Source organism: Genypterus blacodes, unplaced genomic scaffold, assembly GCF_046128005.1.
Source record: "Genypterus blacodes isolate CSIRO-AG114 ecotype Tasmania unplaced genomic scaffold, CSIRO-AGI_Gbla_v1 ptg000154l_1, whole genome shotgun sequence".
Classification (NCBI taxonomy): domain Eukaryota; kingdom Metazoa; phylum Chordata; class Actinopteri; order Ophidiiformes; family Ophidiidae; genus Genypterus; species Genypterus blacodes.
This window is the reverse complement of record NW_027466956.1, coordinates 186111-258199: the sequence shown is the minus strand read 5'-3', so window position 1 is coordinate 258199 and position 72089 is coordinate 186111. Positions and strand designations below refer to the sequence as shown.

Sequence of the window (72089 nt, the reverse complement as noted above, 5' to 3'; positions counted from 1 at the left end):
AATGTAAAACATGAGTAGCTCACGGACACTTTTATTTTGTCAAAGTAGCTCTCAGAGACAAAAAGTGTTGTTTTATACCATGCAAATAAGAAAATTGATCTGAACACTGTTGTCAGTGGCGGTCAGTGGCGGCCATTGGCGGTCAGTGATGGCCATTAGCCGCCATGTTGGAAATGATGGCCCGATATCCAATTTTTTCACGAGGGCCTGATATCCAATTTTTTCAGACTGCCGTTGGCCTTAACTGTACCAAATTTCATGCTTTTATCATAAAGTGCACGATTTTACAGCTACGCTGCCCCACTATTTTATACTTTGTGTTTTACTGTTTTACAGTTTTTCTGGTACCTGTTATGCTGCTGTGACTGAACAATTTCCCAGTTTGGGATACATAAAGTATCTATCTATCTATCTATCTATCTATCTATCTATCTATCTATCTGTCTATCTGTCTGTCTGTCTGTCTGTCTTGGTATACTATACATAAGGAAGAAAACTAAACCAGAAAATTTTAATACTACATGTAATCAGCCTGATAACAAAACAACAAATAAAGTACAACACATGAACACATTTGTATTTTATCAAACCATTACACAAAAGTGCATACATTACTTTAAATGTATTTGCTAACTGTGTGCAGCTATGCCACTTGCAGAGTGACACTGTGTATTCTTTCACACAGTACATACAGTACAAGTGGTCACAGTGCCACTCTTCATGAATGAAGCATACTGTGAGGTCATTGTAATCTCAGCACTGTCTGTCACATGCATACGGAGGCCAATGCATCTAGAAGAGGACTATGGTCATTGTTCACCACATAACTGAAGAGGACAGACATGTCAGAGTTGTGACGTACGTGAGAAGAGAAGGACTAGGAGGAACAGCCACAGACAGACCCACCTCGTCTGTACCGGTCTGCCATGGAGAACCAGCTCACGTACAGGACGCATCCAGACTTTACATACATATACATATATTGTCATGTGTACATATGGCCTGCTAAGCTCACCTGCTGTAGCCTCCTCAGGATCCCAGTCTGCTAATGAATAAATTATCTAAATTGTTGTTTGTTGTTTTGATGGGACAACACGGTATTGAAATACCTTTCTATTCATTTCCGCCAGTGGTGCCAATAGGGAGGGGAAAATCGCTGGCCCCCCCAGCCGCCCACCCACTGGCCACTTGACCTTTCATCACTCACACTTGCCGTTTGGCGGCGGGTGCGCCGATAGTGTGCGCATTAACCGGTGCACTCACCGGTGCACTCACCGATTCACTAACCAGTGAAGTCATCGGTGAACCGCCGGCGCACTCACCGGTGAACTGCTGGCGCACTTACCGCTGGCGCGGCACAACTGCCGGCGCACTTACCGCTGGCGCGGCACACAATACACCCGGCGCATTTTCGCCGGTGCGGACAAAGATCGCGGATTTGGGATGTAGGCTTCTTTATTGGAATTGCATTTGAACATTAATAAACTCTCTTGCGCCCCTAGAAAACATTTAGGGACTTCAGCCAGTGTAAGGCAGTGGCCATGTCATAAAACAGGTTTGATTTGAGTTTTAGTTTTGCACACTTTTTGCAAAACTCCAAATTGAAATTGCAATATGTTTTGAGTAATTTCAATATATTTGGCCCAATTGTGCAGCCCGAGAATAGAGACTTTGTGATTTGGACAAAACATCATATCGTAATTGTTCTATAATATATCACGATTTTGGGAGTTTTTCCTCCCACTGATCGCAAGTGCTTGTTCATAAGGCAGTTTTGGGTCTCTTAAAATGCTTGTGAAAAGTGTCTTGAGATTAAGTGTGTTGTGATTTGGCAGTACATAAATACAGTTGAATTGAATTGAATTGAATAGATTTTCTGTCAGTCTCATGCTAACAAAGTCCAACTAAGATATATACTGATACTGTTGTCTGCTCAACCAATATCAGCTCATATATTGGTAGGTCTAATGCTTTATGTGTTATAGTAACGCTGTAGGTTCAGAGCTCCTCTCTCTATGTTCATGCCTCCCCCTCCTCCTCTGCTTTGCTCTCTCCCCGCTTCTTGCTTAACGGGATGTAGGAGCACAGGACAGAACATTTCTTCCACAGTGAGAGGAGAAGGTGATGGAGTGTGCCAATAGCCTTCTGTTAAATAAGGAGGTTTGCAATAAGTTGCCTGACCAGCAAAAGTCAGAGTTGATCTTTGAATGGCTGAACCCCCTGAAAAAACTACTTGTGAAAAACATGTACTTGTCAAGCAAGTTAACACTAGACATTTCGCCATTTGTCCAAAAGGCTTTTTCAGTTCTGGTTAAGACCTAGGACACAACCACCCACTGTGAAAATGCGGACAAGATTGAGACCCATATTGAACCATGTTTGCATCATTACTGCCGCCCCTGCCCTGGCAGGGTTTATGTTGTGTTGTTATCTGGGAAAACATTGACTGACAGATGTAAGAGTGGTATTGTAAACATTACACAAACAGTACCTCAATCCACCTCACCTGTTAAGAAAAGGTTTCTCCAATTTAACATCAATAGCGTGGACAATGTGAACAATCCTCAAAGCTGTGCTTTTTGGCCTAAAAGTGTGTGTACACTGCTGAATTATGTCCACCAGAAGCCACCCTCCAATGCCGAGACCATATGCGTGTGGATATGGCTGTCTGGTCTCCCCAATGTGTAGGTCAGCACACTGAATAGTATACAGAAGGTTACTTAGCTGGGGCCGTATTTATGAAAAACAGGGTTCTCTGAAAAGGGTGACATGAGTGTGCAAAGAAAAAATCTGATTGAGAAAGCAGTGCACACAACTGTCATGAAAAGGTTTGCACATGCAAAATATCTAGTACAGTTGTATGTTCTGCACTGTACTCCCATAATGAGCCATAGATTGTCAATTCAAATGAGGCAATGCACATTTTACTTGTGCCACACGTAAAACTTGGAAACATAATTTGTCAGTTTGGCTTAGATTTCATTCATATGCAGACGATTGTATCTTTCCATCAATCCCAATGACCGCTCTGAGATCTCCAACTTGGAGTCCTGTCTTGAGCCGTGAATGGCTGGATGACAAAGAATGTTCTGCTTCTTAAAGTTCAATAAAACTGAAATGTTTTTGATGATGGTCCCATCTGTTGCTCTCCCACGTCATATAATCTGGGTGTAGCATTTGACGAGGACTTAACATTCAGCAGCAATATTAATAATGTGACGGTTGCTTACTTCCATATCCAAAATATTGCCAGAAAGGATTGATGAGCACATGCTGGAGAAGAAAACCCAGTCTGCATCTACAAGGCCAATTAAGCCAAGCACAGTAGGGCATGAAATGCATTCACAGTGTCATGTGCATATGGTCGACGATGCTCCCATTTTGAACAACGCGGTGACATCAGCACCACCGTCTGCTTGTCTCACTGTAGGCAGGAGAACAGATGTCTGAAGTGCCTGTCCCCTGGTCATTGGAAGAGGGACTGTCCTCAACAAACCAGCCAGCGCCGCTTCCAATCCACCAGCAGTTCTGGTGGACAAAACCAACAGTTAAACTAGAAAACCCACACCCTGGGAGGTGATGGTGTGGGTAAAGTGGACGAAACCCTCTCTGATAACACAGACCTAGCTGATTTCTACAAAGAAAGCTGGGCCAAGACACAAAAAGGGTCCAAAATAGTCATACAAGCTACTCAGAAAATCCAAGCTTTCAGTGAGCTGTTCTATGCACCTGTCCTTGTGAATAATAGTGTGCAGTTAAAAGGTATGTTGGATTCTGGCTCTATGGCATGCAGCATCAGCGAACATGCAGTGGGGAAAATCAGGTCTGCTTGTGTACTTTCTGAAAAACAATATCCTGAAGAAAACATTGTTTTGATTGGCTGTGGTGGTCTGCAGACTAGGCCTGAGGGCTTTTATGACTTGGAAATGGAGCTTTATGGTGTTAGCTGTGTCTTGCCTACTTTGGTTGTACCTGGTCAACGTGATGATCTCATCTTGGGCTCTAATTTCATCAAACATCTTATTCATGCCCTGAAGAGTGGCAATGACTACTGGGATATTGCATCTAGACATGAGCATCATTCTGATCCTGAAATCCAGCAGTTCTTGTCAATGTTCACCAATGTCGAACGCTGGAGAGGGAGTAATGTTCCTGAGCGAATAGGCACTGTCAAGCTCGCCCAAGCAGTGACGCTTCTATCCTGTCATGAACACTTGTTCTGGGGCAGACTCCCCACTAGTGTGCCTATGTCACCTGGCAGCACTGTTGTCGTAGAACCAACTAGCTCCAAAGCCATGCCACAAGGTGCTCACACCTCTTTGGGTTGATAGGTGGGTGCCTATGACAGTTGTGAACCCATCTAACAAGGCCATCACACTGAAGAGAAATTGTAAATTGGCTGACGTGTTCCCATGCTTGGCAATTGAAGATCTGGATGTTTTCCAGGGCCTACAAGTTGCAGATGAACCACAATCTGGTTCAAAGAAACATGAGTCTGGCACAGAGGACCAGCAGTCTGATGCCTCTTCTAGCATTGGTTCTGCTCAGTTGGCCAAAAGTCTGCCAGAGTCAGTCCTAGGTAACATCAATTTAGGCTCGTGTCAGGTTAGCGAAGCCTGTAAGTCTCAGCTAGGCAGCTGCTAATTGAATACCAAGACATCTTTTCAAAAGATACACTGGACTGTGGTGAAGTTAGAGGGTATACACACCGCATTCGTCTCACTGATGACAGGCCTTTCCGCTTGCCATACATTAGAGTTCCTCCAGCCCATTATCAAAAGCTAAGGCAGGTTCTCACTGATATGGAGGAAAAGAAGATTATCAGGAAATCCTCCAGTGAGTATGCTTCACCCCTGGCAATGGTGTGGAAGAAGGACGGTGGGTTGCAGATTTGCACCGACTTCAGGTGGTTGAATGCTCGAACCATGAAAGACGCCCACCCCTTGACCCACCAGTCTGACTGTTTGGCTGCTCTTGGTGGCAACTGTCTCTTTAGCATGATGGATCTCACTTCTGGCTTTTTCAACATCTTAATGCACGAAGACGACAAGAAGTACCCAGCTTTCACGACTCCCCTTGGACTTCATGAGTATAATCGCATGTCGCAGGGTCTGTGTAACAGTCCAGCGTCCTTTACGATCTTCTTGTCTTTGCACCGTCAGAGGATGAGGCCATATCCGGACTCCAAACAGTGTTTCAAAGGTTGTGGGAGAACAACTTGAAACTGGCTCCTAAGAAATGCCATCTACTACAGGAACAAGTCTCATTCCTGGGTCATGTCATCAATGGTGGAGGTGTGTCTGTTGAGCCTGCCAAGGTGGAGGTTATTACCAACATGGAAGTACAAGACCTCATGGAGGACGATGGGTGCACTCCTTCTGTTCAGAGACTTAAATCATTCCTTGGCATGGTGTTTTCTATCAGAACTTCATCCCAAACCTCAATAGCGAAGCCCTTGTTTGTACTCACAGCTGGTCAAAAGAGGTGGGGAAAGACCGCTAAAGACAGGAAGTCAAAAGGTGTCTATCGAAAACTTACCACCGCAGATTGGACGTTGGAGTGTAGGGACGCGTTTGAACAGTTGAAGACTATGCTGTTAGAGTGTGTCATGCTTGCTCATCCAGACTTCGATGAGCCGTTTATCTTGTCAGTTGATGCCTCTTTGGATGGACTAGGTGCAGTACTCTCTCAGGTGCCCAAAGGAGAACCCAAAGCCAGACCTATTGCTCTTGCGAGTTAGACCCTCAGTGCATCACAGCGGAAATATCCACTTATAGGCTGGAGTTTTTAGCCCTAAAGTGGAGTGTATGTGAAAAGTTCAGCCATTGGTTGAAGGGCCATAGCTTCCCCGTCTGGACGGATAATAACCCGCTTACTTACCTTCTAACAAAGCCGAAGCTTGACGCATGTGAAATCCGCTGGGTATCTAAACATGCATCGTACTCCTTTGATCTCAAACACCTACCCGGAAAAGGAAACGTGGTGGCAGATGCTTTGAGTCGCGATCCTTTTGCAAAATCCATTGGCCGGATGCTGCTTAAGGAGCCTTATTCTACTCTGATTCAGGAAGTCAAAGAGGTCCAAGAAGATTCTGTGCAAGATATTTTCAGGGTCAGTTGCCAGTTTCAGATCGAAAGATCAGCAAACCATCAGATACTCAAAGCGGGGGGTGATACAGCCGAGATCAAGGCTCTTTGTTAGGCCAACTGTGACCGGTTTGACGCAGCGGAGTCCAGAGCACTCTGATTGGTTCAGCATGTCCAAGTGGTCAGGATGTATTGTCAGGATGTATGTCAGGATGTATTGCCCATGTTCTCTGCTCAGGAGCTCCAGACAAGCCAAAATTTAGACCCTGGTATTTGGAGGGTGTTCCCCCTCCTTACCGCTAGGAAACGACCATCTAGACGAGAAAAGCATGGTGCGGACTCAAAGATTCTCAGGTTGTTCAAGCAGTGGGAGAGGTTAGAAGTCCGTGATGGTGTTTTGTATAGGGTGGTAAGGGATCCTGTGTCTAAACAGAAAAGATTCCAATAGGTGTTGCCTCAGAGTCTTAGGGACAGAGCATTAGCAGGCATTCATGATCTGGCAGGTCATCAGGGTCAGGACTGTACTCTCTAGCTAGCCAGGCAACGTTTTTACTGGCCTGATATGGAAAAGGATGTATGGGTATATGTCAGATGTTGTCAGAGATGCATAGTTGCAAAGTCACCTGAACCTGCTGCTCGTGCTCCGCTGGAAATTATCAAGAGCTCCGCCCAAATGGAACTAGTATGCATGGACTTTTGGTCAGCAGAGGTCTGTGGATGTCCTAGTGGTCACTGACCATTACACCAAACTCGCCCATGCATTCCCTTGTGCCAATCAAACAGCTAAGCAGGTGGCCAGAAAGCTTTGGGATCATGTGTTCTATGTTTACGCTTTTCCAGAGAGGATACATTCTGATCAGGGCACCAATTTCAAGAGTAATTTGATCACAGAACTTCTCAGGTTGGCTGGGGTTACAAAGTCCCACACAACAGCCTATCATCCAATGGGCAATGGGGGAACAGAGCGCTACAATCGCACGTTGGGTAGTATGCTCCGTGCCCTTCCCCTCAAGGAGAAACATCAGTGGCCACAACAGATTCAGACTCTCACGTTTGCTTATAACGCAACGGCTCATGAGACCACGGGATATGAGCCCTTTTTCCTTATGTTTGGGCGTGTACCTAGACTGCCAGTTGACCTTATGTTCAAACAGGTCTTGAATGACCCTCAAGTGGCGGACTACAACTCATATGCCAAGTCTCTGATTTCCTGCTTGAAAGGTGCTATGGAAATTGCCCAGAAACACTCTGCCTCTGAGCAGCAACACCAGGCCAGGCAGTACAACAAGCGTGTCAAAGGAACCTACCTGTCGGTGGGAGATTGTGTCTTAGTGGCAAATAAGGGAGAACGAAGAAAGAAAAAGTTGGCGACAAATGGGAGGATGGAGTGTACACAGTTGTTGATGTGAATTCAAGGATCCATGTGTATAAGAGGATTCAGTGGGACACACAAGAGTGGTGCACAGCAACCTCTTGCTGGAGGTAAACTTTTTGCCTCTCCCTGAGATGGATCAAGACGGGCATGTACATGCAACCAATCTGTCATGGGAGAGTCAGGACTCTGACCAAGAAGACTGTGACTGTGCTGATGAAATGGCTTCAGCATCGGGAGTGCCGACCCAAGGTGATGGTGCACAGGACTTAGACTCAAACTCTGGAGATGGAGAGAAGGCTGCAGTTTTAACACCCGCAGTCTCACCAGATGCAGAGTTGTTGGGTTCTGAAGAGCTAATCCAGTCTAGTCCAGTACTCAGTCCTGCAAGTGCCACTGTTCCATCTATATCACTAGCACCACAGGCTGACACTTCAGTTCACACTGACTCACATGCACACGCAAGGGCTGCTAGCCATGTTAAGACATGTGCAGGTAGATTAGTAAAGTCAGTAAACCGACTGATAGAATCATACAGAAACCATTTCTAAGGGGTCCAAATGTTTTATTTTCATAGTGGTTCTGAATCCCTTCTTGCTTATTTTGAGAGGTAAACTTAATACAGGCAATTGTATTTTGTTAGTTTTTTTGATTATGAGTAAATGTCTACAGGACAAGGTTTTCTAAGGGCCAAGTGTTGTGTGGCGTATTAGGCGTCGCATTGAGCTTAGGGTTTAAGAGACCTGATCAACCTCTTTCTTCCCTGAACCTTGTATGTGAGGTAACTTTTCAGTTGACGATGTGGACTAGGTCTTCTTTTCACTTGTGCCAAATTGTGTCAGATGTAGACATATCCTCCTTATGCTTTTGAAAGGACAATTGATTATCAAGATGTTGGTGAATTTCAGGAGGGGTGTATGTAACCAGGTTAGAATTGTAAATATGTTTGGTTGAAATTTCACCAAATCTTTGATAATGTCTCAATATTGTTCATGTTTTGGATGTCTTGTTTTTATTTGAATATATTTTATTTTGGTGTCAATACCTGTACTGTCATTTTATGTAGTCTCATGTTAATGATGTCACGGCTGCGCAGCTTCCAGTTCACGCAGTTCACGACAAGAGTCAATAGCAACAGCTTATTCTGCAGTTGCTATTGACTCTTGTTTGGTGTTGTTGTTAGGTGGATTGGATGATTGAAGTCTATCAGTAACAAGGAAGAAACAAGACATGTTGGCAATTTTACAATTTATTCATTTAACAAACAGTCAGGAGCCAAAGTAGCGTGTGGAAAAACCATAGACAGCCACAACAGCCTGGCACCTCCTCCTCATGCTGGTCACCAGCCTGGTCACACACTTTACAGTTTTCACTTTATTTGAATCAAGGTAGTTGCATCAGTAAGCTGGTCTGCTACCAGACACTCAAACATTTTGGAGAGGAAAGGAAGATTTGAAATAGGTCTATAATTGTTTAGAATATGTGGGTTTAAGGTAGGCTTTTTTAACAGAGGTGTGATGACAGCCGTTTTACAATCAGCAGGCACAACCCCGTGGAGAGTGACTTATTGATGACATCAAGCAAAGAGGCCCCAAGCACTGGGCATAGATCCTTTATAATTTAAGAGGATCAAGCAAGCAGGTAATGGGCTTGGAGAAGGCAACTAATTTGGTAAAGCTGGCCAGTGATATGGTCTCGAAGAGGCTTAGGGTACAGGACAGAGGGTCCCTCAAAGGGGTGACATCACAAAGTGATGTTCTAGTGCAGGGGTGTCAAACTCATTTAAGTTTGGGGACAAATTTGGCCCAATTTAGATTCAAGTGGGCCGGATTAGTCAAATCATAGCATAATAACCTATAAATGGATGTAAATGGACAACAATAAGTACAGGTTCATGTTGCAAATGTACTTTTATTTAACTATTATTATGAACAACATGAAATGTCTTAAGTCAGTGGTTCCCAGACTTTTTCTGCAGGCCCCCCTTCTGTAGATAAGAATATTTTCGCCCCCCAACACACACACACACACACACACACACACGCACGCGCACACACACACACGCACACACACACACACACACACACACCTTTAGCTTCCAAACTCCACTGGAATTTTAAACATTGAAATTTATAAAACTGCAACTTATTATTTAACAAAATAAGTAAGGTGACAAATCACCTTTACAGTGGAATTATGAAAAGTCCAACTGTGTAATCAGTGTAAATAATTTCTAAATTAAGGGAAAAAGACCACTTTTTATCAGCACATCTTTTCAGTGACTGGTGTGGGCTTCAGCTTTGTGCTGCAGATCTTTTCAAATCGAGGTTGCAGCTGTCAGACTGACACTTTTCAATGTCCAGCTCCGACCTATATTTTGTGTTTATTGAGGCTCGCATAGGTAGGATGTGGCAAAGGAAGGAGTGTGGCCATGGCTCTCCTACTTAGCAGCGGGTAATCGCTCATTCTCCTGCATTGTTAATAATATTAATTAGTTAAATCCCTCACAACTGGGCATGTAACACTAAACTAGCGGCTCGCCAAGCTAACGATGCATCAGATCAGCTGATCAGCGCAAACTGTGAAGCGGCACAGATAAAAACAAACAGCGGATAAGGATACAAATATATGGAGCAGTAATGTTATCTGGATGCTCGTTCTCTGGCTGCGATATGAAGAAGTATGGCCTCATTCATTTGCCTGAGGCGATGTGTGTATCACTCCGCACAATATGTATCGCAACTGTATCGCGCACCGCAATAGCATATCAGAGAATCTATCCTCGGAAAATCACCTTCGTATAGCGCTGATCTAATGCTAATGTGGAAACGTTGCAATTTAATGGCGGAATGCCGTGACTTCGCGGGTGGGTCACAGAATCGACATGCGCTGTGGGTATGGATAATGTACGCGTAAAAGCTCTTTGCTCTCACAGGCCACAAAAAATGACTCGGCCCGCGGGCCTTGAGTTTGATACCTGTGTTCTAGTGGGAGTAGAGTTGTCGATTAATGTTTTATATCGTCAACCTTGTTCGTAAAAAACTAGTAGTTTGGTATGAACTCAGAGCTGACTGTCGCTGCAGGTTTGTTCGAAAGCTGTGCCACTGTGTCGAATAGGAATTTGGGGTTGCTCTTATTGTCATTAACTAATTTTGAATAATAGGTAATTCAAGCAGATCGAAGTGCTAATAGGCTATCAGACCAGGCCAATGAAAACATTTCAAGTTTGGTCAAACGCCACTTCCGTTGCCTGCTTAAGTGAACGGTTGTCACTCGAGAACCAAGGAGCCAATTTGTCCCATCTGTGAGACCTTTGCTTTAGAGGAGCAATAGACTCCAATGTACTGTTTTGTAGGGAATTCATGTTGTCTCTAGGCGTATCCAATGAGGCCTCATTATGATTTAATGACTCTAGAGCAGGGGTGGGGAACCTTTTTCCTATTGCGGGCGCAACAGCGCCTCTACTTTCTTCGGAGCCTTGAGAAAGCTCACCTTTGTCCCAGGATCCTTGTGAACTTCTACCGCTGTACCATAGAGAGCATTCTCACAAACTGTATCACAGTATGGTATGGCAACTGCTCCGCATCAGACCGGAAAGCACTCCCGCGGGTGGTGAAAACCGCCCAAAGGATCACCAGTACACAACTGGACAGCATTGAACAGATCTACCGTCGACGCTGTCTGGGCAAAACCAGGAACATTATAAAAGACTCATCCCACCCCAACAATAAACTTTTCACCCTCCTCCCATCCGGCAGGCGTTACAGAAGCCTCCGCTCTCGCACCAGCAGGCTCAGGAAGAGTTTCTTCTACGAGGCGGTGACCCTGCTGAACTCTACTCCATTGCCCCACCCAACTCCATCCTCCCTGTAGCATCACCTCGCACTCCACTGCAATTTGCAAAACTTTCTGTTTGCACTGATCATTTCCATTTCACTTCCGTTTTGCACTAAGACTCCTTGCACTATTTATTTACATATGTATTAATTTATAATTATAGTTAGTATATATAGTGTATATAGTTTATTCTGTATATATTCTGTATTCTGCATATATAATAGTACACTTTTGCACTTCTGGTTGGATGCTACTGCATTTTATTGGCTTGTACCTGTACTTGCTCATTGACAATAAAGTTGAATCTAATCTAATCTAATCTAATCTAATCTAATCTAATCTAATTTTGATTTTGACATCATTCCTCGGGGGCCATACTAAATTATTGAACACAAAACTTGTGTTCAAGACAAGCAGTTCACAGTCTGGCTAAAAAAACACACACACACACACAAGATTGAATATGTTTATTGTTAGATATGTTTATGGTTGTAGAATTGTTGTGCAAGTCCCTCTCAGCTTGAGTTGGTAAAGCATGTCCTGTAAGACAAACACGCACAGTTTGGCAAATGATTGCTAGATGTGGGCTGGGAAAGGCTGTGGTAATGTTAAAAAAAAACTTGGAGGACAGTAGAATGAGATTTGATTGCCTGCCTTAGAAGAAGACAAAGAAGAAGAAGAAGTCTGAAATTTGTCTTGCATGCCCCTCTTACACACAAACACTGCATTTCAGAGGGGTCAGCACAGGGAAGCCATGATGTGGCGCCCCTGGAGCAGTTTGGGGGGTTTGGTGCCTTGCTCAAGGGCACCTCGGCAGTGCCCTGGAGGCAACTCTCCAGCTGCCAGTCCACTTTCTTGGTCCATACAGGACTCCAACCGGCAACCCTCCGGTTCCCAAGCTGAGTCCCAAAGGACACTCAACTGCCACCCCAGTTGAAGGTACTGGGTTAAGTTGTTAAGAGTTGGGTTATGAGGGAAAAGCTCAAACAATGCTGTGGTGCATCTCCTGGTGGCAAGGTTGCTGACACCACCACCTTTTTTGGATGTGCGTCCAGCGTGAGCAAGAGTGAAACAGCATATCAAGGCTATGCTCTTGGATCAGATCATTAACCAGCAGTGATTTCTATGGCTCCGGTAGCATTAGGGTGGAGGCCATCCCTCTTAAGCAAACACAACTGCACATGGTTCCTGACTAAGCCCAGAACTCTCTAGGAAAACAATGAAATACTCCCAAAACCTCCTTTTCACACAATGAAAAAGAAGAAACCTTGACAGTGGCAATTCAGAGAGAGATTACCTCTCCATGAATGGCCTGGTGTGCAATAGGAACTGCAGGCGTGAAAATGTATAATAATACAGCAAAAAAAGTGTGTGTGACCACCTCTGTGGGTTGACTCATGGACGTGTTGGGAGAAGCCCACTGAGTCCGAGGAGGGTGGCGAAAGGGTGGCGAAAAGCTTCACTAAACTTTTGACTGTTGAGAAGAAAATTTAAGTCTCCCAGAATTATGATGTTGTCCACATGAGTCAACATGTCTGTAATAAAAGTGGAGAATTAATCTAAGAATTTAGTGTAAGGGCCAAGAGCACGGTAGATGAACAGGAGGAGATTTGATTGCCTGCCTTAAAAGAAGAAGAAGAAGAAGAAGATGAAGAAGAAGAAGAATAAACTTTATTTGGTCAAATCACATGTGAACACATCACCATGCAAACATGTCAATCTAAAACCAAGGCAATAAGTGTGGAGAAAGCTTTTGCAAGCAGATCTGTTCTGTTTTCACTATGAGTGTTGAAGTCTCCTATGATTATGATGTTGTCGGCTTGAGTAACCATATTACTAAAAGTGGAGTGCTAATGTCTCAGAATTTTGTGTAAGTTTGCAGTTTGGCAAGTTGTTTGTCTAATCTTGTGGACTGTGCATTAATAATGCAGAAGTCTGTGCCGCTTCATCTTTTGGTGTTAAAGTAAAGAGTTTGGTCAAAAATTAAACCCTTTTTTGGAAGCATGACGAGGAGCATGGTCACGGATGTCATTTGAAGCATTGGCTTCATTTAGTGGCTTAACGTCATCATTCACACATTTACATTTAGTAATTTAGCAGACGCATTTACCCAAAGCGATGTACATTTGATACAACACAAGCAAAGATGTAGTCAAGAGAGAACAGAGTAAGAAGAGTAAGTGTCAAGAAGCTAAGTTCTTTTCAAAGAACAGGACGTCCAGAAGGTGCCAAGAGGCAAAGCCTGGAGGAAGTATAGATGGATCTTTTTAGGGGGGGGAAGAAGAAGTGATTGGATAGAGATTGTAGGAGCCATATGTGTGTATTTGCATATGTACGGTGGGAATTTGAATATTAATGTGATGACTTGTATGTGTGCACACTTCATTAGCAGTTGGGTGATGGGCATGTCAGTGTGGGTGCATACATGACAGTGACGGATATAATTACACTTCCATGAGGTAGGGTGAGCCAGTTGGGAGTGAAATTTTCTGTTGACAGCATTGCTACAATATCACATCACGAATATTGTGTGTTGACCCACGGAAAGTTTTGTTGATGTTGGAGACCTGTGATCATTTTGGAACGCTTCAGACAAAGAAACCAGTGCGCTGGCAGTTACGTTGGAGCGCAGCAATTCATTCAACACCGTTCTACTATGTTTCATTCATGTCCAGGCCGCTATGTTCATTCATCATCGCTGCTGCAATTGAGGTATCGCTACACACACTCATCGTGTTTGTTGTATTAAAGGACAAGCATGCTTTGGAAGAGCAGGAGGAGGAGCTCAAGAAAAGAGAGCAGCAGCTCAGGAAAAGAAAGGAGCAGCTTGATTTAGAGATGCAAATAGCTGCATCAGTAGCAAAAATAAATGTGTTGAGAGCCTCACCTCACAGGTTTCCAGGGCTGTACGTAATGGATCAGATGGGATGAATTTGTACTTGGAAAAGGAAAGGGGTAAGGGTCAAACATCATCATCATCAATGTTTCCCACTGGGCCCGAGGTCAGCCTCAGGCCCAGGGAAAAGTTGTTGGAGCAGACGAGTAAGTTCTGTCCTGTTCATCATCATCTTTCTAGCCTGTTGGTGATAGCCGCCCAAGAGGTCCTCGATTTTTGTCCATGTCCTAGTTGACGTTCTCTTCTCAAAGAGCATCTGCTTTGGCATAGCATCATTTTCCAAGCGGCATACATGGCCCATGTACTTTAAACATTGAACGTGGCAGAAGTCTCGAATGGAGTGAGAGCATGTAATTTCCCGCTGTCGCTCATTAGGTATCTTGAAAGACCAGTTGATCTGTCCTTCGACTTGGGTTGCTGGGTCTATACCCTTCTTGCGCTGGCTATGGGACGGAGCATTCTTTCAAGCGTATCCTCCTGCCACCATTTTCCTTAAGAATCCATTCCAGACGCTTTCAATCTTTTGTAGATCTGAAGCCAACAACTCACAAGCTTGAATTCCATACAGCAAACGAGTCCTGGCGCATGATGTGAGGATCTGCATACGAGTGCTCGGATATATTTCCCTGTCAGTCCAGCAGCGTTTCAACTCGTCCCACTTCTTGAGAGCTGATGAAATTCTCAAATGCAGTGCTGCTGATGACTTTGCAGTATTAGTTATTAGGTGACCAAGGTACCGGAATACCCTGATGTTCTAGATGTCCACATTGTTCACGTATATCAAGGATTCCTGAGTCATGATTGAGTCATCGACATTCAACGCCATGGTCTCTGTCTTACTATCAGACATCTGTAGCCCAAATCTAGTAAAGGTGTTGTCATATATAGCTATAACCTGACTTAGCTCTTCTTTACTATTTGAGAATATAATCACATCGTCAGCATATAGTAACTCAGTTACTCTTCTTGACCTGCTGCAGGGGCTCTTCTACGGAGGTCACGAGGTGATACCTCATTTGGTATTTGGAACTCGACCAGAAAACCGCTCGTGTGCACCGCATAACATAGTCCATATAGATATTGAAAATAGGTGGACACACGGAACATAGCATCGCGCAGCACCCAATCATATGCTGCTTCAGGTCGATGAAGCGGTCCTTTCTCTTTCTCCAATATGTGTCTCGTGATGTAGATGGCGTCGCAGGTCGAACGTTTTTTTCTAAATCAAATTGTGTTCCCATTAGAATCAGTTCGTAGATCGGCCGTTTCCTCTCAACAACAATTACCGACAATTTTGGACATTGTCGTGATTATTGATAGACCACGGTAGTTTTCAGCTAGACTTCTAGGCCCCCTTTTATAGAGACAGGTAATTGCTGATAATAGCCAGGCACTTGGAACCTTGAGACACAACCATACCAGTCCAAGTAGGAACACGAGATACTGGAGGAGCTGTCTGGATTGGGAGTATTTCAGCTGCTCGCCGTAGATGCCATCTGTACCCGGCATTTCCTATTATTGAACTTCTTAAAACATCGCTCTAGCTCGGGACTTCCGGAGGGCTCTCATCTACCAATTCTAGATCCTCTGGTGGTAGTATGAGGATACTCATCAGGGTGCAACATCTCCGGTTGGGATTGGAATTCTCACGGTCCAAGGTGCTGAGAGAAGTGCTCCTCTAATTTCTCAGGCTGTATCAGCAGCATATTCGATCTCGGCATGGATGTATGGTTCTTTGCCAGACGGAATTCCTCCTCTGTGTCTCTCTGTTCACTAGCCATATTAATCCTCTCTGCCTTCTCCTTAGAATATTCACCTTTGAGAGCCTAGTTTTTTAATCTGTTAAAACAACTTTTTCTCATCAAGGTCAGATGAAACACAGCATTGAATGCAGATGCTGAGACATTTGTGCCTGTGGCAGCAGACCAGCCACCTCTGTATACTTCTGAAGGTGGCCAGCTCCGTTCACATTTGTTGGATGCAAGACCCAAAGTAAGAGATGTGGAGCTGCAGCCACAAGTCACAATGTTGTATCAGCCGCCGAGGCTTGTTGCAATGCTATGTGAAAAGTTGAGTCAGCACATGTCAAGTCAAGTCAAGTCAAATTTATTTGTATAGCCCAATATCACATACAATGTCTCAAAGGGCTTTACAGACCCAAAACATCAGGAAAATTCCCGGCCCAGCCCAAAGCTCTTAAGGAAGACGAGTAAAAACTCCAGAGAAAATCTAGATGGACATGACCACACATTTGAAGCCGGGAAAAGGAGAAAAGAGAGCTCACCTGCGGTCAATGTTTGTTTGTTTGGTGGAGCTGGACACACCTTCCCCTGTGCCTTCTTTTGGAATGGAAGACCCACAGTGAGAAGATGTCCTTCTTGAAAGATGGGGGGTGTTTTGGTTGTTTGTGCATTGGGCACTAAGCAAAGATTGTACAAAGCGTATTTCATGTAAAGCCTGAAATCTGAAGCATCCCACCATGTTGCATATACACACGAAGGAAAGTGGTTCAGTGCAAGCGAAAATGGGAGCAGACACAGCAGGTGGAAGCCCTTTGATCTCTGTGCAGTCTAACGGACTTGTCCGCTTTCCATACTACCTGTCAGAGTGAAGTCTAAGAAAGGGCAAGAATCACTTATTACTAATGCCTTCCTTGATCATGGGAACTTGGCGTCATTCTGTACTGAAGGGCTCATAAACAGGCTGAATCTTTCAGGGAGAAAAATGGACATTCTCCTAAGGTAAGGATTAAGTTGTAGGCCAGTGGTCGCCAACACATCGCTCGCGAGCTACCAGTCGCTCGCAAAGCGTTACCGGTTCGCTCGCCGAAAGGTTCAAAGAATATGTACATTTGACAACACATTGTCACTTGGTAAAGCTGTTTAAATTTCTATTCAATCAAATTCACAAACATCCCGCCTCCTTTTGTCAAGCCAATCAGCTGTCAGTCCAACAAATGATTCTGCTGTCAAGTTTGGTTAGGTGACACCGAAAACAGCCTTGATAAAAGGCAACAAATTACGAATGTGAACGGCAAGTTTGTGCGTGTCTCATTTGCAGTGCGGACGCGTCTGTAGAGTGCCTTTTCACTAAAGTCCCTTGCAACTTTTCACGGGACTTTCCAGCTGGTAGCAGGGCGTCATGTGTCGTTAGCGAATGCACCGGCTCGAAGAATTCCCTGTAGTCACCATATCATCTTTTAGCTCTTTGAGGTGAACGATGGGAGCCGGCTCCCGTCCGAGGGCCGTTTTCATTTTTTTCTGCAACTTAATACAAGACAGAATGATAGGATGGTCTCGGTCCACTAAAGGTACAGAGCAGTGCACGCAAAGATGAGTGACAGCTGGGGGAAAAAAAGCAGCATTTCAATGCATTTTAACAATTGTGACAACATGAAGGCAGAATGCAGAATTTGCAGAATGAAACTGTCATGTCGAGCAGGGTCCACAAAAAACTTCACAGACATGAGAACTGTGCATCCAACAGTTCAGTTGGAAGAAAAAAGAAGCTCCACTCAGGCTCTCAATCCAGTGTATGTTCTTCCAAACAGAAAAACACCACCATTCCAAAACTATATGACAGAGAAAGTGCTTCACTGCAAGAACAATCCAACACTATTTTAATTTCTCATGAAAACAGTACCACACTCTCTGTCATCTCACTAACATCAGAACAGACTCAATGCATGTGAAGTACAGATGATATTGGAACTACAGGGAATTCCCTGAAAACAGGGAATGGGAAGGGAAATTGAGACAGTGATATGTGGACAGACAGAAAATGTGAAATATGAAAGGTATAGTTTTGGTAAAATAGTAAAATAAGTAATAGCATTGTTTTTTGTTTTTTTTACGAGATTAATATGATGTGAATCTATGAGTGTGAGCTTGACACTGAAAATGTATACATAAAAAAACAAGCTCATGTTGCTGAATTGAAGTGCATTTTGATTTGATACAAAATGTGAGTGTAGTAGTAGTAGTAGTTCTCCGAGGCAAAAGGTTGGAGAGTCACGTATAGACATGAAAGTGACTGGATTGGACACAGATTGCTGCTGTGAGCTGAGATTTTCACACAGAGATGTATGCCTGTCCATCAAGGTAACATTCCTATTCAGAAAGATCTTGTAAAATGGCCACACCTTGATGATGTGAAGATAACGGGATGAACTCAGGTGTGGATCTGCTCATTGAAACCAACGTCCCCAAGGCCCTTGAGCCATGGAAAGTTATTTGAAGTGTAGATGGTGGTCCCTATGCAGTAAAAACCATGTTGGGTTGGTCTGTGAGTGGTCCTCTCAAAGAAGATTGCATAAATGCTGCTTGTGTAAAGCGAGCTGTTACCGTTAATTAGATTTCTGTCTTAAAGCTTGATGAGCTGTGGGAGCAGCAGACAAAGGCAGACTTTCCTGAACGGGCCCAGGATGATTAGGTGACATTAGATTAGATTCACTTTTATTGTCACTGCATGTCACAGGTACAAGCAACGAAATGCAGCTTGGCTGTCTAGAGAAGATTGACACACATGGATTTTGTCACTGAGTCTGCTTAATTGGTTGACGGTCATTGCAGCATCGGCTTACCTTTGGGACAAAGTGATGTGAAAATGCCCAATAATAGGAAAGTCGCTGAATGGCGGGTGTTGTATATCAGAAGGATGTTCAGTAAGGACAGTACTTTCCATACTGATTTAACCAACTTCATGAATGATATCATCGCCAAGGGCTAAGCTGTTCCAACCCCGGATCTGGGTCATTGTGATGATAGGGTATGGTACATTCCACACCATGGGTTGTATCATCCACAGAAGAAAAAGATGAGGGTTGTTTTTGCCTGTGCTGCTAAATTCCAAGGAACTTCTTTAAATGCCCAGCCTCTTCAAGGCCCAGATCTTACCAGCTCCCTGGTTGGCATCATAAGCAGGTTCAGGTACTCATGGATGACATTGCAGCTATGTTCCATCAGGTTAGGGTACCAAGCTCAGACTAAGACCTGTTAAGATTTCTTTGGTGGCCAAATGGAGACCACGGCCATGATTTGGTGGAGCATGTTTGGTGGAACATGTTTTGGGCGACGTCTTCTCCAAGTTGTGCCAATTTTGCCTTGAGAAAATGTGCCGAAGTTAACCGGGGGCAGTCCTGCATAATTTCTATGTGGATGATTGCCGTGTATCAGTTGTTTCCAAAGAGGAGGCAGTATCATTCATCAAGAATGTTGTGCACTTTGTGCTTTAGGAGGCTTTCAGCTTACCAAATGGATTAGCAACAGACGCACTGTATTTGCTGCCGTTCCTCGAGAGGAAAGATCTATGGAGATTAAGGATCTGGATTGGTTGCCAAAGGAATTCTTCAGAATTTATACAGAAGTCAGCTGGGATGGGATGAAGTCTTACCACACGTTGCGACCCAAGAGTGGATGGCTGGCTCGGAAAGCTCCACTGGCTTGAGAATTCCAAGGTTTACAGGTGCATCTCTTGGCTTTGGGGAAGTCTCTTCTGCTCAACTGCACCACTTTATTGATGCGAGTGAGGACTGTTATGGAACTGTGACTTACCTGTTACTGAATGATACCAACGGACAGGTTCACTGTGCGTTTGTGATGGGACAGGCGCATGTCACTCCATTGAAATTCATCACCATCAGCAGTCTGCAGTGGTTTTGAGCAGAATGGATAGGCTGTGGAGGAAGGAGTTGCTATTGCCACTGCTGGAGTCCATTTTCTGGACTGAGAGCACATCATTGAAGTACATCAGAAAAAAAACTTTCAGGTTCAAAACATTTAATGCAAATCGTGTGTCACATTGTCAATGGAGATATAGGTATACATCGAGTAATCCTGCAGACTTGGCTTCCAGAGGAGTTAAAGTGGAATTCTTCCTCAAAGCTGACACTTGGATATCAGTAACTAATATTCTTGTTGAGTCTGAAATAGAGTGGCCAGTAAACCCTGATCTTTCTGGTAAGGTCTCTGCAGAAGATCTTAAGATCTAGGTTGTTGTGTCCGTGAATGCGGTCCAAGCCGAAGAGCAAACAGACTTGGTTATGTTATCTCTTGGAGTAAGTTGAAGAGGATGGTTGGCTGGCTACTTAGATTAAAGACTTTGTTGTTGGATCTTGTTTGATAGAGGAAGCATTGGAAGGCATCTCACGCTCAGTCTGACCCGGACAGAACGCAGCTGGAAAGTCTGCAGGAAGAGATGCAGATGGACAAGGTTCCGGGTGCGAGAGGTCTTCTTTTAGTTGAAGAGTTAGACAAAGCAGAATTAGCAATGGTCGGCTTTTGTCAAGGAAAGACGTTCTCCGAGGAGACAGCCAGTCTGCGGAAAGGGGAAAGTGTGAAGAGGACCAGACACTGTTTGTTGGCTGATTGTGAGAGAGCATGAACCTGAATGAGAGAGTTCAGATGAGTGGGTGCCATATTGGATCCTGTTTTATAGGCAAACATCAAGGACTTGAAGTGGTTTGAAAGCAGATGCCGATAGACTTTCCAGTAAGAAATTGCAGCAGTCAAGGTGTGAGATGTGTACCAGGAGCTGTTGTTGATTCAAGATTCAAGATTCAAGAGTTTATTGAGAGAATGAAATTGACAGTGCAAACATTTAAATTAAGTGCAAAATTTAATTAACTGCAAAAGGTTTTTTGTTTTTTGTTTTTTAGGAAAATGGAAGCAGAAAGCAGACCAGACTGAATAACAGCAGAATAAAATGTATATATACAGACTAAAAATATATGTACATACTATTACCTATAAATAAATCTGAAGTGGCATGAGTGCCAATGATAGTGGAGTGCAAAGTCACTGGTTGAGGAGCCTGATGGCCTGGGGGAAGAAACTGTTTTTGAGTCTGGTAGTCCGAGCCCGGATGCTCCGGTAGCGTCTACGGGATGGAAGGAGGGAAAAGAGTCCATGTGAGGGGTGGCTGAAGTCCTTGACGATTTTTCCGTGCTTTTCTAAGGCATATTGTGTGGTAGATGCCTTGCATGGGCGGGAGGTTGGAGCCAATGATGCGCTCTGCTGTCTTAACCACCCTCTGGAGGGCTTGCGGTCCTCAGCAGAGCAGCTGCCATACCAAGCAGTAAGGCAGCTGGAGAGGATGCTCTCGACGGTACATCTGTAGAAGTAAGTGAGAGTTTTTGTAGACATGCCAAACTTCTTGAGTCTCCTCAGGAAGGTGCTTTGGGACAGTTTTCACTGCCGAGTCAGAATATCTAGTCTAGGCAAGATTGTCACTGATGTGCACACCGAGGAATTTAAAATGGGAAACTCTCTCGACCTCAGCCCCATTGATGTGAATAGGGGCCTGCCCCTCCTGTCATTTCCTTTAGTCCACAATCATCTCCTTCGTCTTGCTGACTTTGAGAGAGAGGTTGTTTTCCTGGCACCAGGTTGCCAAGGCACTGACCTCCTCTCTGTAGGCGGTCTCATCATTGTTGGAGATGAGACCCAGGATGGTGGTGTCATCAGCAAATTTGATGATGACATTGGAGTTTCTTGTGGCCACACACTCATGTGTGAACGTTTAGCAGGGGGCTGAGTACACAGCCTTGGGAGGCTCCGGTGCTCAGGGCCACTTTGGAGGAGGTGATGTTACCCATTCTCACCACTTGGGGCCTGCCCGTCAGGAAGTCCAGGATCCAGTTACAGAGGGAATTGTTGAGGCCCAGGATCCTACGCTTGGGGACTAGCTTGGCGGGCACAATAGTGTTGAATGCTGAGCTGTAGTCTACAAACAGCATCCTCACATATGTGTCCACTTTATCAAGGTGGGAGAGGGCGGTGTGCACAGTAAGGGCGATGGCATTGTCGGTGGATCTGTTTTGCCTGTAGGCAAATTGAAGGGGGTCCAGGGTGTCAGGGAGGGAGGAGCAGATGTGGGTCCTGACTAGCCGTTCGAAGCACTTCATGGTGGTGGATGCCAGTGATTCAGGCAGGTAATGGAGGGTTCTTTGGGGACAGGAACAATGGTGGTCTGTTTGAAGCTGGTGGGAACTACAGACAGGTACAGAGAGAGGTTGAAGATAGAGGTGAATACCCCCCACTAGCTGGTCGGCGCACACTCTGAGGACACGGCCTGGAATGCCGTCTGGCCCTGGAGACTTCCGTGGGTTTACTCTTTTGAAAGCTCTCCTAGGGACAGAGTGCAGTCGTCCTGGTCCTCAGCTAGCCTCACTGCAGGGGTGTTGTTGCTCGCCTCAAACCGTGCGTAGAAGTTGTTGAGCTCTTTTGGGAGAGAGGCGGTAGGTGGGGCATCACTGCTATTCCTCCCCTTGTAGCCTGTGATGGAACGTAGTCCAGTCCACATGCGTCTTGGGTCAGGGCTGTGGTAAGCAGACACCAGCTTGTCCCTGTAGGATCTTTTTGCATCTCTGATGGCCCTCTGGAGGTCGTATCTGGATCTCCTCAAGGCCTCCAACTCCGAGAGTTGTAGGCAGCCGCCCGTGCCAAGAGCTTAGCGTACTTTGCCATTCACCCAGGGTTTCTGGTTGGGGAAACACCTGACTGTGACTTTCGGAACGACATCATCGATGCACTTGGAGATGAAGGCAGAGACAGAGTCTGTGTATTCATCGATGTCTCCATCGGCTGCATCACAGAACATCTGCCAGTCTGTAGTTTCAAAGCATGTAGCAACATGTTCCTTGAAGGTGAATTGGTCATGATCCTTGAGTCACGTCTCACAAAGACTTGTTCTAAGATTAAGTCATTAATTATAAGCAACTTGCTTGCTAGATATCTGATATTTATAAAGCCTAAACGTAGGCTAGTCATGTTCATAGAGGGAGGGGACATGTTCAGCATGTTAACTGAGTTTATGTCAATCAGGTTTCGGATTTATGAGTACACTCCAGCAATTACTAGTATTCTGAACAGTTTTCTATTTTTTGTGGTATTCCAGCAAGGTTATGTACATTTGAGCAATTTAAACTAGATTCATATGGAACAGTAGAGTAATGCCAGAAAACATTGTCTTTTGGGTGAATTACACTATAAATGAGAGGGTGACTAGCAGGTGTCCTGGCCCGCTGAAAAATCCATTTAGAGCAATATCTATATTCTTTGACAGTATATGGGCTATGGGCTCTGGAAGGAGTCGGTTTTGAGGTTTGATTATCTCTCTCACTCTTTCTCTCTCTTTCTCTCACCCCGAACCTCCCTTTCAGAGAGCTTTGGTGTGGTGATGAACCAGTTGGTTTTGGATCTCTCTGGTCAGGATAACCTGAATCAGCCATGTTCAGAACTGACGCTGCTCTGTCATTATGATGATCTGCCGCTGCTTGGCCCCACGTTCCATAGTGGGGGACAGGGGAACAGCCTCCGGCCATCTGGTGGTCCTGTCCACCATGGTGAGTAGGAATGTGTAACCTTGGGAGGGGGGGAGGGGACCTACCAAGTCCACATTCACGTGGTCAAAACGCCTCTCTGGCACCACAAACGGTGCCAAAGGGGCTTTGGTATGTTGGTGTACTTTGGCACGCTGGCACAACACGCATGAGCCAGCCCAGACTCTAACGTCCTTTCGGAGCCCAGGCCAAACAAACTTGACACCCACCAGCTTGGTCGAGGCCTTCACACCAGGGTGGGAAAGGCCGTGGATAATGTCGAAAACCCGGCGACGCCAGGCAGCAGGCACCAGGGGGCGTGGCCGACCTGTGGAAACGTCACAGAGGAGGGTGGTGTCAGTTCTGTTGAACGTTACGTCCACCAGCTGCAGCGCCGTGGGGGACGACCGGTAGGCCTGAATGTCCGTGTCTGCGGCTTGGTCCGCTGCCATAACGGCGTAGTCAAGCCCAAGTGGACGGACCCAACGACCGCTCGAGAAAGGCAGTCGGCAACGAAGTTGTCTTTGCCCGACACGTGCTGGATGTCTGTGGTGAACTCGGAGATCGGCGAGGGTTGCCGCTGCTGACGCCCAGACCACGGCTCTGAGGTCTTTGCCATGGAGAACGTCAGCGGCTTGTGGTCCACGAAAGCAGTGAACCGCCGACCTTCCAACAAGAATGTAAAGTGCCTGGTGGCAAGAAAAGGCCCAGTAGTTCCCTGTCGAAGGTGCTGTACTTGCGCTCGTTGTCACGGAGCTGTTTGCTGAAGAAGGCCAGCGGCTGCCAGGCACCACCCACCCATTGCTCACACACTGCCCCCACTGCATAGTCAGAGGCATCCGTTGTGATGGCGATGGGGGAAGTGGGGGACGAGTGAGCCAGGAGGGCAGCGTTGGCTAGCGCGGTCTTGGCAGCAACAAAAGCCTGGTCCATCTCTGAGGACCAGTCCAACTCGTCCTTAGGTGCTTTACCCCGCAGGGCCCCATTCAGGGGACGCATGATGTGGGCGGCACGGGGAAGGAAGCGGTTGTAAAAATTCACCATGCCCAGGACCTCCTGCAGAGACTGTACAGTACGGGGGCGGGGGAAACTGGTGACGGCGTCCACCCTGGCGGGAAGAAGGACGGCCCGTTTTGGAGTGACATGATGTCCGAGGAAGGTGATGGACGACCGCCCGAACAGGCACTTAGTCGGGTTGATGATGAGGCCATGTTCACTGAGCCTCTCGAACAGCTGTCGGAGGTGTATCATGTGCTCCTCAATGGATGCACTGGCCACAAGAATGTCGTCTAATTAAACAAACAAAAACGGCATGTCACGCAGCATAGAGTCCATAAGGCGTTGAAATGTCTGTGCTGCTCCTTTGAGGCCGAACGGCATACGCAAGAACTCAAAAAGTCCAAATGGCGTTATGACCGCTGTCTTTGGCACATCCTGTGGGTGGACCGGCACCTGGTGGTACCCACGTACAAGGTCCACCTTAGAAAAAATGACAGCCCCCGCTAGGTGGGCAGAGAAATCCTGTATGTGCGGGACGGGGTATCGGTCCGGGGTCGTGGCGTTATTCAGGCGACGGAAGTCGCCGCACGGGCGCCAACCCCTGTCAGCCTTAGTGACCATGTGTAGAGGGGAAGCCCATGGGCTGTTAGAGCGACAGACAATGCCGAGTCGCTCCATGGTCAAAAACTCCTCCTTGGCAATGGCTAGCTTGTTCAAGTCGAGGCGGCGGGCCCGGGCGTAGACCGGGGGGCCCACGGTGGTTATATGATGTTCAACGCCGTGCTTGGCCACTGCAGAGGAGAATGTGGGTGTGGTTAGGTCAGGAAAACCAGCGAGAAGGTGTTGATACGGATCCCCTGTGGTGAGTGTGTTTGAAAGGCATAGCGCCCCAGCCCCCCCGAGTGTGCAGGGGTATGAAGCGAAGGAGAGGGCATCGATCAGGCGACAGTTTTTAACATCCACCAGCAGGTTGAAAGCGCAGAGGAAATCTGCACCTAGGAGTGGCGTGGACACAGCAGCCATAACAAAGTCACAGCTAAAACGCCGCCTGCCAAAACACACGTCCACACGCCTGGTGCCATACGTACGTATGGGCGTGCCGTTGGCGGCGTCCATCCGGGGGCCGTGTTCGCTGGCCATAGTGTTCACAGCCTGCGCTGACAAGATGCTGCGTTGAGCACCAGAGTCAACTAGCAGCCGCCGGCCAGACAAGTAGTCTGTGATGAACAACAGCTTGGAGACCCGGCCAGCGCTCATAGCTGCTAATGAGCGCTGGCCCTGGCGTTTCCCCGTACCTTGTAACTGCAGGGTTTGCGACACTGTTTGGCCTTGGCCCCAAACCTGGCGTGGTAATAACAGAGTCCGTCATCCGCTTGGCGTCGGGCTGTCACTGCAGCTGCGTTGTCGATATAGTTGTCCACAGGTGGAGGTGGGGTACTCTGGTGGGGTAGCATGGACAAACTGCTGTCGGTTGGCCAGAAAAACCCTGTCTGCTTCAGCAGCCAGAGCACGATAATCTTTGGCGGAGGCGAGGGGGGAACTGGCCAGTGCTGTGCGTACAGGCACAGGGAGCTGCCTCAGGAAAATGTGTGTGAAGAGGAATGATGGATAAGCTGATCCCAGCATATCATTTCCATTAACTCCGACGGTTTGCCGTCGCCGAGGCCGTTCAGGGACAGTAAACGGTCTGCTTTCTCCAGTTCTGACAGTTCGAATAATTTCAGAAGGAATGACTTAATGGCTTCGTATTTGCCGGTAGCCGGCGGAGCCTCCAACAGCATCATCGCTCGCGCCGTTGTGGAAGCATCTAATGCCGCTACTACGTGGAAGTATTTTGTCACATCCTGCGTTATTCCTCTCAGCTGGAATTGGGCTTCTATGTGTTGAAACCATGGACGAGGGTTATGCTGCCAAAAGTCCGGCAACTTGACTGTAGCAGCGTAGATGGAATGAACGTTGTTAGCATTAGCTATGTCGTCAGCACCGGCGACAGGTGCGGGTGCCGGTGCGGGTGCCGGTGCGAGTACCGGTGCGGCGTCAACGCCGGCGTTGTCGCTGTTAGACATCGTTCGTATTCACGTGGGTCACCAATGTAGGGAAAGAAACAACGAGACTGGAGACGGAGATAGACGTAGTCTTGGTTGTTTTATTTCACACTATTTAACGTATACATTCACAGTCGGAATAATACTAACTACTCCTCGGTTAAACCGGAACCGGAAACCCACCCCCTCTGCCGCTCTTAAAGGCACAGGTCATCTTAGCATCAATAACCTCCTGAGCCTTGAAAAATCATTCCTCTACTGAAGACAGTTATGTCTCTGTGATACCAAGTATTTAAGAGTGTCCCAACACCAGATGCTCTGTTCAGGTGATGCAGTAAGCAGTCTGGGTTGTGGACAGACAGTTTGGAGGACTTCATTTTTTAGGAGCCTGGGAATCTCTTTGGTCATAAACACACATGACTTTCTTGAAGGATGGTTGTTATCTTTACCTTATACATTACTTAACTGTCCTTGACTATTCAATTAAAAAACATCTAAAATTAGTATTATTTGAACTCCAACATACAAGTAACTAAATCAAATGTAATGGATGTATTATTCCATCCATCCAGGTCGTGTGACTTACTGAGTCGCGCAATTTGCAGTTGCTGTGATAACAATATGAGTATGAACCAGAAAGTCAGAATGTCCGAATGTGAGATTGTCGTTTCCGAGTTTACAGGCGGCCTCTGAACGCCTCCGCTCTCCATTTTCAGTGTGTGCGCGTTTGTGCGTTTGTGCGTGCGCGCGTGCGTGTGTGTGTGTGTATGTGACCTTTTAACGGCCGAGTGGTAGAAATGGAAACGCTTAAATTAAACCTCTGATCTCCGTCACATTCGACCCGCAAGGTAACTATCCCAATCTGATCGGAGCCTGGATCATCTCTGCGCTGAAAAGAGAAAACGGTGAGTGCATCTGAGGCGAACCTGGTCCGGCGTCACTCTCGGAATATACACGGCTTCTGTTACTCGGCCTCCCGGCTCTCCCAGAACTCGAGCACCGCTGCCGCTCCTGTATCGGGTCACAGGCCGCGGATAGAGGTCGCTGAAGCGTACCTTAATGCGGTTTAAAATAACGTTTTCATCCCATGTTAGTTAACAAAACTTCTTGATAGCGTATAGAGCTGTTTTGGTGGTAGAAAGTCAGTTTATTAACGTTGCCGATAAATATAGCCGTGTTAGGCTAGCGTGGTGCTAACGTCAGCTAGCCGGCCAATATAGCAGTTCTTTCGAACATTTCCTTGCGTCTTTGCTAACAAACGATTACAAAAACGTCTCCAGTATCGTGAAACTGGTGGTTTTGTGTCAATGATATAATGTTGTATGTTTGTCTGGCCTGTCAACGTCGTGTTTGTTAGCTTAGCGTTAGCATGTGGCTTCAAGTGAACCTAAAAGAGCAGATAAAAAAAGCATCAACGCACTGTAAATAAGTGCGTGGGCCCCGTTGGGCACTCGCACAACGACGATTAGCAATAGATGAGTAATAAGACCAGTATTTTTCGTCTAATGGTATTTAGTGTGTGTGATGAAATAATCGGACATTTTGCTGAGCTGATGAAACTTTGTGATGCACATGAAATGTATCCTGTTTACGCACAAATATTGACAGTAAAGTTCAAAGACTTTGTTGACGCGGATCGAGAGATAAACAAATGGTCTATAGTTTAATTGTAATATTTATGTTGGAGCTCATTAAGTCATTTCCAGTCAGATTTGTGATATATTACTATACAGTTAGGTCCATAAATATTTGGACATTGACACAATTTTCACAATTTTGGCTCTGTACACCACCACAGTAGACTTGAAACGAAACAATCAAGATGTGCTTTAATTTGAGGGTATTTACATCCAAATCAGGTGAACTGTGTAGGATTTACAACCATTTCTACACGTGCCTCCCCATTTACAAGGGACCAAAAGTAAATGGCCAGACTAACAATCATAGATCAAATTGTCACTTTGGTTGCAATTGTTTGCAAATCCTTTGCAGGATAATTTTGACAGCCTGGACTGTCTGAAACCCACTGACATCACCAGACGTTGGGTTTCGTCCCTGGTGATGCTCCGCCGGGCCTCTACTGCGAATGTCTTCAGTTTCTGCTTCTCTTGGGGCATTTTCCCTTCATTTTTGTCTTCAGCAAGTGAAATGAATGCTCAATTGGATTCTGGTCAGGTCCACTTCTTTGCCTTAAAAAACACTTTGGTTGCTTTCGCCGCATGCTTCAGGTCATTGTCCATCTGCACTCTGAAGCACCGTCCAATGAGTTCTGAAGCATTTGGCTGAATATGAGCAGATAATATTGCCCAAAACCTTTTAGAATTCATCCTGATGCTTTTGTCAGCAGTCACATCATCAATAAATACAGGGGAACCAGTTACATTGGCAGCCATACATGCCCATGCCATAGCACTACCACCACCATGCTTCACTGATGAGGTGGTATGCTTTAGATCACGAGCAGTTCCTTTCCTTCTATATCCTCGTCTCCTCCTTCGTTCTGGTACAAGTTTATCTTTGTCTCATCTGTCCATAGGATGCTGTTCAAGAACTCCACAGGCTTCTTCTTTTTTTTTTTTATGTTTTTTGTGTCTCGTTTATTGTTTACATCTTGTGGTGAACCCTCTGTATTCACTCTGATGAAGTCTTCTTTTGATTGTTGACTGACACAGATACGCCTACCTCATGGAGCGTGTTCTGGATCTGGCCAACTGTTGTGAAGGGGTTTTTCTTCACCAGGGAAATAATTCTTCTGTCATCCACCACAGTTGTTTTCCGTGGTGTTCCGGGTCTTTTGGTGTTGCTGAGGTCACCACTGCGTTCTTTGTTTTCAAGAATGTACCTAACAGTTTGTTTTGCCACACCTAATGTTTTAGCTATCTCTCTGATGGGTTTGTTTAAATTTGTCATCCTAATGATGGCTTGCTGCACTGATTGTGACAACCCTTCAGACCTCATGTTGAGAGTTGACAGCAACAGATTCCAAATGCAAATACCACAGTTGAAATGAACTCGAGACCTTTTATCTGCTCCTTGTGAAAGAAATAGTAAGTGAATAACACACACCTGGCTGTGGCACAGCTGAGCAGCCAATTGTCCAATTACTTTTAGTACCTTTTAAAAATGGGGAGGCACATATAGAAATTGTTGTAATTCCTACACCGCTCACCTGATTTGGCTGTAAATACCCTCAAATTAAAGCTGAAAGTCTGCACTTAAAGCACATCTTGTTTATCATTTTGTTTAATTTCAAATCCATGGTGGTGGTGTACAGAGCCAAAATTGTGTCAATGTCCAAATACTTATGAACCTAACTGAATGTCTTGAGCAACAGCCCATACGTTCAGAGAGATTTGGTTGGTGGAAAAGTAGATGATCATCTATTTGGAAAATAGAATGTTTGGATTTCTAACTTAGGAAATGAGTAAAGAATCAATAGATATTTCTTCTTTGTTGATTGGTATTGTGTGAGCTGATGAAAGTCTGGAACAGACAGCTCAACAAGTCTGTTTGAGGATGTCAAGCTGATGTGGCAACGAAAGGCATAATGTGAGACACATTGACATAAAATCTGATGTGCAAATGTTTTTTTTTTTATTTACATATTTTGTGAGAAATATATGCAATAACATAAAAAAAAATTATCCTTCCTATATTTTCTGCTGTCCAAGTGTGTTACATTTGTTTAATTCATAACAGCGTTCGTCGATGGGAAGAAAGTTTTAAAAGAACAAAGCAGGAAAAAATAATTCTTAAAAAAAAAGAAAAACAACGGTAGGCTTTGCTGATCACTGACCATTTGGTCTTGTAAAGTGGACACAGGATGCCACCAAGTGCGTGAAATACCCAGATGGTGAAAGTCAAACCCTGGGCCCAACTTTAAGCCACCACAGTGCAATTTGTTTATTTTGTATACTTAATTAACCCTGAATGGCTCTGGGTCCCAGAGAGAGGGGGGCAGAATGTTCTGTTGATAAGAGGAACAGTGTCCTCACAGTCTTCACTTCACTATATTATTATTTATTTGTAATAGTCAGTATATATATTTTTTATTCTGTTGTTATTCAGTGTGGTCTGCACTTTTCTTAGTAATTTGCACGAATTGCACAAACTTCAATATGCTGCTGTTGTTGCCACGTCACAAAGAATTTCAATGTACAGTATGACCCTGTGTTTTACTAAGCAAATGACAAACTTGATCAGAAAAAGAAGAAGAGGAATTGTTTCTTCTTCTTCCTCTTCTTCTTCAGTCTTATTCTAATATCTTACTCAGGTTAATAGACTATATGTCCCAGAAACTCCGGTGAGAGGCAGCGACAACAGCTTCCTGACTCCTCTTTTCTTTCGGCCATGTGGATGAGTCCCAAACAGCTCCAGCACTGTCAGCAGTGATTGAGCACTGATCCAGACCGGGGAGCCAGGTGAGAGATCAGGACGATAGAGAGTAAGATGAAGCTGCAGCTGCATCATGTATTGTGTATATATTTTATCTGTTTGACTATGTCCTGGTATAATTTTCACAGCAAACATATTTAAAACTCAGTTTGTTTCATATTTTGGTCCACATTGATTGAAGTTGTGACCACAATCAACACAACCGATACCAATTACTGATTTCATGCTATTAATTTTTTTTCCCTTTTGTGTTGCTCACTGATGGTATTCACTGAGTACTACAGACCTGGACATTGAATGGCGCATATCTCCAGAATGCCACAACTTGTCCACATTGAACAAAAAATAGATAAATGTACTCAATCCCGCGAGGAAAATTAAAATTGCTCACGCTGCTTTATTCTGTGCTTATACCGAACTCAGAAATCAGCTTTGTACTTCCAGGTTAACCATCATGGCAGATGTGGACCCAGACACCCTGCTAGAGTGGCTGCAGATGGGTCAGGGCGATGAACGAGACATGCAACTCATCGCTCTGGAGCAGCTCTGCATGCTGCTGCTCATGTCAGACAATGTGGACCGTTGCTTTGAGACGTGAGTTTACCTCCATATTTCACATACGTGTCACAGCTATTGAATGTTGTAAGTAAATATGTTACTATATAAAACATTTAAATTTCCAAATATAAGACTTTTATCTGAGCACTTAATGTATGGACACTTGCTGTCGCTCCCCAGTTGTCCTCCTAGAACATTCCTGCCAGCACTTTGTAAGATCTTCCTGGATGAAAGTGCTCCGGACAACGTGCTCGAGGTCACAGCTCGAGCTATCACCTACTACTTGGATGTGTCAGCCGAGTGCACCCGTAGAATTGTTGGAGTGGATGGTGCCATCAAGGCACTGTGCAACCGACTGGTGGTGGTGGAACTCAACAATCGGACTAGCAGAGACCTGGCCGAGCAGTGCGTTAAGGTAATGGCTGGGAGGTTTGAGGGAAGTCTGTGCAGGACATACAAAAGTCTATTGCAGGGGTCTTCAACAGGGGGTCCGTGGAGGTACCGAAGGGGTGTCAGAAAATTTGTGGTTGATTAGACAGTTTTTTATATATATATTTTTTTTAAACCAATTTTTTTTCTCTCACAAATTTAAATGTATTTAAATACACATTAACATGAATCAAACATATTGTAGTTCTCTCAGGCTGGGCACACTTCAAAGTGCCTTCTCAGAAGAGGTGAAGCTGTTGGAGCTGCATAGGAGGGACCAACTCTATATTAATAGAGTAGAATAGTGTTTATTGTCATTGTACATGATAATACAACGAAATGCATTTGTGCTGTGCCTGAATCTTTCAACAGTAATAAATTAACAGCAATAAACTTTAAATAAATAATAAATAACAATAAATAAACAACACACGGTCCCATTCATACATTAAAACATAAGTCGTCCCATAGCTCAAGATGTCCCAATAGCTCAAGATGTCTGATATGACATGTCTCGACATCCCATATGACATCACATGACATCACATGACATCACATATGACTTATGACATCACATGACATCATGACATTCCATATGACATCATCAAATTTGATTATTGAGGTAGTTGGGTGTGTCGAAATACAGTCAAAGGTGTAGAGTGAGTACAGCATTGGACTGAGGACACAGCCCTGCGGTGCCCCAGTGCTGGTGGTATGACTGGGAGAGAGCCCTGAATCAAACTTGACTGTCTGTGAGCAGTTAGAAAGAAAGTCTTTAATCCACATACAGAGGGAGCTATCGAAACCAAGGCCAAGCAGTTTGTTGACCAGCCTGCTGGGAATGATGGTATTAAAGGCTGAGCTGTAGTCAATAAAAAGCATTCTCACATATATCCCATTCTTGTGGGAGGCAGTGGCTCAGTGGGTAGTGCTTCCGCTTGGGAACCGGAGGGTCGCCGGTTCGAGCCCCTGCCGAGGTGCCCCTGAGCAAGGCACCGAACCTTCAATTGCTCCCCCCCTCTGCGAAGGGTGGTAATGTAATGTAAGTCGCTTTGGATAAAAGCGTCTGCCAAGTGATCGTACTGTACTGTACTGTTGTCAGGGTGCGTGAGTGCTGTGTGGAGGGTAAGGGCAATGGCGTTATTAATGTTATTAATAACATTATTATTAATGTTATCAATGCTTATGGATTTAGAATGGCATGTCATAAAAGCCCCTTAGGTGTAATTTGAAGGTGTCCCCATACTTTTGTCCATATTGTTTATAGATGCATATATTGGTGCTTCACAGCATTTAAATGAAAAGCTGCAAATTTTTTGGATAATGACGTAATCACCTCTAAGCCCAGCCACCCTGGACCCTCCTGCCCCACCCCTTTAAAGCACCCGTTAGGCGTTTCTACTTTTTCTTGCAGACCCTCCCGTAAAATCTTCCTCCTGATATTACACCCCCTTCACTCCAGCCACCCCTGACCCTCCTTCCTTCCTCCTGAGAGCACAAGTGTGCCAGAGAACCAGAAGTGTCAGAGAACTTCTGGAGATGGCAGCTGTCTGATGTGTAGAGGGAGAAGAGGAAGGCAGAGTGCACAGTGCCCTACAGGCAAACTGTTGAACACTGTGTCTGAAACACATGAACCCATGAAGCTAAACATACTGCGGTCTGGTCAGGTAGTCGATGGTCCATGCAGTCAGGGGGCCTCTAGCTCCAGCTCCCTCCAGCTTCTCCCTCAGTAGTGATGACTGGATGGTGTTGGTTGGTCCATAGACGTACTCACCAGGGGTCTTACATGGTTCAGTATAATCCTCTCCATCGTCTTTGTCAGGTGAGACAAGGCTACCGGTCTAAAGTGGTTGAGTTCCCTGGGATGCGCTGTCTTTGGGACAGGCACCATACAGGAGGTCCTCCACAGGGAAGGCGCCTGGCTCCCGACGAAGACAATGGGGGGATGGTAGACTCTGGATGTGCGTGGAGCGGTGCAGGGTAAAGAGTTGTGAGGAGGTGCTGTTTGATCTGCGGGGTGAGGAGGGGTGGGACAGCTGGAGAGGCTAGAAAGATGCCTGCCCTGAAATCTGGAGTGAGGAAGAGGAGGGGAGCGGCGAGTCAAAGCTCCTCCAGCTCGTCCAGCTCGTCCAGCTCGTCCGCCTGCTCCTGGTCTCCAGGTCCCGGGCCCACCACACATTCCCTGTTGTTGCGGCCTGTGATGGTGTCTCTCATTTCCCTCCCCAGATCCCTCTGCACTCTCCTAAGCTCCTCTCTGTCCCCTGATCTGAAGACCCTCCTCTCATTAAGCATGGCCTTTAGATCATGGGTCATTTGCAGTTTATTGTCAGAGAAATGCCGTACCTTTATGGTGGGTACGGAATTCCTTGTGCAGAAATTGATGTAGTCCGTAATGCAGTGGGTCAGACTGTCGATGTCCCCCCTGTGGGATTTGTAGAAAATGTCCCAGTCGGTTTTCTCAATGCAGTCCCCTAGCACCGTGCTGGTTTCCTCTGTCCATCTTCTCACATACTTAGTAGTGGGGGCTTGTTTCTCGACATTGGTATGTACAGGGCAGAGATGGACAAGGTTGTGGTCTTAGTTCCCCAGCAGGGGGAATGGTGAAGAGCTGTATGCGTCTTTAGTGTTTGCACAAAGCAAGAGTTTTTTTGTTCCTTGTGAAGCAGTCGACATACTGAGTAAAGGTGGAGAGTTGAGGACAAGGAAGCATGATCAAAGTCCCCGGAAATGAGGATGAAGGAGTCTGGTTGGGATGTTTGTAGACACTAAGTGCAGAGATTCACAGGCAACTAGAGCATCAGCTGACCATGTGGACCGTTATAGCGATAATGTTTGTTAATGAGTATTGTGAGAATTTCATCAGAATATGTGATGCGTTGGTTAGATGTTGCGGTGCCGACGTAAATCACATGTGCTCTGAATATATGTAATGACTGTACTAATTGGGTTTTACACGTGAGAGTTGGAGAATGGCGTTAATGTAAGCCTTGATTGCATGTGTGTGTGTGCTCAGGTGCTGGAGCTGATCTGTACCCGGGAGTCTGGAGCTGTGTTTGAGGCTGGAGGTTTGAACTGTGTGTTGAGTTTCATCAGAGACAGTGGTCACCTGGTCCATAAAGACACATTGCACTCTGCCATGGCCGTGGTGTCCCGCCTCTGCAGTAAGATGGAGCCTCAGGACTCGTCTCTGGAGACCTGTGTCGAGTCGCTGTCCAGTCTGCTCAAACATGAAGACCACCAGGTAAGACAAACTTCCACAACACTAAGCAATCAGTTTGTCATCCCTGTAAAAGATGAACCAAAAAGACAAAATCTGTCTTTTCTAGTTACTTTTTTTTAAGCTGAATATTTTTTTATTGATGAAAGCATTTGTCATGACGTTGAGCATGCCGTTATGAAACGACAAACAAGATTGTTTTTATACACAGAGGGAGAAAGGGGAAAAAAGAGGAAAAAACAATGAGAACAAGGATGTGGCACGTCTAGTTCTATAACTTCCACTAACTGTTATTGCCTGAAATATTACATAATTTGTTCGGGCGTTGGGAAAGCTAAAGCAGTGTCGTGATACTAAAATCAATTACAATAGGGACAGTTGTCAGAACGAACAAAGACAGAAGAATCCCAAGAGCCTGACCACAACATGAGCGTTGAAGATTTCTTTCTGCCTTGAGAGTTCTTCTTCAAATGACATACACTAGGGTCCTGAATGACCAGAGATGACCATTTTTTGACATAACCTCTGTTCCCCAGGTTTCAGATGGTGCTCTGCGCTGCTTTGCCTCATTGGCCGACCGGTTTACCCGCCGTGGTGTGGACCCCGCCCCCTTAGCTAAACATGGCCTAACAGAGGAACTGCTGTCCCGCATGGCAGCTGCCGGTGGCATAGTGATGGGCCCTGCCTCCTCCTGTAAGCCAAACCGGACCGCAACAGGATCTGCACCTACAGCCCCTGACTCCAAACTCAGTAACCAGGTGTCGACCATTGTCAGCCTCCTCTCCACATTGTGCAGGGGGTCACCGCTTGTCACTCACGTAGGTTCACACGCCTGATATACATCAGAATCTGTTAGATGAATTTAGTAGAATATGGACCATAATACCAAACTTTACAGAAAAGTATTAATAACTTGGAGGGTTTTGGCAGTGTGTTTATATTACTGTAACTTTTACCTTTACATCCTCATGTGTCTGTACTCTTTTCTGTTCCTCCTGTTTTGTTCTCCATTGCCCATTCTGTTCCTTTATTGCCTTTGCCTCCCTCTGTACTCTATTTTTTTCCCTTTCTGCATCTATTCTTAAACCCTTCTTTCTTCTCATCTCTTCTGATCTCTTCTTTGTCTGTCTTCTTTTTCATTATCTACTCTGCCTCTGTCCTTTTCCCTCTTTATACAGCTCCCTTCTCCTCCGCTCCTATGCCATCTCCTCTATCTTCTGTTCTTTTATGTTTTCTGTGCTCTTTCTTCCTGGGCTATAGGACCTGTTGCGTTCAGCCCTGCCTGACTCCATTGAATCAGCTTTGGGCGGAGATGAACGCTGTGTGCTTGACACTATGCGACTGGTGGACCTCCTGCTTGTTCTCCTATTTGAGGGACGAAAGGCGCTACCCAAATCGACAGCAGGCTCAACGGGTCGTATTCCTGGTCTGCGACGCTTGGACAGTTCAGGGGAGAGATCACACCGACAGCTCATTGACTGTATTCGCAGTAAAGACACTGACGCTTTGATCGATGCCATCGATACTGGAGGTATGAACACTGTTCCTGCAGTATATTTACATCCTCGGCGTGTTTGTATTTACTGCAATTAAAGGTAAAATGCGATTGCCCTTCATAGAGTGGAGGAAATAGATATTTTATCCCTTGCCAGTTTTGTAGCGGTTTATGATTTTGATGGTAGGCGACAGTGAGCGACACAAGACTAAAAAGATCCAGAAAATCACATTATGTAAAAGTTATAAATTGACTTGCATTTGATTGAGAGAAATTAGTATTTGATCCCCTACCACCAGTTCTGGCTCCCACAAACTGGTTATGTGCCCATGAGGCAAACAGATGTTGTCCTCTCGCTTTAAGAGAGTACATTATTCTAAACGTGTTACCTGTATAAAAGACACCTGTCTACAGAGTCAACCCGATTCCAGCTACGGGCAAAACCAAAGAAAGACAGAAAGAAGGAAAGAAGGAAGAGATTGAGAAATTTGTCTTCCAATACATGCATTTTACATTTCATACAGTTACATACATGCTACACACATACATGTTTTGCACAATGCAAGTTACACAAATGCAAATCACACACATTGAAAGTCTGCGCCCCCTTCCTACACACACATGCACTGGACGGGGCACCGCAGGCAGCCAGCAACCGGCGCCAGTGGAGCATGTTGAGGTTCAGTGCCTGCTCAAGGGCACCTCGGCAGTGGCAACTCTTTGGCTGCCAGCTGCCAATCGAAACTCTTTTGTCCACCGAAACCGGTCAGCCTCCGGTTCCTAAGCATAGTCCCTTATGGACTGCGCCACTGCCGCCCCAAAGAGCTGTCTAACGACACCAGGGACTTTGCCGCTTGGTTTTGTACTTATTCCACTTTCCGATAATCGCACCAACACCACTTCTCACCATCAATTGCCCTCGGCCTAGGGCTCCATGCAAGATCTTGCTTTGTGGAGTGTCGGTGATAATGAGAAAGGTGAGGGATCAGCCCAGAGTTTCATGGAAGGAGCTTGTTAATGATGTCAACTCAGCTAGGCCCACAGTCACATAGAAGACCATTGATAACACACTACGCCGTAATGGATTGAAACCCTACAGTGCCGGCAAGATCCCCCTGCTCAAGAAGGCACATGTAAAAGGTTCGTCTAAAGTTTGCCAATCAAGACCTGAATGAATCAGAACTTGGGACAACATCATGTGGACAGATGAGACCAAAATCGAGGTCTTTGGCATCAACTTGACTCGCCATGTTTGGAGGAAGAGAAATGCAGACTATGACCCCAAGAACACCATCCCCATGTCAAGCATGCAGGTAGAAATATTATGCTTTGGTTTCTCTGGGAAGGAAACAGGACGATTTCAACACATCGAGGGGAACATGGACACCGCCATGTACTGGGAAATCTTTGGCGACAACCTCCTTCCCTCAGCCAGGACACTGACAACCGCCAATGACCCAAAACACGGGCAAGACAACAAAGGTGTGGCTCAAGAAGAGGTGCATTAAGACCATGAAGTGGCCTAGCCAGTCTCCAGACCTTTATTCCATAGAAAGTCTGTGGAGGGAGGTAGCGGCATCCTCAAAACCTTAAGGATTTGGAGAGGCTCTGCAAGGAGATGTGGACCAAAATCCCTCCTGAGATGTGTGCAAACCTGGAGAATGTCTGACCTCTGTGCTTGAAAACAACGCTTTCTCCAACAAGTACTAAGCCATGTTTTGCCAGGGGAAATGAAATGCAAATGAATGTATAACTCTTATGTAATGTGATATTCTGGATATTTCTCTCACTGTTCAATTAAGAAAAAGAAGATACTATATTTGGTCAAATCACGTGCAAACACGTCATCTTAAATTTGTCTTGCACCCTCTTACATATCACAACACACACACACACACACACGCATTACAGAGGGGTCAGTGCCGGGCAGCATGATGCGGCGCCCCTGGAGCAGTTTGGGGGTTCGGTGCCTTGGGGGTTTCAGTGCCTCGACACTGGCAACTCTCCAGCTGACAGTCCACACTTTTTTCTTGGTCGATACGGGGACTCGACCCTGTGGTTCCCAAGCCAAGTCCCCTATGGACTGAGCCAGTAGCCGGTAAACCTACTATTAACAGTATAGACCATGGGTGGCTAACCAGTTCAGCTCAAAGAGCCACAACAAAACCCAACAACATTTCGAAGAGCCGCACTGTTATCAGACCAATGACGTTCAACATAACAAAAAAGCCATAAAGAAGACGTGATGGATAATAAAACCAAAATACAGGAGAGCAAGGTGGCGGTAAAATAATCTCTCTCTCTCTCTCAAAAATAAAAAAACCCTGACAACATATGACTGATGGGAAAAGAACCAGAAACAAAAGACAATTGTTTAAGTTTGTGTGTGCTGTGAGAATAAAAAGAAAAAGTATTAACCCACACGGGTAAACTGCTTAAAGATTAACTAATAATGAATGTACAAACTATAAACAAAAAGCGCAGTGTGCCAGCAAGGCACAACGAGGAGCTGCCCAGTGACTGCCAGCGAGAGTGGATGGGAAGAGAGTGAGCGAGAGGCCGGCCCAACCCATACTAGGGGTTAACAGCATCAGCATGACACGGCCTGTAAGGGAGACGGAGACAATAGCGCAGCTAAAACGTCCGGTGTTCAACTTCATATTTTCATTTAGCTTTACGCTTTCCTGCATCCATGGCGATTCTGTCATTAGCTAATGCTGGTCTGGCTAGTAACACTGGCTAGTTGACCTTTTCCTGTTGGGCTCCCAAACCGTGGTCGAGGAGCACAGGGAGGATGTTTCTTCTGGGGCCGAAGTTGATGCTCAGTAACTTCGGGGTTAATCCCCTCACCTTTTCCAGCAGAATAACGCACGGGAAACTCGATTGTTCTTGGGAAGTTGGCAGCTTTATTTTCACCAGCTGGCATTCATATCTTCATACTGTAGCCCGTAACCCTAACATTCATTGCTCCCGCCAACGCTCTACGTACCACCGGTCTCTCTCTCACGCGTGTCCACATACACATACACACACAGAGACGCGATACCTGCGTCTCTCTTCTTAAAGGAGCCATGCACTCCTATGTTACTTTAATACATCTCTCAACATCGCGTGATGACTAATTATATATGAATAAATAATGAAATCGTTCAGCTTTTTGGCTGTATTGCCAAATATAGCATATGCATTTGAGATGTTTATTTTACAATTTGAAATTCTGTACACCAAGAGAAATCTGTGAGCACTGGAGCTTAGCCGCACATCAGCCGGCAAGGAGCTGCATGCGGCTCGGGAGCCGCAGGTTAGCCATCCCTGGTATAGACCATTAATTTCTTTGTTAGTGGGCCAACTGTAATGGGCAAGGGATCAGATACTTATTTCCCCCACTGTACACATACAGAATCAATCTGTTTCCCCCCTTCTCCAAGTAAACATTAACTATTTTATATTCGCAGTGTGAGGCAAGCTATACAATTTGAGCAAGTGGCATACCCATAAGTATACATTTACTATTGCATAATATACTGTGCAACTGTTACGCAGAGTTCAGGGGGCACTTTTCATTGTATTTTTTCTGTAATGGCAGTGTAATTGAAGTTTTGCATGTACTAAGGTCTTACCTTAGTAAGACCATAGACTTCAGATTTGATCTGTGGAGGAGCTGGATGAGCACTAGCTTTACAATATTTTTCAACTACAGAGCCACATTTGGAAGTCAGGTTTTCATGAACCTCAGTATCCCCAAACATGAACCTAAAGGACGACTCAAGTATTATTGGGATTATTCGTTTTTACCTTTTGCCAGATATCATTGCAAATATTCACATTTGTGAAGAAATTTAGTTTTACGCACATGATGACGACGGCTTACATCAGACAGTTTACTGCACCAAAACAGCTGAATTTATCCAACAACGTGTAACTAGCATATAATGTCCTCTGATTAGGTTTTACTTATTGCTATCCACTCCTGGACCCTTCTCAGACTGACTCAGCTGTCATGTTTATTATTCTGTGTGTTTCTCTTCTAACTGTGAGTTATTTGTGTTGCAGCTTTTGAGGTAAACTTCATGGATGACGTTGGGCAAACTTTACTCAACTGGGCTTCAGCTTTTGGCACACAGGAAATGGTAAAGAACACACAAATGGCCCTTGACTTGAATATATGGTTGTATTTATGATGATGCTGGATATTTTCTTGTGACTCATGTTGTTTCTCTTTAAAAACAATTTCATTAAATATGGTCTGCTGGGTGTGCATGCGCTTGTGTTTTAGGTGGAGTTCCTTTGTGAAAGAGGAGCAGATGTTAATCGAGGTCAGAGGTCATCTTCACTACACTATGCTGCCTGCTTTGGGCGCCCACAAGTAGCCAAGGTATACACACACTTTTAGGAGAGTATTTTACTATTTCTGCAGTGTTTGTGGCCCACACAAACAAAAGTAACCTTTCTGTTAAGAGGCAACATAAAGCAAGACATCTGGATATACGGAAATGTTTGGTAGTCTTAAATGGTGACTGATAAAAGCTGAAATTCAAAAGCCCTCATTTCCTTCTCAACTCTAATATTTTCCATGTTATCATCTTGACCTGCTCCATATGCAGTGTAGTGAAGCAGCATCAAAAGTAATACTTAAATTAAATGATATTCTCTGTAATCTTTGTTAATGCAGACTTTGCTGCGTCACGGAGCCAACCCTGACCTAAGGGATGAGGATGGAAAAACTCCTCTGGACAAGGCCAGGGAGAGAGGACATAGTGAGGTGGTGGCTATACTGCAGTCCCCTGGTTAGTTCTCTACTAATGCTACTACTGCAAGCTCTCTCATGCATTGCTACTAATTCTACAAACATACAGGTCTACAAGTTCAGAACCATGTAACCTGGTGGTCGACTCTGTGAAGAGAGATCTGCCAAGAAACATGGATTATTACCTTTGTCAAGGAGGTTATGTTGTCATTTGTGTGAAATGGTTTGTTTGTTTGTCAACATTATGTGAAAAGTAGTTAAATGACTTGGTGGAAAAGTTGAGAATGGTCCATGGCAGAAGCAATTTCAATTGTAGTGGGGATTCAGGATCCAGGTCAGGGAATTATTTTCTCTACTGTTAACATTGCAAGATTGTTGGTTGATTGGATCATCATACATTTGAAAAACCTGCCAAAATGTCAAGAAAACAGATCTGGTAGATAGAATACAGATGGGGTTAAAGGTTGAAACTAACAAATGTACTTGGCATCCACCATTCAGTACTCCATATTTAATAAAACCGACACTTCTAAATATTAAAACAAAGGAAAATGGCTTGGACACAATTTTCGAGAAGTGATAACAAATAATTGGATTGTAGTTGTATTTCAAGCACAGTATTTTCTCTAGTATTACTGGTGTCTTAAATGTCTTAATCAGCCTATTCACCCTATTTAAATGGACGCAAGTTCTACCATCTCTATCATCCTACTATTCTTGAGCACATCATTTTGAGGCAATCAAGTACTTTTTTGTAGCTCTGAATTACTTCTACATTACTCAGCAGGAGGCTGTGTTATGAAGGAAGCTGAAGAGACCTCGACCTTGTTTGTCTTAGCTGACTTGACAAAATAGAAACCCTGCAGTCTCAATAGGTATCACAACATGATGGTGATCACCACACATCACCGGCTACTCTTAATGCGGGAACGTGCATGCTCCCATGAAAGAGGCAGTGTCTTTCAAGACAGAGACCAACTCAATGTGAAAGAAGATTGAACGGTCACATGTAGCATATTTTTTATGTCAGAGGAGCAAAGAATAATACTTGAGGGAAACTAAAACTATAAGAACAAATAAAACAGCAAAGGGTAGCATAACTGGTGCGACGCTTAAATCCGGCTTGATTTAGTAAACATTGCCTTAGATTAAGTTAAGGCAAATTAGTTACATTTGTTCATCTAAAATAGCTGGTAATGTTAAATGAAAGATTAGAATGTTGATGATGTGTCAGAATTTGCAGCAATATTCAGGCAATTACCACCGCAAAATCTATTCAAGCTTGGGTATATTTTCCTCTTGCGGCCACGTCTAGTCAGGTTGGCTATGGTCCCATGCTAATATTGGCAACCATGGTAATGCGAACATCAAGCTGCTTTGAGATTGTCTTGTGGCCTTTGCCTTGACTGTGCTTGGCAATTATTTCTTCTTTATCTTCTCAGACAATTCTTATTTTCTTTCTCTTGTCCATTTTCAGTGTGGTGCATACAATAATACCAAACTGCGCAGGAAGAACATAGCTCAGCTTTTCAGCTTTAAATAAACTGAATGACTCATTATATATTTGTGACATCTCTGACACTACGGTACTTAAATGCTTGAAATAGAAAGGGATATCACTTATTTTGTCCAGTCCATTTTAATGTGACTTTGAAAATCTAGTGTCAGTTCAATTAAATGAACTACTGACACTGACAAGTGAATTGTCAGTTCAATTGAATATGTAATACCAATTACTTTTTCATTTTTTCAATTATTTCAGGGAAAATGTTTTTATTTTAAGCATACCAACACTTTATTTATATGTCAAGCCATTATTTGTTTGATTTTTAATAGTTGTGGCATACAGCTCATGAAAACCCCATATTCACTATCTCAGAAAATTTGAATATTATGAAAAAGTTCAACATTGTAGAGTCACGGTGTCACACTCTTATCAGCTAATGAACTCAAAGGTTCCTGAGCCCTCAAATTGTCTCTCAATCTGGTTCAGTATGCAACAGAATCATGGGGAAGACGATCATATTCTAATTTATTGAGCTGCACCTGTATATACAGAGTTGTTTGAGTACCAAATGGGGTTAGAAACATAGCACTACCACTATTTCTGGGTTTTCCCCATCATTCTACGACTTTGGCAAAAACATTTATCGCCTAAGCCAAAGGAAGCATTTTTCCACAGTGCCTAAGCCAAAATGAAACAAGGTAAAGCAAAGTCACAACAAAATGTGCAGCAGAAAACGGATTGTTTGATCTGTGACAGATGCACTCCATGCACACATACACACTACAATTGCTCTGCCTGAGGACACGCATACTCACCACACTATGATCTTGTGCACATACACGTACAACTGATGAAATGGTCATTGGCTGTAGGAGGAAAAGTTAAAACTGACAATAAGAACTATTCTGAGTAGATGATTAGTATTCTATTTATATTGAGCTGGGACAGGTTGAAGAATACAAAGTGTCCCTGTGTAAGATTGCCACTGGGTCCTTATTAGCATCGAGTTACAAAAAGGTGTATTTATTTTATTTCCCATTTCACCCCAGAGTCATTTTCTTTTCTAAGTAGATTATACAGTATATATGTGCCTTTATTGCCCTTGAAGGTGAATATCATTTTTAGATGTTAATTTGTTGTAATGAACTTGGTTAAAAAAAATGTATGAATGAATGTATTTCATTTACATCTGTTGTCAAATTTACCCCGCCCTCAGCCCCATGATCAGCAATGTCGTTCTTCACTAGTAAGGTAATGCAAATCTGTGTGTATTTTAGGAGACTGGATGTGTCCAGTGAACAAAAGCGATGACAAAAAGAAGAAAGATATGAACAAGGAGGAGGAGGAAGGCAGCGAGCCCAAAGGAGACCCTGAGATGGCTCCCATCTACCTGAAAAGACTGTTGCCTGTTTTTGCACAAACCTTTCAGCAAACCATGCTGCCTTCTATAAGGTACACTTTAAAGTCACACAGACTGTCCAATTAAACCAAGGCTGCTTCTGATACGCTCACAATATCTTATAATTTATCATTTTATGCCTACTGAAAAGCCACTTGAAAATGCACTTTCTGACGGACTTGTTTGTGTGTGTTTTGATCTTCTAGGAAAGCCAGTCTGGCTTTAATCAGGAAGATGGTTCATTATAGCTGTGAAGTTTTGCTGAAAGAGGTGTGTGACAGTGAGATGGGACACAACCTGCCCACGGTGCTGGTGGAAATCACTGCCACAGTACTGGACCAGGAGGTAAGTACACACACAGGAACACACAATAATCATCAAAGTGCTAAATGCTTGGAAATGTGCTTTTGAGTGTGGATGAGGAAATAGATTTTCTACAAATAAAGGAGAAATCATTATCAAAACTCTTTCACTTTGAGAATAGTTTTCAATGAATCGACATTGACATGTAAACTATATCAAAAGTATGTGATCATCCCCCTCTTATTGAGTTCAGATGTTTCAGTCACATCCATCACCAACAAGTCTATACAATCAAGCAAATAGCCATGCAATCTCCATTCACAAACATTTGCATTCGGACGGGTCATACCCAAGAACTTAGTGACTTTAAACGTGGCACTGTCCTAGGTTGCCAGCTTAGCCATAATTTCGGTTCATTAACTTTCTGCCCTGATCAACTCTTAAGTGCCATCATTGTGAAGGAGCAACAGCTCAGCCACAAAGTGGTAGACCACGCATACTCACAGAGCATGGCCTCCAAGTGCTGAAACACACAGCACACATAAAATGCCTATCGTCGGTGACATCACTTACATGTTTCCAGACTGCCTCTGGAAGCAACAATGGCACAAGAACTGTGTGGCTGGAGCTTCATGAAATGGGTTTCCATGGTTGAACAGCTGCACTCAAGCCAAGATCGCTATGAGCAATGCCAAAGTATCACCTGTTCGCTGCACTCTGATGGGTTTGGTGGATGCCAGGAGAACCAGAATGAATACAGTACTTACTATAAGTTTTGGTTGAAGAGGGATAATGGTCTGGTGCTGTTTTCCAGGGTTTGGTCTAGGCCCCTTACTTCCAGTGAAGGCCAATCTTAATGCTACAGCATACAAAGTCATTTTAGACAATTGTGTTCTTACAAGTTTGTTGAAGGCCCTTTCCTTTTCCAGCATGACTCTGCATGTCCATTCACATTCACACAGATGTGGTAGTAAATCTATCTATACCGATGTCTCTATCCATCTCTATAGCTCTTCATATATCTCTCTTCTCCATTTCAGGATGATGATGACGGTCACCTTCTGGCTCTGCAAATAATCAGAGATCTTGTTGATAAGGGAGGAGATGTTTTCTTAGACCAGTTGGCCAGACTGGGAGTTATCAGCAAGGTCTCCACTCTGGCTGGACCGGCATCTGATGATGAGAATGAAGAGGAATCCAAACCAGAGAAGGTTCTTGTTTTGTAATTTCTGAAAGACAATTTAGTTAAATAGTTGAGAAAATTAAAATGCAAACTGTAAACGGGCTGACTGTTTTAATTTATCATTATGGCATTATTCTCCCTCACTGCTTGTCCTGCAGGAAGAGGAGGTGCAGGAGGATGCTCGGGAGATCCAGCAGGGGAAACCGTATCACTGGAGGGACTGGTCTATTATCAGAGGTCGGGACTGTCTCTATATCTGGTCTGACGCTGCAGCACTGGAACTCTCTAATGGCTCAAATGGCTGGTTCAGGTTCATCCTGGATGGAAAACTGGCCACCATGTACTCTAGTGGGAGCCCAGAAGGAGGATCTGACAGCTCTGGTACGTCCATAATATCTCTCTCAGGCTTTTAAAGAAGTATTCAGGGGGGATCTCCTGCTTTTCAGTTGCATAGCTTTATTTCATTTCTCCAAGAAGAGATATTTTGTAGTTATATTAGTAATTTTTTCAGCATTTTTGAGTGGAACATGCTTATAGACCATTTTCACATATAGTCAGTGTCAGATACAGTATCTTGTGTTGTCTTCTCCTCTGTCCTCCTGCAGAATCTCGTAGTGAGTTCCTGGAGAAGCTCCAGCGGGCAAGAAGTCAGGTGAAACCAGTAACAGCCAGTCAACCCATTCTGTCCTGTGTGGGTCCCACTAAGCTGACAGTGGGGAACTGGTCTCTGACCTGTCTGAAGGACGGAGAAATCGCCATCCACAACTCTGATGGACAGCAGGCCACAATCCTGAAGGAAGACCTGCCAGGCTTTGTCTTTGAGTCAAATCGAGGAACCAAACACTCCTTCACCGCTGAGACATCACTGGGTGAGTCTGTGGATTTCCCGGCTGCTCCAGATTCTATCTGTGGCTGCTACATTAAAGGAGAGAGAAATGTTATTAATACTAGTAGTAGGACAGGGTCTTCATCTCTACAGGACAGGCTTCCACTGCAGCCTGTGAAAGGAGGGAACACAGAACTCCAGGGAAGAAGTAGAGTTAGTGAAATACAGTGGTAATGCAATGACATGGTAGAGAGAGACAGATAGAGAGGGGAGGAGGAGGAGAGATAAGCTTAATGCGTCACAGGAAGTCCCCAAGCCTATAGCAGCATAACTAGGGGCTGGTCCAAGGCAAGCCTGGCCGGCCAGATAAGCTTACAGGACATCCAGGTCTTAATGTCCTTAAGGTATGCCTGGAGTTTATTTAAATGACTTGATTCCTCTGGCTTCATTGATAGATAAAGTTGGGTGTCATCCACATAGCAGTGAGAATTTAGTGTGATAAAAAGTCTTTCTTTTACCTAAAGGAAGTAGAGTAAATGGTATTGGTCCAAGCACTGAACCTTGAGGAACGTTGTGTTTAACTTTCTTGTGCATGGAAGATTTATTATTAACATGAACAAACTGAAATCGATCGGACAAATATGATTTAAACCTCTTATGATTTAAACCCTTATCTAATGCCAATTAAATGTTATTAAATGAGAGAAGTCCTTTATCTAATGCAATTAGAAGGTCATTTGAGACATTCACCAGTGCTGTCTCTGTGCTTAGGTGGGCTCTATATCCAGACTGAAAAACCTCAAATAAGCTATTGTCCGGTAGAAATTCACTTAACTGATTGGTGACTGCTTCTCTGCATAATACATTTTGCCACCCTGCCACCGAGGGATTTATTATATTTTTCTCCTCTTCCATGTGTATTAGAAAGAGTCTCTCATGACATACTACAAGACACCCCTTTTGAAATTATGACTGAAATGTACTGAAAGTAAATAAACACTAAATATGGCCATTGTAGAGTTGAAAAGCGGTGTGTGTGCATATGTGTGTGACATGTAACATGTAACATGGGACTGGCGCCCCATGTAACATGTCACATCGCCCGTTCGAGTCCTGTATGGACCCAGAAAGTGGACTGGCAGCTAGAGAGTGGCCAGTTTGCCTCCAGGGCACTGCCGAGGGCTCTTGAGCATGGCATTGAACCCCCAAAACTGCTCGGGGGGCGCTGTATCATGGCTGCCCTGCGCTGACCCCTCTGTAAAAGCATGTGTGTGTAAGAGGGGCACACAAGACAAATTTCAGATTGCTGTGTTTGCATGGTGGCGTGTTCGCATGCGTGATTTGACCCAATAAAGTTTCTTCTTGTTCTTTTTCACATGCAGGCTCAGAGTTTGTGACAGGCTGGACAGGGAAACGTGGCAGGAAACTGAAGTCGAAGCTGGAAAAGACAAAGCAGAAGGTCAAGAGCATGGCAAGGGAGCTGTATGATGACCACTTCAAAGCTGTGGAGAGCATGCCCAGAGGAGTGGTGGTCACCCTGAGGAACATCTCCACACAGCTGGAGTCTGCCTGGGAGCTGCACACTAACAGACAGGTCAGGACAAAGACACAGGTCTGTCTGGACCAGGGGGGAGTAGAGCAATGATTATGTCTGCACAGACATCAAACAGAGCAGTTTTGATAAAGATAAAACAGGTGACTAAGGACATGTTTGTCAGAATAGACTGATGACCGTTAATTTTTAGTATACAAAAGTATAGAAAGACAGTGAGACAAAATGACTAGACAGTGAGTATGATTGTGGATAAAAAGAGGGGCAGAAATTAAGAGATGTGTATGTATGTAAAGAGCAGATGATTTATATGTATGATTTTACAATGTTTGTGTTGTGTTGTCAGTGTATTGAAGGTGAAAACACATGGAGAGACCTGATGAAGACTGCTTTGGAGAACCTGATTGTGGTGCTGAAGGATGAAAACACCATTTCTCCTTATGAGATGTGTAGTAGTGGCCTCGTCCAGGCTCTCTTCACTGTCCTCAACAATGTAAGTTCAACTCTTATCAAGTCCAAACAAACATTCACCTAGACCAGTGGTTCTCAAACTTTTTACATCAGGTACCACCTCAGGAAAATATTTGGCTCTCCAAGTAGAGTAGGCCTACCCTATTCAGCTGCTATGCAAAATTAGATTAGATTAGATTCAACGTTATTGTCATTGAGCAAAGTACAGATACAAGCCAATGAAATGCAGTTGGCGTTCAACCAGAAGTGCAAAAATGTACTATAATATATACAGAATAAACTATAATGCAAGCAGGAAACACGAAATAAACTACTGACAAGTAAAATCCAGTAGCAAACCCTGATGAGTAAATGCTGTAAGCCTTCCTTTATTTATAAAATGTTCCTATTGTTCTTAAGGTGTATCATCCAGGATGTGAAAACATGGAGAAAAAGAGAAACAATAATTTTGTCCATTTGTAATTTTTTCACCATAAAGTTCGGCTTTTTGGGAAAAACAAAACTAAAGCAGTAAATTATTTAACAGCCAATCATGGAAATTTCAAATAAATTATATTGCCAAACCCTAATCATCAGCGTTCTTACTTTGTCTAGATCAGGGGTGCCCAAACTGTGATTGCGAAGGTAATGTGGGTAGATCGCAAGTTAGCCGACACTGGCAAGTGTGGCGGTGCCGGCGGCACACACGCATTTTGAATCATTTTTAGATTTTCATTTGGACTATTTCACTTTTTATGCCATGTAAAACATATAAAAACAATGAATGAAAACTTCACCTCGAGTTCAATTTTATGTATGCTCAATTTTTCTTCTGTCTTGGTTGTTTTTGTGATTTAGAGTGTGGAACTTGACCTAAAACAAGATTGTAAGCCTTTAATGGAGAGGATCAATGTCTTTAAGACGGCTTTCAGTGAGAACGAAGACGATGAAAGGTAACAGCACACAGTCATCAATCATAAACTCTTTTATCTTTTAAAATGTACAGTAACACAACTAACAACTAGTTGGGCTGCTGAAATGATTTGTCATTCAATTTATGCTCCTCAAAACTAGTAATCATTAGAAAAAACTTTTAAAAAGATTATGAACAACACTGTCTGTTAATGGCAATCTTTGTAATGTATAAGATATTTTTATGTCCTAAATGCCTTGATTTCTGTTACTGTTGTCTTAACTCTGTGTAGCCGACCAGCTGTTGCCTTAATCCGTAAACTGATAGCTGTGCTGGAGTCCATAGAACGTCTACCTCTGCATGTGTATGACATTCCAGGATCCTCATACAACCTCCAGGTGCGTTTTTGAGTGGTGGGTTGTTTTCTTAAAACAAGTGATTCTTGCTTTGAAATGTTAATTGAAGAAAAGTTGTCTCACAAGCTTAAAAGACCCATCAATTAGGGACAAATGCAGATGCAAAAGTAACTGTTTTCAACCTATCCTGATAAAAAGGAATCATCTTTGTAAAGACAAAGGTGATCACAGAATGTGATTACTTGTTGAGATTGTTAAGTACAGACTTTCAGCTTTAATTTGAGGGTTCAATTTCTATATGTGCCTCCCCATTTTCAAGGGACCAAAAGTAACTGGACAATTGGCTGCTCAGCTGGCCATGTGTGTGTTATTCCCTCATTTTTTTCATTCACAAGGAGCAGATAAAAGGTCTAGAGTTCATTTCAAGTGTGGTATTTGCATTTGGATCTGTTGTTGTCAACTCTCAACATGAGGTCCAAAGAACTGTCACTATCAGTGAAGCTAGCCATCATTAGGATGAAAAATCAAAACAAACCCATCAGAGAGATAGCTAAAACATTAGGTGTGGCAAAATCGACTGTAAGGTACATTCTTAAAAAGAAAGAACGCACTGGTGAGCTCAGCAACACCAAACGACCCGGAATACCTCGGGGAAAAACTGTGGTGGCTGACAGAAGAATTATTTCCCTGGTGAAGAAAAACCCCTTCACAACAGTTGGCCAGATCAAGAACACGCTCCATGAGGTAGGCGTATCTGTGTCGAAGTCAACTGACTTCACCAGAGTGAATACAGAGGGTTCACCACAAGATGGAAACCATTGGTGAGCCTCAAAAACAGGAAGACCAGACTAGAGTTGGCCAAAAAACATATGAAAAAGCCTGTTAAGTTTTGGAACAGTGTTTCGGGCAATATTATCTGCTCATATTCAGCCAAATGCTTCAGAACTCATTGGACGGCGCTTCACAGTGCAGATGGACAATGACCTGAAGTATACAGCGAAAGCAACCAAAGACTTTTTAAGGCAACAAAGTGGAATCTTATGCAATGTCCAAGTCAATCAGTTGTCATTCCTACACCGTTCACCTGATTTGGATGTAAATACCCTCAAATTAAAGCTGAAAGTCTGCACTTAAAGCATCTGATTGTTTCATTTCAAGTCCATTGTGGTGGTTTACAGACCCAAAATTGTAACAATTGTGTCAAAGTCCAAATATTTATGGACCTAACTTGAATTCATGTAAATGTAACAAGTCATGAAATTCTTTTTTTTCCCCATAAGATCTTGACCAGGCGGTTGCGTTTTCGCCTTGAGCGAGCACCAGGTGAGACAGCGCTGATCGACCGCACAGGTCGTATGCTGAAGATGGAACCGCTGGCTACCGTGGAATCGCTGGAGCAGTACCTGCTCAAAATGGTTAATACACATTTCCATGCACATACTATACCTGTGAACATCGATTTAACCATGAGCTTTGCCCGATATAGATACACATTGTGATGATGAAATGTTACATATGATGAATACTGAACACACTGTTTTTCCCGTCAAGCAGTGTTTTCAAATGCTGCAAAATGTATGTAATGGCTATCTGTGCTTACTTCAGTCAGATTGAAATCCATTAACAAGTTTCAGTGTACGCATACAATCTCTAATTCCTTCTACATCAAATAAGATTTCTGTGCCGTCAGTCCTCTTCCTTTGTTATATTTGGTCTGTAACTGCTTACCCTAACCCTGAGAGGAGCAAATTAACTCCTTGCTGGGTCTTGCAGATGTTTGAGTTTTAATCTTATCCTCCTCCAGGTGGCAAAGCAGTGGTATGACTTTGAGCGCTCATCCTTTGTCTTTGTGAGGAAGCTGAGGGAAGGTCAGACCTTCACATTCAGACACCAACACGACTTTGACGAGAATGGCATTGTATACTGGGTCGGAACCAATGCTAAGTACGCACATAGCCTACTGTCATCACTTTTTACAATCAATTGAGCACTTTTCAACATCATGCTCTGTATAATGTAGATGCAGTTAGGCCTGTCTTTAGGCTTTGGGGATTTTTGGTTTCAAGTAACATTTTCTGACCTGGTCTTGTTTGTGTTTGAACAAGGACGGCCTATGAATGGGTGAATCCTGCTGCTTATGGTCTGGTGGTGGTGACATCATCAGAAGGGCGGAACCTTCCCTATGGGCGGTTGGAGGACATCCTCAGTCGGGACAGCTCCGCCCTCAACTGCCACACCAATGACGACAAGAATGCCTGGTTTGCTGTCGACCTCGGACTCTGGCTCATTCCCTCAGCGTACACGCTCAGACATGCAAGGTAATAAAAACAGACGGGGACAGCTCATAAAAGAAAAAATTGAAATCAATTGTTTCATCACCTCTTACTCCTGTAGGGGTTATGGTCGCTCTGCATTGAGGAACTGGGTGTTCCAGGTGTCCAAAGATGGTCAAAACTGGACGACTCTATACACCCACGTAGATGACTGCAGCCTCAATGAACCAGGGTATGAATTCCACACTCCTCTGTCAGAAAAACGATGAAGGATTCTGATCGTCTCAGCCACATCTGTATACTTTAGATCTATGAAACGTGTTTGTGTGTATTTTTAGATCAACGGCCACTTGGCCTCTGGACCCATTAAAAGAAGAGAAACAGGGCTGGAGACATATCCGGATTAAACAGATGGGGAAGAACGCCAGCGGACAGACACACTACCTGTCTCTGTCTGGACTGGAGCTTTATGGGACTGTCACTGCTGTCTGCGAGGACCAGCTTGGTCAGGATTGTCTGCCTGTCTATTATGTTCAGTCCATGCAAATTAATAACTTTAAACCTATCCTAATCCTTCCTCCTCTTCCTAACCTCCCTCTCTTGCTATGTCCTGTTCCTCCTCCCCCTAAAGGTAAAGCAGTGAAGGAGGCAGAGGCAAACCTTCGTCGCCAGCGGCGCCTGTTTCGCTCCCAGGTGATGAAATACATTGTCCCGGGGGCACGAGTCATCCGTGGTATTGATTGGAAGTGGCGAGACCAGGATGGGAATCCGGCAGGCGAGGGCACCGTCTCCGGGGAGGCTCACAATGGTAAGAAAACTGGAATGGACACAGGTGGTGGTAATAAATGAAAGAACTGTCTTGCAACACAGACCCCATTTTGCACAAGTTTCACTTAATAATAATGACATTACGAATGTATGACCACTGCTTTTGTAGTTGAAGACTAGATTGCCTGCTGTATTGTGGGCTGCTGTTTCTGGCATTGATGCAAGCATTAAATCTGTAATTTCCAATTTTATACAAAGTTGAAATTGTTTATTCTATATTCTTTTTTTTTTTTTAATTTGTCTCCCGTATGTCGTTTTTATGCAACGGCTCTTTAATCTCGTATAATTAAGATTTGACATGGAAAATTGAGGTTTGCATTTTTAGGGAATGTGTCAAATTTCCTTTGTTTCTGTGTGTCGTCTGTCTGTGTGAGAGATTTCTCAACACAATTTACCATCTAAACAAGGAAAACTACATACTTTCAATGTAGGAGAGGGGTTGTTAGGAATTATGTACCTTGTAGGTGTCTCTGGAAAATGGAAGAAAACTATGAGACCTGTATTTGAAATCCAGCCGAAATGCGTGAATGACAATGGGCCATAATTCATAAAATTTGTATTTTTTCTTGCATGTTTTGCATTTTAGTACAGTGTACAACATGAAATTAAGCAGTTACAGGGAATGTATGGATGAATGCCACACAGAGATAACATGAGGAAAAAATGTATATCTCGGGAAAGCATTCCCTCTGTCTAATGTTAGGCAGAGAAAAAATATGTTCCAGTGCCACTAAATGTATTAACAGAACTTTGCCTTTGGGCACTTTGCCCTAGTTTCACCCCAGTCACCGCAGTGTTACCCATCCCTCCTAACCCCAGCCTCCCCTTGACCCTCCTTCCTCCCCCCCCTGAAGTGGAGTTTATGTCAGCAAATTCATGCTCATGGTACTCGTTGCAGCACTGGACAAACAGACACACACACACATGCTGCTCTGCAATAACAGTGTTGATAAGAATGATCTGGATAAGGAAGGATAGGTTAGGATATACATACAGAGGCCAAGGTTGTAACGCAGTAGGTAGTAGGTCAGAAAACGTGGTTTATATAAGTCAAATCAGAAAAAAAATGATGCAAGCAATCTTCCACTGCTGACTGCCTACCACGGCACTAAGGGCCAACAGGAGCACACGAACCACTGGAGTATGTAAAGGCCAGCAGATGCAGGACCAGAATACTATGTGGTGAAGCCCAGAAATCTAGGCTAGAAATCCAGGATGGCAACGCAATGTCAAATTCAGGGTTCCTTTCGACTCGATGGCACATTTAGCGAGCCATATATTCTATGATGCTGCCTGATTTCTGCAGTTTTGAAGGCTTTGTCAGAGGCCTGCTTGAAGAATACTGAGAGTAACGGACTGAAAAGAAAAAGGGTGGCCTCTCGGTTTTGGGCACGCCATGACTCCAAAAAGCGCGACATACATGAGGGCAAGCTGAGCAGACCTCTCTAATCCAGCCCCCCTTAAAATAAATATAACCAATTATTTTCTATTTAACCAACATTAATATCTGTTACTATGTGTTGTCATACAATTGATTGTTGACATTATGTTGATTCACTTTTATAACTTGACCAACATATACTGTATATCTGTATATCTATAGATATATATCTATCGATCTATAGATATATTTGTTTTATTATTTACCCACTGCTTGTGAATTTCATGCGTACCAACAACCTTTTTCCCATAAGAATATTTTTAATTAGGCCTGTATTATGAAGGGTGAAGGGGTTAGTGAGCTATGTTGAAGCTCAGGTCTGATTTTCTTTTGGCTGACACCAAGCTGACTCACTTGTGATCGCACTTTGCAACGTGTGCGCCACAGCAATTCTGGTCTGTGGCAGAATTTGTTGAACCTCAGTCGAGCTAAAACATAAAGCACCGCCTCTTGACCAATCACCTTGTTTGGAAATTAGCGGCACTGTTCCTGCAGGATCCCCTTGAGATGTCTTAGGGGGTCTCCCTATACAGTACATCTATATGGAGATGGTGGCAAAATACGCTTAAAGTCCCTGAGGATATTCTCTACTGTTGCTGCAGATTCTCAGCGAAGGCATACAGTATTTATGAACATTTCTCACTTACTGTGTGTTTCATGCTGCTGGGATTGCAACTAAAACAATAATATCTAATGTCTAAGGTATTGATCACAGGTGACATCCGATCATTTTGCAATATGAAGTCGGACAAATCCAGCTTTAGTTAAAGTGCTTTTGGGATAGAATCATAACAAATAGGACAATACACACACACACTGAGGTGAAACGCGTATGCTGCATGTGACTGTTCCATAGCGTTCTATAGGCTTGTGTTTGCAGATAGCATGCATGTCTCCGCATTAAGGAGGCCGGCATTAACAACATAAAACAAGATAGGATTTGTCCCCCTGGGGAACTAACCACACAGGGACATTTAAGGTGTTACAGCAACAAGTGAAAAAGAGGCATTGGTAAAGAATAGATAATATCTTAGCAATATAAACAAAGGGAAAATTTAATATATATGTGTAAGTATACAAATTTAGAAGTGCATGTGGTCACTGGGAGCAGTGCTGGTTATAAAGTCCGACTGCAGTAGAGAGGAATGACCTGCGATAACTGTCCTTCAGGCAGCTGCCCAGTGTGAGGGTGTCCCACAGAGGGTGGGATCGACCCTCCATTAGATGTGATAGCTTAGCCACCATCCTCCTCTCTCCCACCGCCTCCACTGGGTCAAGGGGGCATCCCAAGACCAAGCTGACCTTCCTAATCAGCTGGTCCAGCCTCTTCCTGTCAGCAGCTAAGATGCTGAGAGAGAGATGCAAAGTCTGTTGATTAGTAGCGATTTCATACCATCTATGCTTGACTGCAGCGTTTCAATTTTGTCAAGCCAGCTTACACTAACAAGGCCTTCCTTTACAGTACAGGCTCCTGATTGGATTGTATATGATTAGTTGCTTAGAACTGAGACCTGACCTGGAACCAAGTAGACACATGAAGACCTCTTTAACTCCATATTACGCTGTCCTCATGTCAGGCAAGATGTGCGTCTTTCTATGTCGTCTTCAAGTCAATATCAGCTGCAGCTGACATAGTTTGGTTTGCCACACAGTAACTTTGTCCTGTTTTGATTGATTTTTTTTCTCTCCCATCCCCCAGACATCTCTAACCAATGAGCAGTGAGTGTTCTCACATGACTTCTGTGTGAAAGCAAACTGAACCTAATGTGAAAACCGACCACATGAAATGAAACCACATGGATAACTACTAGAGTTGTCTCAACCATATTTCCATGTGCTTATGTCTAATAACCACATACACACTTGTTCCTGCTCCCCTTCCTCCTCCTCCTCTCTTGCTCCTGCTCCTCTTGGTGTATCTGTGTTAATCAGGTCTATTTGTGTAGTAAGCTGAGCCCATGGTTGGACCAAAGTCTACAGCTGCCGAGTGATATCTATTGCATTTATTTATCACGATTTACCATAAACCAGAATGCCATAGTTTCTTATATAGTTTCTTCCTGGCTTTTGATCTTTCGGTTTGCCAGAAATATTTTTACTTTTGCTTCATCGTCATTTTCTGTGATTCTCTGTTCAGATTTTTCTCATTGTTCAACCTGGACCAGTACCTCCATTAAATCACACACACAAAGTAAAAGAGCATCACTGTAACACTTTTCCATGAGTTGAGATGAGAGCCAACAATCGTCTTGTTATATAACATTACTGCACGTACATAAGTACTGAGAAGAGCATTAAATACATTTTAATTATGGAAAATGTTAACTTTTTCTTTGGAAACATTTCATACAAAATATTTTACAGGTAAAATTCATTTTGCTCCTTCCACCAACGGGTTTCAACAGTCATGAAAAGTAATAGAAATGGAAATCACCTTTTGTGAGAGCAGAAATCTATTAGAACTTTATCAAAAGGAGACTAATGTAATTTTATATATATATTTAATTTTTTAATGTGGTTAAAAGGACATTTCATACAAAATATTCTGTTCTGACCTGGTCCAGTGTGGAGCTTTGTTGAGCTGCTATGACTGTAAGCTGCTTCTCTGCTGTCTTGCTCTCTCTCCCTCTGTCTCTCTCTCTCTCTGCTGGGTCTCTGACATCCATCCGTCCGTATCCCTCCTATCTCTCTGTCCATCCAGGCTGGATTGATGTAACCTGGGATGCTGGCGGCTCTAACTCTTACCGTATGGGCGCTGAAGGGAAGTTTGACCTCAAGCTTGCTCCAGGGTACGACCCTGAGTCGGCTGCCACAGCGCCGTCACCCAAACCTGTCTCATCCACTGTTTCAGGCCCCGCCTCCTCCACGGTGGGACCCTCAGCGACCCTGGCAGCAGGCGGCACTACCATGACCACCACCTCCTCCTTGTTGTCTTCGACATCTTCATCTTCCCAGCAGCAGTCCTGGAGCAGCTTGGTGAAAAATAATTGTCCTGATAAGGGGGGGTCGACTTCGCTGGGCGGGGCCAGCTCATCCAGCAGGAAAGGTAGCAGCAGCTCTGTCTGCAGTGTGGCCTCCTCCTCTGACATCAGCCTGAGCTCCTCTGCTGGGGGGCCAGGAGGAGGTGCTGGGGGACTGCGACTAGAGAGAAGGGCTGAGGGACTCCTGCTTGACCAGGGGTCTGGGATTGGAGGAATCACTGTTGCTGGCTCAGATGGGCAGGAGCCAATTGTAGTCCTGTCCTCGGTGGAGGGTGGGTCCGGCTCTGCTTCCAGCTCAGGTACACTCAACGCTGATACGCCTGTCCCAGGCGATGATACCCAAAACATTGACTCATCCACCGCGACAGTTACAGACCCAGCTACAGCAATCTCCATGGGACTGGTGAGTGTGAGCTCCCCTGACGTCAGCTCAGTGTCTGAGTCCTCCAGTAAAGACACCCCCTCCCAGAGGCCTCTGTGCTCTGCAACCAATGCGCGCCTGTCAGTCAGCTCCTTGCTGGCTGCTGGAGCGCCTATGAGCTCCAGTGCCAGTGTACCCAACCTGTCATCCCGTGAGGCGAGCCTCATGGAGTCGTTTGTTCGCCGTGTGCCCAACATGTCCCGCACCAATGCCACCAACAACATGAACCTGAGCCGCAGCAGCAGTGATAACAACACCAACACACTGGGCAGGAACGTCATGAGCACTGCAAGTGAGTAAACAATACATTATTACTAAATCATAGTGCACCATTTCTACGCTATATTACACTATTATTATGCCAATAGTGTCATGCTGGACATCATGGCATGACATTTTGCTTTTTGATTAATAAACAAAAAAGTGGATGTTATAGTCACCTCGGAGGTGGAAGTGGTCGAGATTGAATCTGGTCCATGTTTGGGGGACCTGTACACAGATCTGTTGCTGGGTTCTGGTTTGCGGTGTGGACAGCATGAGCAGCTTCTGACCAATCAACAATCACATTAACATGAGCTAACTAACGAGCCTTTGTTTGTTTGTTTGCAGCTCCCCCTCTCATGGGTGCTCAGAGCTTTCCTAACCTCACCACCACCGGCACCACCTCCACTGTTACCATGTCAACCTCCATAGTAACCAGCAGCAATAATGTGGCCACAGCCACAACAGGCCTGTCAGTGGGCCAGTTACTAAGCAACACTCTGACCACCAGCCTGACATCCACATCCAGTGAGAGTGACACAGGACAAGAGGCTGAATTCTCCCTCTATGGTTGGTATCGCTGACTCACTCACATCTGCTTCCGCTAACCTGCTGACCTGACGATGAATGCCTTTCATGTTGGAGAGTGGGGGTAGAAATAAAAATAGATTTCATATTTTTAGGAAATTGAAGCATCTATAATAAAGTGCTTTCCCAAATTTAAATGCACATAGTATATTAGAATAGCATTCATTTTCCCTGTCATAATACTGCAAATATTTATTAACACACATTTATCATTTTCTTCCCAAATATTTGATAAGTAATTATTTTTAAAATATGAAGAAATATTGATAAATTCCCATTAAGAGCAGCAAAGTTGTGTCAATTGTTTTGATGTCTGAGCACCTGTAATAAGACACACACATATCAGCAGGTTTTAAAAAAAAAAGTCAAACCAAATTTGGTACAAACTGTGAAAGTGATGTGAGTTTCTCACCTGTGACTAATTTGACTGTTAACAATCATCCTGTTTTTATTCATATTTTTCTCTTTTGAATCTCATGTAGACTTCCTAGACAGCTGTCGTGCAAATACATTGTTGGCAGAGCTCGATGATGAGGAAGACCTCCCAGAACCTGATGACGACGATGATGAGAACGAAGATGACAATCAGGAGGACCAGGAGTATGAGGAGGTCCTGGTATGCAAATTAATATTAATTATATGAAAGATGACCGGTAAGGTCTCCGACATAGCTGTCAGGTAAAACCTACCCATGCTGTGTTGCATTATTTGTTTGGTTAAGGGAACTGAAATGAGTGTGTTGCTGTTGTCCTACTTCAGGAGGAAGAGGAATATGAGACCAAAGGAGGTCGCAGGAGAACGTGGGATGATGACTTTGTCCTTAAGAGACAGTTTTCTGCTCTGGTCCCTGCCTTTGACCCTCGACCAGGAAGAACCAACGTCCAGCAGACCACTGACCTAGAGATTCCCCCACCAGGTAGGCACGGAGACATAATCACTGAAAAATCTCTATGAAATGTGAAAGATAGTAACAGCTGCTCCTGTGTTCTTTACAGGTACTCCTCTTTCAGAGGTTCAGGAGGAGGTGGAGTGTGCTCAGTCTCCTCATCTCGCCCTCACGCTTAAGGTAAAACAACAACACAACACAAGGTTACAGAATAAATGGATTTAACGCACGCTCTTAATAAAGGTTTGGTATGTTGTGGAAGTTGTTTGAATTCTGTGATCCTTAATCACAAACAGATAACAATATTATAAGGCAAGCACAATTAAACATAATAATATTTGAAAATTGTATTAGATAACACAAAACAACACAAACAATGGCATTTATTTAAACGAAAGATAGCACAGTCACATTTGTCAAGCTAGATTTTCCACATTTAAATAACTAAACTATATCTGATACAGGTCAAAATTAAGACAAAAATGTATTTGGACACCCTATAGTGGCTTCACTAAAGAGTACAGTTACAATGATTTATTATGTAGTTTGCCATTCTTAAAGCTTGTAAACTGCTTGACAATGCCTTGGCATGGAATCAACCAATACCTTCAATAGCTATGTTTCAGTCACACCAAGCTGCAATTTTTTTTATCATGGCATCCCATAGGTGTTCTGTGGGATTTAGGTCATCGCTCAGGTAGGGCCATTTCAAGACTTAAGTTTCTTCTGGGCAAAATATTCAGACGGCTGTATGCTTTGGATCATTATCCTGCTGAAAGATCAATTTCTGTAGCTTGACTGATTTAGCTGATTCCTTTAAGTTGGCATTCAAAATTAATCTGTACACTCTGTACAATTTATGATTCATCGATGAATACAAGGGGGGGAGGGGTTTGCGCTCGCGATCTGTTGGTCTGACGGGGGGATTATAATCACAGTATAAGTATTTATATGACGTCATCGAAAGAGTGTCGGCCCGTTACAACTGGCTGATGCATGTGATGCTTTATTAAATTTGAATATATATTTATATTCAAAAATATGACAAAGGAGGGAAATGAATACATTTTATTTGCTTGAGAGCCTCCTCGACTCGTTGCTTCGGCCTCTGGGCGGTGGAAACTCTTGGACCTTCTCTCTCTCTCTACTTGGTGCGTGGAAGTGATCAGGTTTTGGTTTCGAGTCTCTGTAAACAGTCAAATTCAGGTTCCCCACCCCTGATTTAGAGTGACAGAAAATAGTTTGTTCCGTGTGCGCGAATATCAAAGCTGTCTCTGTTTCTTAAAGGCCTCAATGTCACCTTGAGGCTGTGTTCTCATTGGTTTATCTGTGTGTGTTCATTCAGGTGGCAGGTTTGGGTACTACTCGAGAGGTGGAGCTTCCTCTGTCCAACTACAAGTCCACCATCTTCTACTACGTCCAGAGGCTGCTGCAACTTTCGTGCAATGGAGCCGTGAAGACAGACAAGCTGCGACGCATCTGGGAACCCACGTACACGTAAGAGTATAGAGAAGGTTTCTGGGAAATTATAGGAACACAAATATTTCCTATACTAAGGTTTGGATGTTTGTTTTTTTTCTCTGCAGGATCATGTACAGAGAGCTTAAGGACTGTGACAAAGAGAAGGAAAGTGGAAAGATGGTAATTCACTTCTATTTCTCTTTTAAATGTACTCATCTGTGGAAATGGAATTTCACTAACATTGAAATTAAGATTAGTATCAAGAGTAAATCTGTCATTTCTAGTTTTGTTCTGGTAATACGTCTTTATAATGACATTTATCATTGTGAAGGAACTAGTATGGAGGTGGGTGTCAGACCAAACTGCACTTCTGCAGTATGTAAAACATTTCCCCAAGTTTAATCAGACAAATGGCATCGGAAATGTAATGTCTCCTCTTGAATTTAATGTGTACTCTTGAATTTAAGTTAGAGTTTTGTTTGGAGGGGGAGACATGAGTGATGAACGAGAATAAACCAGAAATGTAACTCATTGATTAATACATATTTAACAAGATTGAATTTACATTCAACAACATTCAAATTGGTCACGATTTTACTCAGATTTGATCATGGTCTGACTCATTTTTAATTCAGAGCTAAGTCTTAAATCTTGGCAATACCACTCCAAAGTCCCATGTCAAGATAGGCAAGCTGGAAAGAGGAAAAGAAGTCAATCTTTCTGTCAAAAGTCTTTTTTGATTATGTCAGATCTCTAGTAAGCAAATTTGTGACGAGTCAAGTCGAGTCCAGGCTACTGTGTCAATCTGTAGAATTAATTGCTAATTTCACAGGCAACATTGGGGACAAAACATAAATTGCACCTGATCTGCACCAAAGCACCTTCTAAACTAACTGTGCTTTCGCTCAGCCGTATGTATAAAGATGCCAACAATGATGGAAATGTGCCTTTTATTGATGTTATGGAGGTTAAAGAAGCAGAGACCATTTTACATGACACCCACTGAAAGGGCCACGGGGACTCACTCACCAGTCAAATTTGAAGGCAGCATAAACCATTTCACCTGACCTGACTTTTGATCTTTCAATCCTATAGGACTTTTGTGAACACAATATCAGCGGGGGTCGTTCAGGAGGTCTGAGTCCAACCTCCATTTCAACAAATCAAAGTAGTGAGATCTTGGGTGGGGCCATGGAGGCAGCACAAGCAAAGGCGGGCTGTAGCCAGAATGCCTGTGGGGTGGAAGATGTTCTGCAGCTGTTAAGAATTCTTTACATCATCGGAGGAGATACTACATCCAATATCTGCACACTGCAGGAGGGTACGAACACACACTTGCACTTTCACATGGATGCACGTAATAACTCACACTCATGATTGAACACGCTAGTTGAGAAGAACTCTAGAAATGTGAGAGGAAATGAAATTTCAATTATTGGCAGTTCTGGTAATGTCTTGTGTGTTTAGATGTGGACGAGCTGCAGTTTAACGCCTCTCCAGAAGATTTTACCAGCAAGAAGATCACCACCAAGATCCTGCAGCAGATTGAGGTAAGTCGGTCATATTGTTGCTCCACAGCATTTAACTACATTGTACTTTGCTCTCACTGTTAGTGTCAAAATAGTTATAGTTAAAATTGCTTAAATGGAGAAGATTCATTTTCCCTAGTGAGATCATTGAAGTATGTATATGAAAATGGATATAATACTTGGTGTTTGTTATTTTGTCTGTTGTTCAGGAGCCTCTGGCTTTGGCCAGTGGAGCTCTGCCTGACTGGTGTGAACAGCTCACATCCAAGTGTCCTTTCCTGATCCCCTTTGAGACCAGACAGCTGTACTTCACCTGCACCGCCTTCGGAGCCTCAAGGTGAGAGACAGTAAAGCTTTGCTTAAAAAATGGCAATATGTGATGACAAACATGTTGGTGTCACATGTACTGTATTTGCTCATATACAGTACATTTGAAAAAAATACTGAAACACTGGTTCATTTCTCACTATGCAGTCTCCTCAGAAGTGTCCCTTTTCTTGACCCTGAACCCTCTGATGACTAGCACTGATCCTGACTGTAATCTGAGGTATTCAGACCACAGGCATTTCCCCCCCTAGATCGTTTCGTTCGGGTATATTTGAACTCCGCAGTCGCACTCAGGTCTGGAACAAATCATCATGGGAAGTCCCCCAGCAGCCTTGTCCTATAGCAGCATAACTAGGTGCTGGACCAAATCTGGGAGATGGTTCCACAAAAGAGGATCCTCATAACCGAAGGCTCTTCCTCCCGTGCCAGTGCAGCAAAGCTAAAATAGGAGAAATAGGATCCCTTTTCCTAGTTTTGGTCTGGACACGTGCAGCTGCATTCTGGACCAATTGGAGAGTCTTGAGGGACTTAATAGGGTAGCGTGAAAATAATGTGTCATTCTGTGACTGAGTGTGCCTGATTTTTACAAAGTTGCGAAAGTGAAAGAATGCTGTCCTTGAAATGTGTTTTAGTGTGGGTGTTAAACAACAGGTCCTGATCAAAGATGACTCCTAGAGGAGGCTGAGGCAACGTCATCGATGATGGCTATCTTGTTTGACAATGTACAGTACCGTGCAAAAGGTTTAGGCATGTGTGAAAACATTCAAATGACAATTTCAAGTCACAGGTTTAACACCATGGCAAGACTGAGTACAGCAACAAGACACAAAGTAGTTACTGCATCAGCAAGATCTCTCCCAGACAAAGATTTCAAAGCAGACTGGGGTTTCAAAATGTGCCGTTCAAGCTCTTTTGAAGAGGCAGTGGTCGGCCAAGTAAACTTAGTGCAGCAGATCAAATACACATCAAGCATATTTCCCTTCAAATCGGAGGATGTCCAGCAGTGCTCTCTGCTCAGAACTGGCAGAAACAAGTGGGACCCAGGTACACCCATCTACTGTCCGAAGAAGTCTGGCCAGAAGTGGTCTTCATGAAAGAGTTGCAGCCAAAAAGATATACCTCCGACATGGAAACTAGGCAAAGCCATTCTACTATGCACGAAAACATAGGAACTGGGGTGCAGAAAAATGGCAGCAGGTGCTCTGGACTGATGAGTCAAACATATTGTGAACAACTGCCTTCTGCTACAGCCAAAATATTTGGCCAAAATATTTGGCTGTAGCAGAAGGCAGTTGTTCACTAAAGGGCTGGAGAGCAGTACAATAATGACTGTCTGCAGGCGACATTGGAGCATGGTGGAGGTTCCTTGCAAGTTTGGGGCAAATACAATTGGAGATTTGGTCAGGATTAATGGTGTCCTCAATGCTGAGAAATACAGGCAGATATATATCCATCATGGAATACCATCAGGGAGGCGTATGATTGGCCCCAAATTTATTCTGCAGCAAGACAACAACCCCAAACATACAGCCAATGTCATTAAGAACTATCTTCAGGGTAAAGAAGAAGTCCTAGAAGTGATGGTATGACCGGCACAGAGTCCAGATCTCAACATCATCGAGTCTGTCTGAAATCACATGAAAAGGCGGAAGGATTTAAGGAAGCCTACATGCACAGAGGATCTGTGGTTAGTTCTCTACAATGGTTGGAACAAACTTCCAGCCGAGTTCCTTCAAAAACTGTGCGCAAGTCTACCTAGAAGAATTTATGCTATTTTGAAGGCAAAGAGTGGTCAAACATTGATTTGATTTAGATTTCACTTCTGTTCATTCACTGTATTTTGTTAATTGATGAAAATAAATGAACACTTCCATTTTTGAAAGCATTCTTAGTTCACAGCGTTCTTCACACCTGCCTAAAACTTTTGCACAGTACTTCAAATCTAAGGTGTTCAGGGCCTATATATGCTTTGAGGCTGTCTTGCCAAATTGAGTGCAATTTCTGAAATGCCTTTCTGAAATGAGCTCATTGATTAATAGAGCTTTAGATAACACAGATCTGATGTTTAAGAGCCCACATCTTATTCTTATTTTGTTGAGCTACTGCAGAGGTTGTGTTAATTGTTATTAGATTTTCTCGCCTAAGCTCCTCTTCTGTTTGCGGCTGATTTAATTGATTGATGTGGTCACACAGGTTCTATGTGTATTTGGGTGGGTAATTGCTCTAATGGAAGCGCAGAGAAGCGTGTAGGACTGCAGCTCTGGCTCCTGGTCTCAACTCTGGGTTGTCATTGGTTAGCTTTACGGATAAATCTGGCCATATTTCTAGAAATGCGAGCAGCTCCATCCAAAGTGGTATGTATGCCGTCCCTTCTAATCAGACCACGTCTTCCCCAGAAAGTCTGCCAGTTACCTATATAGCCCACATTGTTTTCTGGACACCACCATGACAACCAGCAGTTGAATGATGACATGCGGGTATACATGTCATCACTGGTCAGATTAGGGAGGGGCCCAGAGAACACTACCAAGTCCGACATTGTTTTCACAAATGTGCACACTGAGTCCACATTAATTTTAGTGACCTCAAATGGGTGTAGCGGGTGTCATTCAAGCCGGCGTGAATGATAATTGATAATTTACGTTTATCCTTGGCCAGCAGTTGCTGGTTGAATTCAATGCTGCCGGCTCCTGCCCCAGGGATAGATTTACCTATGGCCGCCCCACGGCATCAGCATTACAAACGGTGACACTTGCCACATTACCCTTCCAGGATCTGCACCCTCATATCCCATATCCACACCTGCAAATATGTCAGTAATTGTAAACATTATCATCATCTGTACATACTGTTTATAACTTAGTACTCTTAACCCAATTTCTACTTCCATCACAACTTTGCTCTTGTCGTGAACTGTTGTGCTTTTATACTGTTCAATCACACACGCTGAGGCATTTCATTTGATCTTATTTTATTCTTGTATTGTTCTATTTTGTATAATGCTTACTTAGGGTGCTTGTGTTTCTTATGAACCCTACACTTGTACGGTTGTACTTGGCGAATAAAGAATAATTGAAATGAATTGAGAGAGTTTAAGGGGGCGACAAGAGAGAGAATACAATGATATGACTGTACTGTCTCATTGAAATAGTTTGATGAGATCACAGTGCACAATACCAGAGTCTCTCTTGCAAGGAATTCTTCAATCCTGCAAAGGAGTCATTCATCTTTACCTCTGACACAGCAGGAGGTGAACAGAAGGACAACATACTGTCCAGAGATGAATAGTTGTCTTTTCATCTCTTAATCATAGAGAGGTAAAGGTGACCATTAGCACATCTCTGGAGGTTCTGTCGTGTCCATAAAATCTTCCCATCTGAAGTGTCACTGTCACTAATGAGGTTCTTGTCAGAATGATATGAAGCAGCACAATCCCTCCTTTACTAGAAGGGTTAAAAGCCAGTTTGGTCTCTGAGAGTTCATGCCGCAAACAATACCTGAAACTGCTTTTTCAGTTACTAAAATAGCAGTGGGAGAGTCATTGGGTCCCCTTAACAATTCCACACAACAAACAGCCCAAAGCTTTTAACAAAGCAAAGAAAAACACCCCAAAAATCCGTATGTGGCAAAGACGTGAATTGGTAGGAGACAAAAACATATAGAGATAATGCAGAAAAATAGATGTCGACTGCTTTGTGTCCTCAGGGCGATTGTGTGGCTCCAGAATCGCCGTGAAGCCACCATGGAGCGCTCAAGGCCCTCCACTACTGTGCGGAGGGACGACCCAGGAGAGTTTAGGGTCGGACGGCTCAAACATGAGAGGGTCAAAGTTCCAAGAGGGGATGCCATGATGGAGTGGGCAGAGTCTGTAATGCAGGTCCATGCTGACAGAAAGTCTGTGTTAGAGGTGAGAGGCCAACTGTGATAATGGACTGGCAATGTGATAACAATGATGCTTCAATGAAAGTGAAATGCTTCATGTTGTTGTTACCTTCACAAATTCCTTCAGGTGGAGTTTCAGGGTGAGGAGGGAACAGGTCTTGGACCCACTCTAGAGTTTTATGCTTTGGTGGCAGCAGAATTTCAGAGAACATCACTGGGAATCTGGCTTTGTGACGACGACTTCCCAGATGATGAATCCCGACAGGTTGGTCTCTCTCTCTCTCTCTCTCTCTCTCACACTCACACTCACTCACTCACTCACATGAATTCTGATCCCTTGCATGCTTTATTCTGCATCTGTTAAAGTTTGGGATATACATTTCTATTTCAGGTTGACCTGGGCGGTGGATTGAAACCTCCTGGTTTCTATGTGCAGCGGTCCTGCGGCCTGTTCCCAGCTCCATTCCCTCAGGACAGCGAGGAGCTAGAGCGTATCATAAAGCTCTTCCATTTCCTGGGCGTCTTCCTGGCCAAGTGCATCCAGGACAACCGGCTGGTGGACCTGCCTGTGTCACAGCCCTTCTTCAAGCTGCTGTGCATGGGTGACATAAAGTCCAACATGAGCAAGCTGTTATACCAGACACGTTCTTCGCCACAGGGTCAAGACCCTGAGCGTTTCCAACTGCTGCTGTCTGAGGTTCGATCAGAGGCGTCTACTGAAGAGAGCCAGGAGACGTACTCGGTGGGTAGCTTCGATGAGGATTCAAAGTCAGAATTCATCATGGACCCCCCGAAACCAAAACCCCCCGCCTGGTACCATGGCATTCTCACTTGGGACGACTTCCAGCTCGTCAACCCACACAGGCAAGTTGTATAATAATAATAATACAAGTAGGTAAATCAATGATTTAGTGTAGATTCTAAGTAAAGTAAGCAAGTATGTGTTGAAATTCTTGATTTGATCAGAAATACGAACAAATATATAGTGTAGTTAAAAACAATACAATGAAACAATGTCCTCCTCATGCAGGGCGGGCTTCCTGAAGGAGGTGAAAGAGCTTGGGGTGAAAAGGAGGCTAATTTTGGCCAGTAAGAGCCTGTCTGAGGATGAGAAGAACACCAGACTGCAGGACCTGATGCTCAGGAACCCGCTAGGCTCTGGGCCCCCACTCAGCATTGAGGATCTGGGGTATGAATACATACACACAAACACACACACATCCATTTATACCTGGGTGTAAGCAGTGAGAGCTTTCAAGTTTAGGGGGGGGGTGACTTCTGATCTTTAACGGTTTGGGAACTACTGTATTAAGGAAAAGGACATATGCCAAAAGTTTAGAGAAAGTCTTAGAAAGTTTTAATAATGATTGTAGAAAGGGAACCCAATGAAGATATTTGTATCTCCTAGAATTCCATGTCAGATCTCAAAGGATGTTACTATAAGATGTCTTGTGATTCTCAGTTACTGAATTTGCAAATTTTTGTTAGACTTTGGTGGCTTTGAATAACCGAACATTGAGTAACTATTGTGGAATATGTTTTGAAACTGCCAGCACCTGAATACATAATGAAAACCTTTTTCTTCCTCCAGTTTAAACTTCCAGTTCTGTCCGTCCTCTAAAGTTCACGGCTTCTCTGCTGTTGACCTCAAACCCAACGGAGATGACGAGGTAAAGCAAATATCTGTGACATTACATTTAAAAAAAGTTTATTAGTGCAGACAAAATGAAGTTTTCCCTGGCTTGTCCTGTGGGGAGTGGGGGTGAAATAGCAGGGGGTCGTCCCCAAGGAAATGTATATAACTGTAAACTTTTCATCATCAGATTCTGCACGATCAGTATTACCATATCTGTGAAATAAGAAAACTTTGATGAAGTATGTTGCATATGGGTGTTACATCATCCAGCCGCATTGGTAAACTTGACATTAAAAGGAAAACATTTCATTTTCAAATTTTATGATATTGCATTAAAACAAACACAAAAAAACACATTAGTAATGTTAACAACAGATTTTATTGAAATAAATGAAGGTCTATCACTCCGCAATCTCACAGCCATCTTGTTAGCTCTTTCCTGTCCTGCTCTTGCAAACATATTTACAAACTCTTTGTGAACTATACTGCCTCATTGAGGGCCACGTGGCAGCAGATGCCAGGGTGACTTGTCTTTTATTCTGTTTCTCAGTGGAGTCTTGACCAAAAATGAAATTGACTTCAACAACTTTTGTGGTTTACTTCTTTTGCAATTCTGTAATGCCCAATTCCTTACCAACTTCATAGCAGAGAACAGCCTCTAAACATCTGCAGTATGGACAGGCCCTGTGAGGGGGGTAGTTGCTGCTAGACGTAGGATGGCAGTGCATGTCAATGTATCCCTAAGAAATCTGTTGACAACCTCCTGTAAAGGGTGTGTATTTGGCAGGTGATATTGTTACCATGACTTCACTGAGCACACCAAATGTAGTCCCCAAACAATCCTTTTCCTGCTGCGCTTTTTGTAGGTATTTTTTATTTTCCTTTCGGCTTGAGAAGTGGCACAGAACCCTTTTTTTGTTTCTCGTTGGTCTGGACACTCATGTTAAGATGAAAACCAACATTTCTGTCACTGTGTGTGTGTGTGTGTGTGTGTGTAGATGGTTACTATGGAGAATGCAGAGGAGTACGTGGAGTTGATGTTTGACTTCTCTATGCACACGGGAATCCAGAAACAGATGGAGGCCTTCAGAGGTACAGTACACACACACATACTGTATAAAGGCAAAATAAAATGCCAGACAGCACAAATATTTAGACAGTAAAATAGATATTTTCCTTTTGTTTTAAGTTTTTTGTTTGTTTTGTCTCCTCTTTCTCCTCCTCAGAGGGCTTTAACAGGGTGTTTCCTATGGAGAAGCTGAGCTCCTTCAGCCATAAAGAGGTGCAGATGATCCTCTGTGGTAACCAATCACCATCCTGGACATCTGATGACATCATCAATTACACAGAGCCCAAACTGGGCTTCACCAGAGACAGGTAGGCTGACAGTGAGCCAAATAGACATGCAGACAGACAACTACTGTACTTTGAGAGACAAATTTGTAGACTGACGAGAAGACTATCCCAGAAAACCTCTGATATAAAAAAGGGGGGCGTGAAAGAAAATGTTTTGGAACCACTGGACTATCCTAAAGATTTTCCAATTGTTTGGCTGGCTGGCTGGCCGATTACATAAACAATCAAAATGTGGTACACATGGGTTCAAAGGAGAGACTGATAGACAAGAGACAAACGTGTCACCAGTTTCCAACTTTTAGACCTGAATGAAAGCTGTAACATCTTTACTTTGCCTCTGTCCCCCTCCTCTCCTTTCTTGCTCTCTCCCATTCCTTTTTCCTTCCTTTCCTCCCCCTTTATCCCTCCTCTCCTATCCTTCCTCTCTTCAGTCCTGGCTTCTTGCGATTCGTCAGAGTTTTGTGTGGCATGTCTTCAGATGAGAGAAAAGCCTTCCTGCAGTTCACCACCGGATGTTCCACGCTGCCCCCTGGTGGCTTGGCCAACCTGCATCCTCGGCTCACCATTGTCAGGAAGGTAAAATATCTCTAAATGGGCCTAACAAAGTATGACTCGATCTTATGGGATTGGGAACTTAAATTTCTTGTGCGTGTCATCTGGGCAGCTGTCATTTCATTCTTTAATAGTCTGACATTCTTGAAATCTGCTCCTCCCCCATAGGTTGATGCCACAGACTCCAGTTACCCATCAGTCAACACGTGCGTTCACTACTTGAAGCTTCCTGAATATTCCTCTGAGGACATCATGCGAGAGCGCCTCCTAGCTGCCACTATGGAGAAAGGCTTCCACCTCAACTGACCTGACTCTTCCCACGTGTCACATCAGCGCTGCAGCCAACACCTGTTGTCATCCCCACACTGAGCATGCTCCGTCATCTGTCTGTCCCACCCACCATGTGATGGACAGAGCTGCCATCCAAACAAACCAGCTCACTGACATTGGGCTGGAGGAGGAAGAGGATTTTAGTCCACGTTTTGTTTTTGGCAAACATTACATTTAAGGAAAGCTTGCTCCCGCCTGGTCTGTTACCTGCTTTAACCCACCTTCCTTCCTTCCTTCCTTCCTTCCTTCCTTCCTTCTTGTTGTTTACTCCCACCATCTTTCCTTTCACTGTCTTCATCATGACCACCTCCATCTAACTCATCAGGGTGCTGTTGGTTTGTTTGAGTTCTGACATTTGCTGTTGTCAGACTGTGCGTGCGTGTGCGTGCGCGTGTGCTTGTGCTTGTGCGTGTGTGTGTGTGTGTGTGTGTGTGTGTGTGTGTGTTAGTATGCTTCCTCTTCCTCCTCTTAGTTGTAGGTTCTCCCTATGCCTGGTTTGAATTGTAGCCTCTGTTTTCGGTTATTTTCATCCTCGCATCAAACAATCATGCTTGATATTTTCTTTCTTACCCTTTTCTTTCTCCTTTTTGTTTCTGTGTGAGATTATTTTTGGATCGTTCCTGACCAGCTGTAACAGGTCAGAGTGCATTTGGTGTTCTTTTACAAGGAAGCTATAGAGACAAAACTATGGTTGTGTGCGAGGCACATTTAAAGGAAAAAAAGTAAGAATCTCTGCTCTTCTTGTATTTTCTTTGTATATTATAAGCATTTATTTAACTCGAGTTTCAGTTTGAGGTAAACTGATATTTTCAAATGTGTACGCTCCAAAAAAATAATCATTAAAATGTTTGCAACTATGAATTCAACAAGTGGTCTTCTGGTTTATTAAGACTGATTGCAACAATTCCATTTCCGTAGACAAGCTGCCAGTGCCAGGCTGGAGCCTTTGTGGTGTAGAGTTGTGATGTGTCCTTTCGTGTCGAGGCTTCAAAGCACGTGTGTGTATCGAGGGTTGTGTTGGTGACATATGTGGTGACCTTCGAAGCCTCGCTGCCCTTCCACGTGACTGATTCAGGAACTGGTTCGCCGGTTTGGCGCGCGATTCTAAATATGAGGGGTAGCGAAACGCAATCTATCCCGCGCTCTCACATTTTGTGGACGTGGGACTTTATTGAGCATTTGTTAGCGAGGACCCAAAATGTCACTGCGGAGGCATCAGTGGACGTCCAAACGTACCTGGGTGAACCAAACATTGTAAGATTGGAGAATCCCCTAGGCAGGGGTGGCGAACCTGCGGCTCTTTGCCGACTGACGTGGCTCGGCTCAAGTGCTCACTGATTTTTTTCTTGGTGTGCAGAATTTTCATATTGTAAAATAAACATCTGAAATGCAGATGCTTATATTTGGCAAACCAGACAAAAAGCGGTCTGATTTTAATTTCATATTTATTCAT

The 72089-nt window shown here is 44.0% G+C and overlaps 1 protein-coding gene across 3 annotated transcripts; it reads left to right on the top strand.

The window, feature by feature from the left end:
* Nucleotides 1-27283: 27283 nt before the first annotated feature.
* hectd1 (HECT domain containing 1) lies at nucleotides 27284-71497 on the top strand. Of its 3 annotated transcripts, none has more exons than XM_076166050.1 (44): nucleotides 27284-27459; nucleotides 30828-30975; nucleotides 31394-31543; nucleotides 31688-31922; nucleotides 34950-35177; nucleotides 35690-35971; nucleotides 36414-36684; nucleotides 40702-40778; nucleotides 40925-41023; nucleotides 41321-41435; nucleotides 44180-44354; nucleotides 44508-44646; nucleotides 45645-45815; nucleotides 45946-46168; nucleotides 46393-46656; nucleotides 47996-48207; nucleotides 48512-48658; nucleotides 49474-49568; nucleotides 49821-49926; nucleotides 51165-51299; nucleotides 51689-51828; nucleotides 51990-52202; nucleotides 52279-52389; nucleotides 52496-52662; nucleotides 52789-52965; nucleotides 57278-58120; nucleotides 58438-58659; nucleotides 59160-59293; nucleotides 59437-59593; nucleotides 59673-59743; nucleotides 60909-61060; nucleotides 61150-61204; nucleotides 62120-62345; nucleotides 62492-62574; nucleotides 62763-62890; nucleotides 66586-66787; nucleotides 66890-67027; nucleotides 67154-67626; nucleotides 67793-67951; nucleotides 68354-68432; nucleotides 69397-69490; nucleotides 69625-69775; nucleotides 70186-70330; nucleotides 70475-71497. In XM_076166050.1, the coding sequence occupies exons 3-44, from the start codon at nucleotides 31404-31406 to the stop codon at nucleotides 70610-70612; spliced, it is 7572 nt and encodes a 2523-aa protein (XP_076022165.1). In that variant the 5' UTR covers nucleotides 27284-27459; nucleotides 30828-30975; nucleotides 31394-31403; the 3' UTR covers nucleotides 70613-71497. The 3 variants fall into 3 exon arrangements, with proteins under 3 accessions (XP_076022165.1, XP_076022163.1, XP_076022164.1); XM_076166048.1 differs by having other exon boundaries at nucleotides 57128-58120; XM_076166049.1 differs by lacking the exon at nucleotides 30828-30975 and having other exon boundaries at nucleotides 57128-58120.
* Nucleotides 71498-72089: the final 592 nt, after the last annotated feature.

Coding starts and splice junctions, on each gene's coding strand:
- hectd1 (XM_076166049.1), top strand. CDS start 31,404: ATGGCAGATGTGGACCCAGACACCCTGCTAGAGTGGCTGCAGATGGGT. Junction 59,744..60,908: donor ATCTCGCCCTCACGCTTAAG/GTAAAACAACAA, acceptor GTGTTCATTCAG/GTGGCAGGTTTGGGTACTAC. Junction 66,788..66,889: donor ACAGAAAGTCTGTGTTAGAG/GTGAGAGGCCAA, acceptor AAATTCCTTCAG/GTGGAGTTTCAGGGTGAGGA.